The 72,089-nt window shown below is 43.3% G+C and overlaps 1 protein-coding gene across 1 annotated transcript; it reads right to left on the reverse strand.

Moving 5' to 3' along the window:
* Positions 1-3,028: 3,028 nt before the first annotated feature.
* PPM1K (protein phosphatase, Mg2+/Mn2+ dependent 1K) lies at positions 3,029-32,738 on the reverse strand. The gene is made up of 6 exons (XM_082245405.1): positions 32,218-32,738; positions 32,015-32,115; positions 17,938-18,103; positions 15,781-15,925; positions 6,579-6,713; positions 3,029-3,738 (listed from the first exon to the last, which is right to left on the reverse strand). The coding sequence occupies exons 1-6, from the start codon at positions 32,661-32,663 to the stop codon at positions 3,607-3,609; spliced, it is 1,125 nt and encodes a 374-aa protein (XP_082101531.1). The 5' UTR covers positions 32,664-32,738; the 3' UTR covers positions 3,029-3,606.
* Positions 32,739-72,089: the final 39,351 nt, after the last annotated feature.

A 72,089-nucleotide genomic window follows, 5' to 3' on the forward strand; every position in this document is an offset into this window, starting at 1 on the left:
AAGCAATTTTAAAAAGTAAACAGGCAATACAGCAGTAGTAAAGTCCACTTTATGACGCTTACCTGTAGGTATAATGAATATCTCCTAAGCATGTACTAGATGACTGGGTATGGATGGAAGTGCCAACAGCACACTACTGGAGGGCTTCATTTTAAAAGGCAAGTCTGTCAAAGTGCTTGTATGCAGTGCATACTAGGATATGACTATAAATAAAAAAGTTTCTCAGACCAGCTGCATTAATCAATGCAGTCCCAACACAAGAACAAGGTACAGTTTTAGCTTTTACACCAATGCAGAGCAGAGGAGCACTAAACAGAAATATGACACGATTACATCTTCATGCACATAGTATTAGCATAGGGGGAATAATAAAATAAAGTTAAAAATGAAATGCCAGTAAAAGGCACACCAATACAGTGCAATTGAAATTTGGACCTGAAACAGACCAGAAGATGCACAGAATCCCTGTGCAATTCACTCTGCAGCCATCCCGGAGCTGTGTGAACCAGCTCCATTGAGAGCCGGTCACAGGCTCCTGACACTCAAATTGGATGCGGGGGAACCTGCAGCCAATTTGCATATGTCTGAACTCAGCCTCCATGTGCTTCCATCTGGGCACAGGTTCACTGCAGAGCACATTTGCCATTTGTTTGTAGCTCTTTTGCATGTGCACTATTCAGCAAAAAATCCAAAGGCCCCCTGCAAACATACTACACTAGGCCGAACAATGAATGCAATCACTTATGAATTTCAATACACAACTCGAAACAAGTCCCAGAACGCTTTATTACAAAAACAATATTTACACAAATATACACAAAATTATATACATAATATGCTATGACTGCAAAAGCATATTAATCTGCACATAAAACAGGTTATTTTTTTAGAAGAACAATGCTATATGCAGTACGATTAAGAACCAGACTTTACTACTTTATAAGCTCCTCCAATGTCTATAATTAAACATCTGGAATGCATGCAATAATGGGCAATTTGTTCCCATGCATGTGTCATGTAGTACTAAGGTAAATGCACTAGAGCCAATTGAAGTGTTAAGCGCTTCAGCTTTATATGTTCCTGACCAGGGATCCCCAACCTTTTTGGCAGATTAGCCACATCCATGTACAATGCAGGTGGATAAGTAGACAGACCTTTTAGTTGCCTTCTGCTGTTATGACCAATGAAGAAACCATGTTTTTCCTGAATTTGTAATGACATGAAAAACTGCAAAAAAGGAGGGACGAATTTAGCACCAATTAAAAAAAGTGATTGTAAACTTCACTTTGTGATTTTTACCTACAGGTAAATTTCTAATAAAGCTTACTTGTAGGTTTATTGAATATCTCCTAAACGTGCACAGTTTATGAGATATTCGCTTGTTTGGCAGCTGGTGACCCTACCATCACATGTGCTCTGAAGGAACAGCATATCTGTGCTGTTCCTTTAGAGCTATGTGCTGTGGCCATGACTCCCAGGAGTGACATCACAGCTTGGCCATTCAAGCAGCTGCAACCTACAAAAACAGAAGGGAGAATGGGTGAAGATGGAAGCCTCTGCAGCCGTGACAGAGCACCATTGGAGGGCTTTGTTTCTAGGCAAGTCTTTCATAATGTGCTAATATGCAATACTAGCAAACTATATTATCCTGCAGGAGGAAATTTTTTTAGAAGTGAACTACCACTTTAAAGCTGTAGTGACTACAAGTATACTTTAGGTGTTTCCTTTGACAAGAACGGATTATCCGTAAACAGTCTAATAAACAAAAATACATCAGTTCTCATAAGTTATGTGCTACCAATTTAGGTGTCAAAGTGAATCAGTGCTTTGGCCATGCAGAGTCCGCCCGCGTGAGTAAAGAAAAGCCATATGTGAGCTTCAGGTTGTTTGAATTGGACATTAAATATGGATACTGGATAAAGTACTGGATATTTCCCTTTACTCCCAGCACTCAAAATGGAGCAGCAGGGAAGAAAGGAAAAGGCAAGTGTGACTAGAATAAGGGCATTGCTTTAAGAAAAGCTACTGCTTTTCCTATGTGTGCAAAGTACAGGTACATGGTATTTGTCATAATGTAACCCCTATCCAATTATCTTCCATAACACTCAGTTTATAATTTCAAGTTGAATGACTGTCACAACCAACATCATGGCAAGGTCTTGGCCATTGGTTGGGGATCAATGTATTGAGCACAATCTTTTAACTTGCAGTGTTTCACTATGCAGGTCTGTATCATAACACACAAATTATGTTATTCACCACTATAAGTTTCAGGTACTCCTATCTGAAAACAGTTGCCGACAGACACTCATTTACCCATGTAAAGTACTCCTGTAAACCTGAAAGTATCTGCCATCCAATTAATGGGTGCACATACCGCAGGCTGGGGAAAAAAAAAAAAAAAAAACAGATTTTAGCAGGTCTAAATGTAGTCAGCTAACACACATCCTGAAGGGTTCACACAATTCAACAGCGATGGAACCTTTTCAAAAAGAATACCACATGGTAACACCAGATATTTGCCTTGGGACAGTTGAATACAACCATAATTTGTCAACACACAGCTGGTTCTTCTCACAATATACATTTAGAAATACTTAGGTTACATTAAAATGGCCAAGAAATGCAAAATTAAAAATAAATAAAGAAAAACCTGTCCGTCCAACTCATGTTCACATTTTTTAGAAAACTGGGCATTTCAAGGGATTGCAAAAAATGCCCAATACCAACCTTCATAAAAGTACAAAAGAGTTAAAAGTGGTGTAAGAGTCCAATGAGTCCCATGTTATGAATAATACTAACACCACAAAATCAGAGTGTAACAGACAAATAGCCAGCATAAAGTGTTCAGTAATGCAGTGCAAAATGAGCAATAAAGTGCCCTCTTACATTGTTCATGAATGCTGGCCATACACACCATTTTAAGCATTTCAGCCACTCCGTATCAGCAGAAATTGGTAGATTGTCTTAGGTGTTCAGTTGTCTCAAATGACCAAAACCTTTTAGGGGTAGGTTGTCTTTGTCCCTATTTGGATATTTCTGTTATCAAAAACTGGTTCAAAGTGGTTGAAAATGCCAGAAAATGTGTGCATAACCAGCATAAAGGGCTTGCTCCCACATCCCACCAGATTATCCTGCATTTTCGCAACACAGGCAAAACACAAGATAAATGCAAAGAGCGGTGTGGCATTTTGGGTTTTGGATGAGCAGTCGCATATGATCCCATTCAAGTCAGTTGAATGGTATCCTTCCCAAATGCAGTGCAGCTCATGGCCATGTACCCTCCTGCAATGCAAGTGGCCAATTGTTTTATAGTGGGATTAAGCCCTGAAGGCCAGTAAGTTTGTGAACAATGCAGAGACAGTTCTATTCCCTTTCAAATTTCTGAGCGCAGTGCAGCGGTCAGCAACCTTATTACCTATTATGTACATTAGTGTAGTCATGTGTAGCATTGTATTGCCTAGACTTCTAGTTCAAAATACAGAGCATTAATTCCCCTGTGCTAGAAAACTAGCAAGGCTGGCTCTTATGAAGAAAAGACTGCTTGGTATAGAGTGAATGTTGATGGACATTTTGTGCTGTATGTATAAACACACAGGGGCACGATTACGCCCATCTTCCACTTGATGCAAAACCGCGACTGAAAGAAAAACCGACTTCAGAGCTCTTGTGCTTTCCCCAGGCCCCAAAGGGGACGACGATGGCTGTGCTGTTGTCTTCCGCCCCATACTGGATAGCCTGAAACACAATGCCATAAATAAAAGATTACCACAAACTGTTAGTTTAATTTCCAAGTACAAGGTTCAGAACAATCCCCTAATCCCAAATAAAAAAAAAAAAAAACACACACGGAACTGAAAGCTTGGGGAGCAATGCAAAATATAAGCTACGTTATTAGACTTAACATTTTGGAAATACAAGCTTTTAAAGAACCAATTACAGTTTTTATGGAAAAATCTGACTATTTAGGTTTAAAAATTAATTTTAAAATTTACTTGTTTAGTTTTGTAGCAAACACTTTAACTTGAGTCAGGGGGTTGTAGTTCCCCTGAACAGAGGGTAGAAAGTTACTGCCCCCCCAAAAGAGACTTCACACTGTTCCCCTACTTCTAAAGCCAGCCCTGGATCAATCGCAGTTTGGCGGCTTCAGCCAAATTTAAATCTATGAGCAGGCTGGTTGATTTCATGATTGCTTTCTGTACAATCAGCCGGTTGGAAATTTGTTTTGCTTCATCAGTGCCACCAGCTATAGCCAACAGTGCTGAGGAGTTTTAAGCGAATCATGCATTTCCTGCCTTATGAGTGCAAGCAACTGTCAGATCTGAAGTGATCTCACACTCTTGTCTCAAGCTCAAGTGTGAAACAAGCAAATGAAAGCTCATTCAAATCTCTCTTCGGTATATCTACAAATTTAGAATGAATTGGGGCAAACACACTCCGATGCTTATACAAGCTCAATCACAACTGGCCCACCTGACATTCAGGCTTGGTTCACATATGCTTGGCCATGGTTTCAGCACGTATTTTCAAAGGTGTCCAGTGTGGTTTTGTTCATGGGTTCAGGTGCAAATTTGTGAATGGGGGGGGGGGGGGGAAGAGTTTGCACCTGGACTGAAAAAAACACACAACTCAGAACGCACTGCAGCCAGCCCACAGTTTGTGAACAGGCTCAGAGAAAGCTGCCAGTTCACATGTCATGTAAATTAGATGCGGTTCAAAATGCATCCAAGTTAGCATATATGTGAACCCAAAATAAAAATGTTTGCACGTAACCTACTCCTGCAAAAATATGCTCCGCCATGCTAAATGTAGAAGGAAAAAGTAATTATACTTAGGGGTTCACTGATATATCAGCTGCCGAAAACAGGCTTCAGGGTTTTCCCAATAGAAAGAAAAAAAAAAGCTGCAGTGCAAAATTTTGTCACCAGCCACATTAAAATTTACAAAGTTTTTGGCCAAGTGCATCCTGAATTTGACACTGGGATTTTTATTTCATTTTGGTGCACCACTAATTTATACAATGATCACAATTGGTAATGTATGAATCTTATCGTTCTTAAAAAGGTAAATTTGTACGTGTTACAAGTGCTAACCAACATTGCTGTATGATGTAAAATAAAATACTAAAAATTTGTGCTGTAAGAATTAGGTTTCTTTAGGTCATTTAAAATGAAGTTGAACTACAGGCAAAACTCTTTTTAGATAGAGTAAGGGAATTTCTAACCCGTCAGTTTTTGCCATCTGTGTCCTATTGAGGAGATTTACCTTCACTTCCTATCTCACAGCCAAAACAGGAAGGGGCAATCCCTGAAAATTAAGGGAATCCCATGGGCACCCCAGATCACCAGAACTAGTGTCCCTATTGGATGATTTCCCGTATATTGTTTTTCTGAGGACATTCAGTATACTCTAAAAGCTAACAAATGTCATCTATTCTGAGAAATGTAACCCACTGTGGACAGGGAATGACAAATTTATCGCTAAATTATTAAAACTGAAGCCACAAATGATTCAAGATGTTTTGTTTACACAACATTGCTTGCAGTCCAATTCGGGTAAATACTTAAATGGTGGAAACCACGCAAATGTGCCAACAAAAAAATTTGGGTGGCTACAGTGTTTTCTTACTGTCCAACAGTATAAGTTCTACATAAATCAAACACCGGGAAAGAGGAAACCGCTCAGGTGAATGGATATCCTAACGATTAAAGAGGGTGCTGGTTAGGTCCGCAATCCCGGGATCTGTACGCAAATTGAAATAGGCAACCGCACTCCAGCTTGAAGGTATGAAACGATAAAATCAGTTTGTTGAAGCTCCAAATAATCCAAACAATCCATAGTGACAAAAATCAGAGACAGGGGACAAACCCAGTTGACGCGTTTCACGAAATTACTTTTGCTTAGTCATAGGGTTATGACTAAGCGAAAGTAATTTCGTGAAACGAGTCAACTGCGTTTGTACCGTCTCTGATTTTGTCACTATGGATTGTTTGGATTATTTGGAGCTTCAATAAATGGATTTTATCGTTTCATACCTTCAAGCTGGAGTGTGGTTGCCTATTTCTATAAGTTCTACATACCTAGACAGGAAGGGACATTCTCAATGTCCAGCCTTGATGAATACTACTACCATACTCCCAATTAGTAGTGACAGGTATAAATGGAAAGATGCGCTTTTCTGAAAGGGGGTTTGTGTGGGATTTTTGCTGTCAGCATTGTGGCCCAAATAGATAGTTTATGGCAAAGGCGGCTAATTTCTACTTATCCAACCATTTCGGCACCCCAAGTCAAGCTATATCATGCAACAATTTTTTTTTTTTAATAGTGACAGTTGAAGTTCCAGCGGTGCTATTCAGGTCAAAGGGTGCCGGTAGTTCTACTATGGCACTTAGCTATTCAAAAAACTCAGGTTAGAAACACTGGCCAGTTTTAGTCACCCTTTACAGGGTTCTACAAGCATGGTAACACATTTGAGCAGCAGCAAAGCAGTGAGGGAGATAGAGGCTTGCACAGAAGTCACTGCACTGCAGGCAGCATGTAGTCAGGTATTATATCCCATAAGGCTATGCAACACTTACCTGTTCAGCAAGGACCTGTGCTGCTTCGGTAGGATCATGGCACTGATTGATTATGTCACAGATTTCTTGGCTGTTAACAATGAAGTTTATGCCATCGGTAGTTAATACTAAAAAGCCATCATCAGCATGATGCAGCTAGAAATAGAAAAAAACACGTTGCTAAAGTCCATTATAAGAAATTTTGTATATTTGCACATTTTTAGTAGTACATCTATGCAAATGAACTGTGTAGGTACACATTAATGTGTACTAATAAAAAGTCAAAATAAAAAAAAACGGCAAAAAAAAAAAAATATCAAAATAAATGAGCGAACCTCAATTTTTTTTTTTTTGTTTGTTTTGTTTTTAAGAATGTCAAAGGGGAAGGAATAAAATAGGATTTTATTCTGATATGGTGATACAGAGTAGAAAAAATATAAAGTTTATTTTTATCCAATTTTTTCATATTTCAATCTGAATATTTTAGTTTTAAAATGGTATAATTAGATGTGAACCACCTTTTGTCTATGTACAATAATATATATAGATTACAGCAGCCAGCAAATCGTATTCGGCAGTAATAAGGCAGCACTTTACAAAATCTACCAGTAGAGGTCAGCATCTTCCCTAAAAACACACACTTTAAAAATGGAAAGGATTTGAATATAAAATCACCATATCACCAATTACAAAGATTCTGAAAGATTTATGTAATTGAGCAAACCGTTCCGTTTACATGATCAGATTAGCATCTATTCAGGGATAAAGACCTGCAAGCTGTGTGTGGCAACACTTCCCGAGTGCACACAGTAAAAAGCCACAAAACAGCAGCATTTTCTAAGTTCCGCAATGCAATTTTTTTTCCTGTGCCCACATGGCAGCACATCTGAGAGCTCTGCCTCTAAAACGCCCCCCAAGTCCAGTGAACACAAAAAAAAAAAAAAAAAAAAAGGGAGCAGTCAAGCCCCCCCTCCCTCAAACCAGGGAAAAGATGCAGCAATGTCCATACCTCTGCCTAAGTGCAGTTATTCATCTTGGTTCAACCTTTCCCAAAATGCAAATCTTTTTGCTTAACATCCACTAAATAAAATAAATGAAGAAAAATTTCTCAGTAGCTCCATCAAACACCCATAGGTGCTGCAATTATATCATTATATATGGTAGAGTTTCCTGCTCCCAAGATGCGGTTCTAGTCCTCAGGCTGCTAAACAGCCTGGGAGAACCTTCTGTGAGTTTTGCTGGGGCTTGCAGGGTTTCCTCACTAGAAACAAAATTTGCCTGTTTGCAAAGTGTCTGTAACAGCTTGTGTTGATAGGGGGACCAGCTTGACTTACTACCTTTTTTCCCCCGTCTCTTTCAGTCCCCTTTAAGTGGTCCGGTTGTCTGCAGTTTGGCTTTTCTTTCTATTCCTTTGGTCCTTATCCCCCAGTTTTTCTCCCGGCTGCCCTTCGTTCACCGTTTACACAAGACCCTCATCTCCTTGGGAATGGGACCAACAGTTTGTACGTTTTCCAGGAGTCCTAAAGTGGTTAAGCCACTATATGATCTTTATTTAAAAAAATAAATAAAGTGTCATGCCTCCTCATCCCCAGAACAGAGCCAATGTCAGAGTGAAAAGTCCTGCAAATGTCTTTAGGGGGCATTTCTTCTAAAGCAGATGGTGAGTAATTCCATATCAGAACTGGCATGAACCCTCCCAAGTCAAAATACTTCCTGGAACTCTTGCCAGGAGTTGCCTCTGGAAGATCAACCAGGCAGTTTCACAATTATTCCCCAGCAGTGAAGGGAGTTGTAAAAAAGGAAGACACTGTTCGTGCCCAGGACAAGCCAACGATGAGGTCTGCAGGTTTCATCAGGGAGGTGGCAATAGATTCAACCTGGTTGAAGTCTTGGGCTGCAGATAAATCCTCAAAACAGAATTGGTGCAAGATACCCTTCGATGGGAAATCTCTCCTTTGTAGTAAATTAGATACAGCCATTTCAAGAGTAATGGGAGGAAAATCTGGCCTGCTTCCCCAGAAAGCAATAGCATTCTAACTTTTTCCCTAAACAAGTTGCATCCCATGAGGGCAAGGGAGTTGGAAGGGAATTCAAGCAACCTGCCTGAGGTCTCAAAACAGAAGACCTTAAAAAACATCCCTTAGAAGCTGACCAAATCCTTTTGATGGTTTAGATGCCCAGACTCAGACAATGGGAGCCAGGTTGGCTCTCTACGTTCTATACCTTTCTGGAGAAAATCAAAATAGTCTCTCCATACAATAATTGAAGCGGTGCAGCCAGGCAGCTGATGCTGTTGCTGGACCTCCAGGACGCATACGTCGTCCTGAGAGCACTGTTCAACACTGCCAATGCCTCAGTGTCTCTTCCACCCCAGAAAATCGATGTCATTATCATTAAGGAGGGAATTCTGGGAGCAACCACCACTTCTGTCAGCTTTCCAATGCCTTAGGTCTGTTGGGCACAATGTCAGCCCATAGACCGATGATCCCATGGGCCCATTAGCAACTGTGTCAGTGTCAGACTAGGTCCTAACATGCAAACATGTGCATCAGTTAACCGGGGGAAATCATAAGCAGCCAGAAGATTAAATAGGTCTTGCTGTGGGAAGCAAACCCTTGATGTGTACACCTCTTTAAAAAAGGCTGCAAAATCCCCAGTTATTACCTGAGAGTTAGAAGGGTCTCTCGCTCCCACACAATGGAGCATTTTGACCACGGGGGGTCTCGAGTCCAGATGCGTTAGATATACTAGAAGTTTGCCCGGTCGCTCCCCGTGCTCAAAGCATTTTTTGCTTACTAAAGAACAGCTTGTGTTTGGCTCTCATACGATAATTGATTAATCATCCTAGTTTGAAGTTTCAACTGCTGCTGCAGAGAAGGTGAACTGACATTGATCTTCCGGGGTAGTTAAACGGGCAAGAGCCTGCTGGTAGGCAACCCTGGAGGACCGCTTAAACCTGGCAATAAATTCCGTAAGCAGTAAACGGGCACGCTTTTTAAACTCCTCCCACACCATCATTGGGGAAGTTGTAACTGCATTCGAAGTAAAGAAAAACCCTCCTATCCATGGTCAAGCGCTCAATGTTCGGGATAATGGTCAACCAAAACGGGTTTAATCTCCAACTTCTGTCTGGGGGGGGGGGCGACACCAAAAGGTGCCAACTTAACCCAGTAGGGTGCATGGTCTGATAGTATACGAGGGCTAAAACCAGAGCACTGCAATTTGGGTAATAGGGAATTCGGGTCCAAATGAAATTAATACGGACATGGTTGAGGGAGAAGATGAGAAACTGGAGTATGCCCGCTTATCAGGATAAAGATGCCTCCAAGAGTCTACCAGCGCAAAACCCCTCATCAGGCGACTGAACCTGGTCTCAGTCTGGTCGCATAGCATCGGGGTCAGGGACCAGCCTATCCAAGTAGGGATTGGCTACCACATTCAAATCTCCCAGCCAAACTGCAGGGATTGATGGGTAGTTATGAATGCAAGCCCCTCACCAAGCACCACGAAACTGTACAGAGAGGCCACATATCAATCTAGCAACAAAAGCGGGTTACCAGCAACTGTAGCACATAAGAGTACATATTTGCCCTGGGGATCCAGCACCACCTCCCAAATCTTGAAGGGGACCGATTTGGCAACGAGGATAGACACTCCTCTAGAGTACGGAGTGTGAGTGACATGATACACCCAGCCAATCCAACCAATCCAAGGGCAACGGATCGCCCTCTGGAGGGAGCCCTTTACATGTGTTTCAGTCAGTACAAGGATATCAGCACGTTGCTCCAAAAAAGATGAGCTGCACGTTTCAGCCCATCACGCATGCCACGCACATTCCACGTCAAAATCTTTAAGGGGGCCATGTATAAAGAGTAAAAGATGTGCTCAAATCGGGTGGCATGGGACCCCCACAGCCAGACAGCACCAACTGCACCCACACATTAGGACAATAATCTGTCAATATATAAAGTAAGTACATCTTAAAACAAGCATTTGTGCAATGAGAAAGCATACGGAATACTTACAGTAAAAATTTAAACCCCCATCCCACCCAGCTCTACACATACCCAGACTCGTGTGAGCATAAAGCCCAATGGGCAGCAGGACCCCAGCTGGGGTACAGTTCTTAAGGAAAAAAGCAGCCGCTTATTGGCATCTAAAGGGGACAAACATCCTCTGAAAAACAAACTGAGTAAGAGGGCACAGTCTTGACCAGAGTTAACATGAATCTACGCAACGAGCCGTATTGGCCCCCCTGGGAGGGGCAAAGTATGATAAAGGCAAGAGGTGGGAGTACAGTAAGTGCAGTGTCAAGAGAGATAGTTATGCAAAAAAAAAGCAAAAATAGGCAAAGTATCCACAGGAAAAGCCAGTGTGTCCATCCTCTAGTTCTCCCCATCACTCACACTTCTAAATATGTTACCAAGTGTAAATCAAATATAGAGTAAAGTCAGTAAAACAAAAGAAAATGGAGGGGGAAAAAAAAATAAATAAAAAAAAAATCATTTATCTAGCCGGTCCAACCATGTGATGTACGCCTCAGGCTCCTCAAAGAAATGAACCCGATTTTCACCCGTGACGAGCAGGAAACAGCATAGAATACTTCAGGATGCAGATCCACAGACGCCGTTTAACTTCAGTAAATCTGCCACGCCACTGTCGCTGGGTTTCCGCATAGAAGTCAGGAAACCCCATAATATTGTGGTTGTGCAGGGGGATATAGCCCTTTTCTCTCGTTAGACAGAGAATGGCATTTCGATCCTTAAAGTTGAGAAACTTGGCAATAAACACTCAGTGTGCACGATCCACCACAAAAGCCTGTGAGAAGGCAGCTCACCCATAGGTCGAGATAAGCAATTCCTCCTGAAAGGTTGCAGGACAACTACCCTCCGAGTCCTCCGGCAGACCAACAAAGTGCAAGTTATTGCGCCAGATACGATTTTCCAGGTCATCCTGTTACTGCTGTAGCTGTGTGATGTGGCGGCTGGCTCGGTCAGGGGGGAGGAAAGACAGGATGCCAGACAGTGTCGGGTCACAGGAAGTCATATCGGGTGCAGTATCTCGGCAGAGGCGTATCGGGATATTAGAAAGGATGAAACCTCTGAGAGCTCGGCTCAGACAGATCCTATCTCATGCAACTTCAGGCCACGGTGCTAGGCCAGGCAAGGGTGGAGAGCTGTACAGTCACACGGCTCGGTCCGCGCTGCAGGCGGCCGAGCCATCCATTCTTCTACCTGTTTAAGAAAAGCTGTCCGTATTTCATCTTATGTAAGTGCACCCTTATTTTTTAATAAAAGTTGTAAAAGGTTTATGCACTATTGGCTGCTTTCTTTTTTTCCTATGCCGGATTGTGTGACCTGCTGCCAAGCCCCTTTCATCTGTGGGAGCTCTATGCTAGTGTCCAAGGAGGGTGTACATGCTTGTAGTCAGTTTTGGTTTCCAGCCCTGGATGTGAGGAATATCTATCCCTTGAGAGGCAGGAAGCCTTGCAGCCAGTGTGGTGATTATCAGCACCTGGTCGGGTTATCACGGCATTACTACTTCCTCTAAGCCAAGTGTGATGTGAGATCTGGTAAGCAGCTTTCCAATTGTTTGAGCACAGAGGGATCGCATGCAGCACCTTGAGGGACCACATTCACCTTCTTTTTTAAGTTTGAATTCTTTGATCTTGTTTCACATTGATTGCATGCTTATATGGACTAGAATTTTTGGACTGTCACTTTATTCATTTATTTTCATTTGGCACCTTGCAGATTGTTTTTTTTTCTCTCATGTTAATTTGTTTGATTACACCAGGGTGTTAGTGTTAGTGATCACAATGCATATGTTCTGAACATTGTTGCACTAGCACTTTCACCAATTTCATTTATTACTGATGGAATGATTATTTTAATTTTTGATTGTTATAATTAGCGCACCTTCACTTTTATACCACAATTTAGATTCTCAAGATTCAGGGATTTCAGGTGCTGCTTTTTTATCACAGGTTTAGCAAATCTATTTTTTCTTATCAACTTCAGGCCACACCCCAGTGTCAGACTAGGTCAGTTTGTGATCAAACTGGATCCCAACGAGAAAAGGTTGGGGAGCTCATTGCAGAGAAGAAGGATCCAGGGAGGTAGAAGTCTCCAGCCAAGGGAATGGTCTCAAATGTCCTACAGATTCAGGTGGCATTTTCAGCTTGAACATCCTCGCAGTATAAAAATCAACAGGAACCAGTCTCATTGAAAATGGACAACAAAGCAGCAGTCACTTACATCCAACACCAAGGAGGTATGTGCAGTACACTTCTGCTGGAGTTGAAGCCCATAATAAAATACAAAGGGGGTTCTTCACTGTGAGAGCATTAAGGATGTGGAATTCTCTTCCGCAAACAGTCGTATCAGCAGGGAGCATTGATAGTTTCAAAAAACTATTAGATGGGCACCTTAAAGACCACAACATAGAGGGGTATACAATGTACAGTTAGCAGCAAACACACACACACACATCATAGGTTGAACTGGATGGACTGATTTCTTTTTTTCAACCTCACTATGTAACTAAGGTCATGAGTGGAACACAACCTGGCAGACAGAGCAGTATACCTCCTGGGCAAGTTGAACATACAGGCGGATCAAAATTTCCCAGTTTCCCAAACCACAAGTGGTCCCATGCTCCCAGATATCTGAAGGAATTTTGATGCCAAGGGTCATGGGAGTCTCTGATGCCGAGGGTCATGGGAGTCCGAATTATTGCCAACAGTGTTATCGGCCTTTCCATATGTCAGATGCCTTGGCCTTCCCTAACTTTGAAAAGGATCAGACTGGCATTTTACATGAACTGGGTATCTGCAGGACTGCAAGTACCTTTCTGCCACTGCTCCATTTAGATTGAAGAGACTTATCTCAAGCGGGAAAAAACGAATAAGCGGAAAGATGCCCCTGCCAGAATTCTGGGGGGCTGGATATTCCACAGAGAATATAGAGCAAGGACCCTTCCTTCAGTGGGGAGGAGACTGTGCACTACTAGGGCAGTTGCAGCTTCCTAGGTGGCCCACTCAAGAGTTTCAATGGAAACCACCTGTAAGGCAGCCTCATGGTCGCTGCAGCATACTTTTGAGGCATTACAGGGTTACCCAGGTGCCCTGTCGATGGTGGACATTGGTAGACAAACGATTCATGCATCTGTCCTATTCTAAACATTTTTTGCACATTATCCAACCCATTAGCTAGTTCTTTATCACAGGTATGCTACCACCAGGGAAACAGAAAATCTCTCACATACACACACTTCCAACTAGGGCTGAACGATAGTCGATATGATATCGACTATCGTTCTGCGGCCGTAGGCGATATTCATATCGCCGAGGTCACGATATTTGCATAGGCAGGGGGAAGGGACTCGGAGGAGGACTCAGACTTCCGTGTTAGGCAGGGAGAAGTCGGGACACTTCAGCGGTGAGCATACACTGACTCACTCGTGCACTGCAGCCCGCCCCACACGTCCAATGAGTCTCACTCTCCACCCTAGTTCTCAATGGCACATTCAGGGAGCCAATCACGCCGTGATTGGCTGCACAGCTAACCAATCACACGTGCCTGCACACCTGATTGGTTCCGCTGTGCCGCTCCTCACGGCGTGATTGGCTCCCTGAATGTGCCATTGAGAAAACTAGGGCAGAGAGTGAGACTCACTGAACGTGTGGGGCGGGCTGCAGTGCACGAGTGAGTCAGTGTATGCTCACCGCTGAAGTGTCCCGACTTCTCCCTGCCTAACACAGAAGTCTGAGTCCTCCTGTCCTCCTCCGAGTCCCTTCCCCCTGCCTATGCAAATATCTGAAAGACTGTGTCACTGAATAATCTGATCGATTCCACAGTCCACACAGTCACTGAGTAATTGATTTTACTATGTTAACCCTGACCTGCCCAGTGCCCTGTATCTGCAATTAAATTTACAAGGCTGCCTGCATGCTTCATGATTTCCATTCCCAGCATCCTTCCCAATCCCTAGTGTCAGTAACATTAACCCTATGGTATGCTGCAGTGTGCACTGAATCCCATTCCCTACAGTAACATATTAACCCTGTATGGTCAGAAAGGCTGGATTGACGGGTCCCTCAATAGCGCAATATATATAGTTGAAAAAAAAAAAATATCGCAATATATTTTTTTTCCAATATCGTGCAGGCCTACTTCCAACCGTCAGTATGTAGCTTATTACAAAGAATGCAGGAGACCTTGGCTAGTTTTTATGCTTTGCACTGGTCCTAAGGCAGTGGTTTGCGGGGTGGAAAACACACAAACACATACAGGCACTGAAGAAATTTAGTCAATCCTGGCCTTAGTCCAGTGCTATGCACAAAAAAAAAAAAAAAAAGCCGTCGCTGATAAACCTCTATACATTAGCAGATAAGGCTGGTTATTCTGAAAGTATGTTTTTTTTTTTTAAACACACTTGTACAGTAAACGGCTCTGACAATAGGTTTATTACTTGACCTTTAAAGAGGAAGTAAACCCTCCTCTGCAACTTTTACCTATAAGTAAGCCTATGATAAGGCTTACCTATAGGTACTGTAAATATCTCCTAAACATGTACCGTTTAGGAAATATTTACCTTACATGCAGCCAGTGACGTCACTGGCGCATGTGCTCTGAAGGAACGGCCACTGGTGCCGTTTCTTCAGAGCCCCGTGCGGTGACCGTTGGCTCCCGCGCGCGGGAGTAACGTCACCGCGGCTCCGGCCAATCAGATGGCCGGATGCCGCAATCCCGGAAGACAGGCGACTGGACATATCGCCAGTCATTCAGGTAAGCGGCGGCACGGCAGGGGCTCGTTCTAAAGTATTTCATAATGAGCTAGTATGCGGTGCATACTAGCTTAATATGTGTTTCTCTTTCAGGTTGCAAAAAAAAAAAAAAAAAATTGTATGGGTTTACAACCTCTTTAAAGTGGCAAGGTCAAAAGGCAGTGATTAGCTCCTGCAGGGAAATGTAAATAGAACACTAAAATGCAGTCACTTTGGAGCCACTTCAACCTGGAATTTGACAGCTATAAATTACTGTTCCATTCTTTTTAATGCTGAGCTGTTTTGTATCACATGCTCAGTGCACATTCTAAGAATTGAGAGTTTACAGAGTAGGGAAATTTATGGTTCTTATGTAGCGGCATCAATTTATGCTGTGCTTAAAACTACTACAAGTGGAGAAATGCTGGGCAAGACAACATAGGCCAAGTTTCTCACCTTAACTCTTTTAGTTTCAGGCTCTGCTATTACTCCCGTTGACTTGAGATCCAAATCTCCGATGCTTCTGGTCATTGCAAGTCTGCCATTCACGTGTGGTTGTCCCAAGCTATTCCAAGCAACAAAGCCACCACATTCTCTAATCCTGTGAAGAAAAAAAACACGACTTTACAACATATCCTCCTAACAGCATTTTGCTTATTTGTAAACATAAAAAGCCTTAAATACATGTAACACTTCAAATTAGGTGGGAGATTTGGAGCGGTCAAATCTGCCAGTCTTTATGGAAGAGCATGAATATACAGTACACTGAAGTGCATTTGTTCAATGTTTCAAGGCCAATTTTCCAAAACACTTCCATTGCATAGCTTAAATAAAAGCTCCCAAAGGGTCCTTACGGTCCATGCACACTGGGATAAACACAAAAAAGCCAGTTCCCTTGGAAGGGAAAAGAGAAAAATAATACCGAAATCGAAATTTGGCGGGTTCAGCACGGACCGAATTCATTTCGATTCATGTATGGGCAGGCTGATTATACAGAAGTCTATCAGTAGACAGACTTCTGTATAATCAGCCTGTACTAATTACCCCCACTCAATCAGAACTGATAGCTATAGCTGGAAGCACTAATCATTGTATTCTAGAAGTTCCCCCCTCTGTCAGAATACAAAACCTCACAGTGAGGAGGATTTTCCCAGTCACCTTTAAAATGTGTGGATGGAGGAATTAGGTTTTTTTCAAGTCAACCCATTAAGGGGAAAAAAAAAAAAAGGAGGGGAGTAAGAAATAATCATATGGACTGCCTTACACAGGGGAGCTGGAGCAGCCAAATCACATGACTAACCCAGACCAGATTAAAAATAGTAAGCAGTAGCACAGATATTTTTGTACAGGCTATGCAGGATACATAGGAGGAGGGGCGATTAAACGTTTTTAAACATTTACTACCCACTTTAAGGACAGTTTTGCTTTTCTGCACCTATCGCCCTTTTCCAACTCATGTGTAATATTTATCTGTGATCAGCAGGTTCTTGGTCTTACAGTGGTTAAGCTACTGATAAAAATCATCCCATCCCCTCCGTAATATAGCAATAAGGGTCACTTTACCTGGGTTATATAAAAAAATTGCAGATTTGTACCTATATCTGAATGGCTCCCGGCGCTCAGCTGACTCCTTGGCTTTCTCCTCTGCCTGGCTGACAGCTTCAGTGGGTGGGGCAGAGCACTGACAGAAAGAGCCGAGCTGTCTCGTGATCGCCAGGAGCCACTCTGATATAGGTAGCGATCTGCATATTTTTTATATAACAGACACAGGGTTCCTAATTGTTATATTATAGAGGGGATGGGATGCTATTAGAGAGAGCAGCAGGAGGGGTGGGCACTGACCCAAGCAGACAGGCGGGGAGAGAGAAGACGACGACTGAGAGGAAAGAGCAGGGCTGTGGCATGTAAACTGACCAGTGTCAGGGCTCCGCAGCCATGATATACCATGGTCAGTTTACAGCGGGTAAAAACTGGCAGAGTCAGCCAGGTTTTTAGGTGATACAGGGGGCCAAATGACAGCACAAGCACTGTTCTGTATAACATGCTTTAAGGGAACAGAATCTGTTTTTTGTAAAAACGTATTACTTCTGTAACTTACCACTAGACTTTACTCTGATTTTGTGCCATAGACTTCTACATAGAGCTGTCAATTAAAATTCCATACACACTGCAAGAGAAGTTTTTTGCTTAGTGCTTAAAGAAGAACCGTTAATCAGGCCTAGTTTAAAAGGCTGCTGACTGGCTCAGGTGATTTCGGTTTAATGGAAAGAATGAGTTCTGCCTGGCTAATAAGTTTATTACATTTGATAAGCACAGGAGAGACCTAGATCTAAATCTTGAAAATCTATGTATTTCAGCTGCTTCACTACTCCAATTTATCCATTTAAGTCAGGATACTGTATCCAAGTTAATGCCTGATTAAAAATTACCCTTTAATAAATGAATTACTCTGCAAGGGTATAATTTCAATGAACTTTTGGTAGTGTTGTCTCAAGATGTGCTATAAAAAATGTTTGTATTTAGAATAAGAGCAAAAGAATTTTTTTTTTTTTTTTTTTAAGAGTACTGCCCTTACATTGAGATCACCGTAACATAGGAAAATGAATACTATACCTTTGTTTTTCCTCCTTTCTCTCCGGTGTGTGATCAATTGTGAGCTTCAGTGGTTTTCCCTTCCGACACAACAATGCTCGGCTATCACCAACACTGGCCACAACTAGCTCAATGCCATCACGCAATAAAGCCACTGTTGCAGTGGTCCCACAGTTCGAGAGAGTTGCTAAAATACCATAAACCGAAGCATTATTACAACAGCAAAAATTGGATGGTACATTAAAAAGCACAATGCCAATAATAAATCATGATTATTTTGAATTCCTAGCTCTATGCGTTAGTAGAAAATGTACAAATCAGCATGCTGAAACATGGCACAATACATGCATCATAAAGACCAAATCTGGTTCATGTAATTCATTATAGAGGAAGTGGCCCAGTGACACCAGCGTGCATGGTCAATCCCAATGCCATAAGAAGAAACATTGTAACCCATCCCAGCTTCCCTTTTTATAATTGTACTGCCAGTGTGTATTTTAGCCCATAGGGTCTGAAAACAATGGAGAGACATCAAGCCAGCAATAGGGCACAATTCGAAGGGCCTTACTACAAATTAAATGATGTTGCCATGCTTGCCAAAAGGTTCATGGTTTTGGCGAGAGGAGGATTAGAATACCTGTCAGGTTTTATTGCTGTTAGAGGCACTGTTGAAGGGCTTCTTTCCTGTCCTGGTGAAAAAAAATAAAAAAAGCTCTCACTAGGACAGGAAGGTAGAGAAAATCTAGCATCTAAACTGGTCCCTTTCACACATAGGACGGTTCATTTCATCAGTTCAGTCATGTGTTTCATCAGATTCGTTTTGACGGAGAGAAAAATGGGGCTATCATTAGTTAAAAAATAAATAAAAACGGATGTCGAAGGAAGCGGATGAAAAAAAAAAAAAAAAAAAAAAAAAAAACGGATGTAAATGCACGTTCATCCATTTTTCCATAGGAATGCATTAATGTCCGTTTTTCATCGTGCACGGATGGATGAAAAATGGACGAATGGTCCGTATGTGTGAAAGGGGTCTTAAGCTTCTGTCTACCTGTTGCAGATTTTCCCCTCACAAATTGGAAAAATCTAAGAACCTCGTTTAGCATTAAAATCTGGCAGGGGCTTCAACCCCTCCCCATTCTGTCTAAAAACAAATTGTTTAGGGTATAGATACTTTAAATCCTTATTGAAGCCTATTTTTGTTACTGAAATGAAGTCAGGCTGCACAAAATCGTAAAAAACATGGTGGTTTTATTTATTTTTAATGTAAAATTGTGCTACAGCTAGGGTAGATTTGCCCTATGCTGAAAGTATGCTCGAGAGCCAGACTGCTTCCTAACACAGCTCACAGGTCTGCAGTGGTCTGACACCTTATGCACAGTGCTCCAATCAACAGCACTACTCAGGAAGCACGAGCACTGTGTAGAAGGCATGTTGGAGTCCAGGGGAACTTGACTTCTGAGCTCCGTGTTAAGCAGAGGTTTGGATCTCCAGTGTACCTCTTCCAGCACAGGGCAATTTAACCCTAGCTGCCACACACAAGTACAACAAAAAGTAAAAAAAAAAAAAAAAAAAAAAAAACACATTTGTTACGATTTATGCAGCCTGATTAATTTACAGTACCAAACACAGACCCTTTGTTAAATTACAAAATGGCTGGTTGATTGTATAGTGATAGAATAAAATGTGTAGCGTTTACATAGATTTTTCTTTAAGGGTATTAGGCAAGGTACCCACTGCTGCGATCACAGACACCGCATGTGATGTACACCACAATGCCGTGCACATCACATGCGATGCAAATTCAGCCAAACTGTGGCTGAAATTGAATGGCATTTGCACCAAAATGGTGCAGGACCCTTTTTGGTGCACACTGAAATCAGATTGAATGGGTGTTCACACCCATGCGATCTGATTCCTGTACCATTTCATAGATCGCGTTGTGAACCGATTTGGGGGTGTCATTAACTTTGAAACACCCAGCGATTGTTATTGTGTAATATGTTATTGTGAACCAGTGTGCGATTCAGGTGGGATGCGGAAACCCGCACTGGAATCGCAGAGTTTCCCGCATTGCACCAGTGTAAAATCGGGTCTTAAAATGGATGTAAACCTCATTCATGAAATTTGACTTGGGCACATCTGTAGTGGTTTCTTATCTCTCTTCAAAGCCCTAACTTTGCTCCGTTATTAGCATGATAACTTCTGACAGTGTTCTCCAAAAACTGAGCTAAAACCAGGCTGAATTTTGTGTCAGAGTGGGTGCTATAAATAGATTAGCAGAGAGCTGGTCTACTCACAGCACGATTCTGCCTATGTGTAAAGGGTGTGTATGCGAGCCTTTCCTCCAATCAGGTGTCTTACAGTATATAGCCAAACTTCCCTCCCACTGGTGAATCAGGAAGAGAAAATTCTAACAGGACGTGCACTTTCTTTCTAGAAAGCTGAAGACAGCAGATATAAAAGTAAAACTTATGTAGGGAGATTCCTTTCATCTCTGTATCATCTGAGGCTGTTCATGTCACTGGGTATATGTGAGGTTTAACATCCACTTTAAAGTGAATATGAAACCAAATCCCAATTTAATGCACAAAAGCATGGCTTAGTTAAAGTGTGGACAGACCTGTCTCACAAAATTAGCACACTTCATCTTTGCTGCTCATAGCATTTTTAGAAGGAAAGGTCAGTAATGGCATCCTTTATGTTGCTAATTTTAACAGCCCCCCCCCCCTCCCCAAAGTCAAACCAAGGCATACGTTTATAACAGATTGTCTTCGCCATACAGAATCTGAGCGGTGACAATGACTATGTACTGTGCCATGTCATAATGAGATTATAGATGGCTAATGATTTAAACATTGTTGCTTTACTACTATATGATTTTGCCATTATACATTAAAGCAGGTGGTATTACTGTTATGTGCAGCCAAACAATCCGTCAAAGTTTGTAACTGCACAAAAGGGAAATTCCAAACTCATTGTAAAATACAACATACAGAAAGCCACAACAGTTCTCAGCTTCTTATAATATTTCCTTAGAGTTAATTTGTGCAACTATTTCAACAATTAAGACTGAAAAAAATATGGGGATTTTTGACTTACCGTAAAATCTATTTCTCTGATGTTCATTGACACAGCTCCTGATTATTCTTCACCATTAGGTTATTCTGCCCCCCAAAAGAGTAGGGCACTAGACCAAAAAAAAAAAAAAAAGAGCTTTGACTATGCCTATTGGCAGTCCCAGGGGGTATACACCCACTCCGCTATAGGCACTTAAGTTTATTACAAGCAGGTGTCAGCAGAAAGCCAACTCCAGAGGGGTGGGTGCTGTGTCCGCCAATGAACATCACTAAGTCTAAAATCCCATTTTCTCTTTTGTTCATTGACAGTCACAGCTCCTGATTCTTAACCATTGGGATGTTCCTAAGCAGTGTTAAACATGAGGGGTGGGAATACATCAGAAAAAAATTCCCAAGGCTAACCATAGCCAACCAGGTAACAGCTCTACCATAAACTGGAGCTAACCTGAAAAAACAATACACCCTCATAGAGAACCAGGTCCCCTAAACAGCAGTCAGCAAAACCTTGTGGCCAAAAGAAGCACCTGCAGATGCCAACACATCCACTTTATAAAAACTTTGTGGAAGTGTGCACTGACTACCAGGTGGCCACCTTGCAAACATGCGTCACTGACGCATGATGACGGAAAGCCCAGGAGGCACTAGGCGCCCTAATAGTGTGTGCTTTGACAGGGAAAAGGAGGAACCTGACCCTAATGGAATAGGCCTGAAACATCTGGAAATAGTTGCAGAGGAAGCAGACAACCCTTTGAGGTCTGTCCGTGAGCACAATAGAGAGTCTGACTTCCTAAAGACACCCTAATTGCCTGGACCACATCCAAGGCGTGCAAGGCAGTTTCCTTCAGATGCTTAGGCCTAGGACACAGGGAAGGCAACACAATGTCTTCAGTCAAATGAAAGTCAGAGACCACCTTAGAAAGGAATGACGGACGGGCAAAGCACCTTACCCTTGTGAATCACCATAAAAAGGTGGACAGGATAATGCTGCCAGTTCCCACACCCTACGAGGTGAAAGCCACCAAAAAAGACCACCTTCTGGGACAGCAATAGCAGGGAAAGCTCCCAAATATTTTCAAAGGGATGCTTCTGTAGAACTGAAAGCACCAAATTAAGATCCCAGGGCAGCAACGGAGCCCGCACTGAAGGGCCCAAATATCAGACACCTGGAAGAAAAGGTATGCAACAGGGAGTGTGGCCAAAAGGTCGTTGGAAAAAACCGCCAAAGCAGATACCTGGCCCTTGATGGTACTCAAGGCCAATTGCTGTTCAACCCCCCATTGAAGGTTACGATCCAATCCACTGAGGAGCGTGGATGAACCACCAAGAGACTCACTATGCAATGTACATCTTCCATGTACAATGTTAGATCCTTCTAGAATTAGATTTCCTAGCTTTCAACAGCATAGGAATCACTGACTCAACAAACCTCTATCCTTCAGCACCTGGGGTTCAACAGCCAAGCAGTCAAAGCCAGCAACTATAAAGCAGGATGGAAGATTGGTCCTTGAGACAGAAAATCCTCCCTGCAAGGAAGTCCATAGAGCATTGGTGACCAGCTGTACCAGATCGGCCTACCAAGACCAGCAAGGCCAGTCTGGAGCCACTAGAATGACTGGAATCTATTCTGCCTCGAGTTTGAGAGGATAGGAACAAGTCGGCAGCCCACCTTAGAAAGCTGGCTACTTAACGAGCCGCCAGGACATTTCTTGTGCCCCCTTGGTGATTGACAGACCACGGCCTTGTCAGAATTAATTCCTACCGGACATCCCCAAGACGAATTGTCCAATGAGCCAGACAAGTCCGATCGCATGGAGTTCCAGTACATTAATCGGCAGTCCGGTGTCTGCTAGAGTCCAGACCCCCCCCCCCCGAGCAGATCTGTGCTGAGGACGGCTCCCCACCCGGACAGGCTGGCATTCATGGTGACAACCGCCCAGTACAGGGGGGGGGAGATGGATTTTCTGTTGAAGCACCAGAGAACAAAGCCACCTCTAGAGACTGTGGATCCTTGTCCCATTTCACCAGAATCTCTTTTGCAGAGATCTTGTGTGGAACTGTGCAAACAGACCGCCTCAAAACCCCTGAAAAAGCTACAAAGTTGGGACCGAAACAATCAACCCTTAAAGTATTAAAGTAACAAGTCTTGCACTGCCCCAAAGAGACCCTTGTAAGCGATTTGGGGACAAGTGCAGGTTGGAAGGGAAGACTCTTTCCGGAGGATAAGACTAAACTCGATCTTGTAGCCTGACCAAATAACTTTGTGATCCCATTGCTGTACCAGGGGAGGTCCATGGATTCGGAAACCAGTGAAGACGTCCCCCACCCCAGATACGGGTGAGGGCGCCCCTTCATGCAGAGGCAGCTTTGTCAGCAGTGGAAGAGCCTGCTTGTGGCTTGCCAGACCAGGTCCTCTTGGAACCTCCAGTTGAGACCCTGAGTTTTGATCCCTTTTCTTGATACCCTGAGGAACAAAAAAAAAACTCATGACCTGAGGAGAGTGGCCCCGTCTAAAATGCAGGGCTCCTTGCCCTTGGTAGTCAGCAGAAGAGTACTCTTCCCCACTGTGAGACCCTTAATGTCATCCAAGGAAGCTCCAAACAGGTGATCTCCTACAAGGGGGAGATTAAATAAGGCCTTCTTAGAAATTTGGTCCACAGACCAGCATTTCAGCCAGATAATCCGCCGAAGGACCACTGCTGATACAGACAGCCTAGAAATCAAACGAGCTGCATCCAAAGAAGCATCAAACTGTAGCCCCTGGATCAGCTGACCTGCCAGCTCCGCCAGACAGGGGGAAGCCGTTTGTCCTCCAGGTCCCAGAGTAAAATTTTAGCACACTCGAGCGTCAGAGTTTGCGACAACAGGGCAATAGTAAATACCGGCCTAAGTTCTGAACCAGTCACAGCGAATATATGGCAGGCCAGAGCCTCCGCCCTCCTATCAGCTGGATCTGTAAAGGCTGGGGACTTACACTTGAATAAAAAGGTAGCTTTATTACGCCTCGAAATCGACGAGTCCCACTACAGATGGGACCGTCCACCTTTTAAGCAGTTAAGCCTCATAAGGATATTGCAAGGCAAAAACACTTAGGAATCACTGCGTTTGACAACCCCACTGTTTTGTGACGATTATGTCGAAGTAAGCAGAAAGGGGAACACCCTCGCTGCTTTGGAGGGCCTGTGGGTGCCGAAATGGACTGACGCCGCAGCATCAGCCGCAACCTCCCATTTATTTAAATTTCACGCACTGACAAACAGTGCATCCACCAGCGCCTTTTTATGCGCGGCTAGAGGAGCAGATCTGAGCACTCGGGGTGTGTGGAAACAGACCCAGCAGGGTGACTCGCGTTCGCCGAAACAATTTCAGGATCTGTTGTAAAAATCAGGGGAGGGCCGCCAACTGCGATCCCGCAAAGGGGATGCCAACCAAGGGCCCACCAATGGACCACCTACTTGACCCCTCCAAAGAGGATCGCATAATAGGAATTAGCCCCCTTAAAAAAGGGGACTGCCTGCCGTGATGCGGAGGCAGGGTACCCTGATGGTCCCGCAGTGCTAAAAAGGGGCAGGTGCCCCACATAATAGTGGCAAGACTGTCAAAAAAGAACCACCCCCACAGCGCCACCCCTTCCATGGGACGCGCCAAGCTGACCACATAGCCTAGCAGGCTACAAGCCACGGCCTAAATTTTTGTAGGTGCCCAGCCACCTGGACGCAAGCCCCAGCTAAGCCAACCACCCAAGGGCAGCGGAGGGGAGGGTGGATGCCTAAACAGGAGGAAGTGCCTTCAGCCACCCTCACAGGGGCCGCCCCACAGTTTCCAACCAGTAGGCCACAGAGCTGCAGATGCTAAACCATCTGCTCCCCCAGGCAACAGCCGCCGCCGCAGGGAGCCCAGAGGACATCCCTGTCCTAGTCACCAGCCCCCAGGGTGGCAGGGAATCCTGCTCAACCCCTCCCCCGCCCCAGAAAAAACCCAGTCAGCAACTCCAACAAGCGCCCCTTTAGAGCATGTGGCAAAAGCACGCTCATAACCTCACCCAGGGAGGGGGCCGAAAGACCCACAGTGACCACCGAAAGTTTAGCGGGCTGGGGGGAGGAGAACCCAGGTGTCCCACATCCACCCCAAAATCCTCCAGGAGTTGAGGGGGGGGGGGGGGACAGCTACTTACCGTAATAGGAACATAGTGGGCACCGCCCTGGACAGAACACTGCTCAATGTGGGTGGCTGTCGGCTAGGAGGAACGCTGTGACTCAGGCCGAGGCCAGGTCGTATGCTCCCTCGCGAGACTAACTCGCAGGCCAGCCCCCGTCCAGTGGGCCCATGTCGCTGCCGACCTGGTGCGGAGCTGAGGCCTGTGCGCGTTCACTGGCCAGACCGGGGGGACCTTCTGGATCTAGATTATCCAGTCCGTCAATTGATTGTAGATTCTCACAGGAACAAAAACAAAAAAAAGATAGGAAAAAAATTCCATAAAATCGCCAGGACCACAGATCCCAGCAAGGAACTAGGTCCTTACTCCTGACTAGGCGGGGAAAAAAAAAAAAAAAAAAAACACTTGAGTGCCTATAGCTGAGTGTGGGTGTATACACCCTGGGATTGCCCATAGGCATAGTCAAGCTTTTTCCTGCCTAGTGTCCTACTCCTGTAGGGGGCAGTATAACCCAATGGTTAAGAAGAATCCGGAGCGGTGTCCATCAATGAACGAAAGAAAAAAATAAAAAAAATTGTACTAGCTCTTCACTTTGTGTATGACCTTCAGTATTTGTGTCAACTGCACCTATTCTGCTAGTCATGATTTTCTGACAACAGAGCGGTCAGGCCTTAACAGAGGAATCACGTGTGGCTTAGTGCTCCCCCCACCCCCTTCATATATATAATATATATATATATATATATATATATATATATATATATATATATATATATATATATATATATATATATATATATATCTCCACTAGAGCATTTTTTTTTCTAAGCGCTTAGGAGTGTTTAGCATCTTTTTTCCAGGCAGAAAAAAAAAAAAATGCTAAACAATATTTGTAGTTACTGACTAAATTTTTTTTTTTTTTTTGGGGGGGGGGGGGGCATAGCCTGCAGCTCTTCTTGTCAGCTGATGGCTCCGAAGAAATTATGAACAAATTCAAAGTAACAGCTCACTGGGTACTAGAGACATAAGAAATCTCTGCGCCAACTACAAAACGCATAGGAGAGTATACTATACAGCCGTGGCCAAAGGTTTTGCTTTGGTGTTTTTTAGATCTTTTTGTTAGATGTTACTATGGTATACTGAAGTAAAATTACAAGCATTGCATCAGTATCAAAGGCTTTGACAATTACATTAAGCTTATGCAAAGAGTGAATATTTGCAGTGTTGACCCTTTTTCAAGACCTCTGCAATTGGCCCTGGCATGCTGTCTGGTGCGCATCCTGACTGATAGCAGCCCATTCTTGCATAATCAAAGCTTGGAGCTTGTCAGAATTTGTGGGTTTTACTTTGTTCACTCGCCTCTTGAGGATTGGCCACAAGTTCTCAACAGGATTAGGATCTGGGGAGTTTACTAGCCATGGACCCAAAAACTCGATGTTTTGTTCCAAGCCACTTCGTTATCACTTTCACCTTATAGCAAGCAAGGTGCTCCATCATGCTGGAAAAGGCATTGCTTACCAAACGGTTCTTGGATGGTTGGGAGAAGTTGCTCGGAGGATGTTTTTGTACCATGCTTTATTCATGGCTGTGTCCTTAGGCAAAATTGTGAGTGAGCCCACTCCCTTTGCTGAGAAGCAACCTTACATGAATAGTCTCAGGATGCTTTATTGTTGGCAGCGGTCACTTTTTCTTCTCCGGACAATGTTTTTTCCATATGCCCCAAACAATCAGAAAGGGGATTCAGAGAAAATGATTTTACCCCAGTCCTCAGCAGTCCAATCCTTGTACCTTATGCAGAATAGCAGTCTGTCCCGGATGTTTTTCTAGGAGAAAAGTGGCTTCTTTGCTGCCCTTCTTGACACCAGGCCATCCTCCCAAAGTCTTCGCCTTGCTGTGCATGCAGATGCACTCACACCTACCTGCTGCCATTCCTGAGCAAGCTCTGCACTGGTGGTGCCCCGATCCCGCAGGTTAATTGTAGGAGATGGTCCTGGTGCTTGATGGACTCTTGGCACCCTGAAGCATTCACAAATGCAGTGGGAATGTTTTTTTTAATGGGATTTAAAAAAAATCTAAGCTCATTTTCACAGCAAGGAGGGACTTTGCAATTAATTGCAATTCATCTGATCACTCTTCATAACATTCTGGAGTATATGCAAATTGCCATCATAAAAACTGAGGCAGACTTTGACACAAATATTAATTTTCACATTCTCAAAACTTTTGGCCACGGCTGTACACAGTGAAGAAATAGTAATGTTACACTTTAGTAAATATTAGGAGTAGCTGATTTTGTAGGGAAGGCTCTGAATTACAGAATAGCAAGAAGTCCAAACAAAAAGTTCGAATTTCCCTTATAAACTCTTGTAGTTGACACAAAACACATTGCATCATTCTTACAGCAGAAATACAGTAAAAGACTTTAGGGCAAACCAGTCCCAAAACTAGTTTAACTGGTTTAAAAGGACAGAGACCAAATTTACAGTGTAAAGAGAAGAAAGAACTACATTTAGACCAATCTCATGGTCCGATCAATGTAGGACCTTTAGCAGCAGGCATGATGGATAATAGCTGCTCAGGTATTGGTTTCAATTACAATCATACTGCATAGGGTGAGGATTTTTTAGAGACTAAATGTACATTCCAGGTTAAAACACACAACACCTGCTTTAATGTAAAACTATGATGCATTAGCTTAAGATAAAAATGAAAGAAACTAAAGCTGGCTAATTTTACAATGCTGATGGTTCATTCCTAGATTTTGGAACACCTTTCTGGTCCAGAATAATTCAACTTTAAAAACATATTTTTAGATATTTATATTTTATTGTTAGAAACACACAAGCACCCAAAAACGCTTGTTCTTTTAGTAATTTGGCATTATGAAATTTTAATCCCAAGGCTTCTTTCACAAAGTCTCTCCCAAGCCCAATGATAATGTGCAACCAATAAAACATTTCAATGGTTTCACAACAGTGCGTGGAAATCATTGGCAGGAAAATTACACACAAATGCACAGTTCCACTTTTATTAAAAAAATCAATTGGTGTATTCTTTAGATGTTACCTAGATTTACACCACAACATCAGGAATTCAGTTTACATTGTTCCAAAATCTAGAAATGCTTACGGAAGTGATAAAATGTGTCAAGTGTGCCTAATTTGGTGTCCTGAAGAAGGTAATCGTAGCTATACACAAATTATAGTTTAAAAATTTCTGTTTTTAACAGCACTATAAAACAAAAACAAAAAACTGAGATCTTTCAAGATATCTTAACACTCACTGGACATTTTTATTTTACGTCATGCTCATCTCAACTAATGTGACAAATTGGATGTTGGGACCTTCCTGTAGTCCAGGCTAGGGAACCGCTGGACTCCTTCACCTGGGACAAAATATGGGAGATTTCCCTTTCCACTGAAGCCCAGCATTATAACGTCCGGGGCCTCCAAGCCTAGAGCTGCTCACCACGTGCAGTCTCTGCCATAAATAACACGCACACAGAGGCAAATAGGAAATTCACCCAGGGGGGTTATCAAACAAAAACAGGCCTGCAACACCAAGATAAGGAAAAAAGCTGCAAGAAACAATGCATTGCATAAATGGAAAGAAAAAGTAGAAATAAACACAGCTATAGCTTGATCACTTGATGGGTTATTCCAAGGGGATTACTGGAGTAAATCAAAATGCTACCACTGATTCTTCTGTGTTTAAAGCATACAGGTTACCCTCCTATATTTTGTTCAAAGAACTCAGGCACAAGGGTTTATTTACTTTTCATACCCATGGCAAGACCTGGCATTAAGACCGCACATCCGAAAACAGTATAACTGAAAGAAAGGCGGTTTTATAGCGAGCCTGTAGCCAGGCTATGGCCATTCAAGAATTTGCAATTATCACCAAACAGTAAATTAACTTTAAAACAAGTTCGGACTGTCCTTGCTAATGGCACTGTAGAGCAATTTTATCCTCAAAGCTCACAACACAAGCTCTGAACTTGTTCTCTCATCACCTCTCCCAGAGTACTTGCTCTATGTTCAGAGATTAGAAGGCTGGAAAGGCAGCCTTGGTCCTTGCTGAGAGAGAGTAACAGAGCTGCTGAGAGAACAACCTTCACAATTTCAAAGCTACTGCTGTGAATTGGATGAATTGCTCCACAGTACAGTGAGCGACAGTGGTCAGTATGGGCTTGACTACTTAAAGAAAAAAGGTCTATAAGCATATGGACAAGGATTGGGATTTAATTTACAGTCTCCATAGGAAAGGTAAACTAATGGGAGAATCACCCTTGGGGACAAAGGCTGCCCTCCTCAAAAAAAAAAAAGAAATTATAACTGAAGTTGGTATTTTTAATTACAAGGAGAAGCACCAGTCAGATTTTAGATTTAGCCAAGAAAACCCCTTTCAAGTCGTTTAATCTACACACTTTGAATAGTTGGAAAACACCCTACATTTAGTGCCAATTAAGTGAGAACAGCTTTTTGTTATCTTGATTTAAACTGTAGGAAAAAAAAAAATGTTTACATTTTTATTTTGCAGCTTTTTAAGTCTCCTTAGTGTTGCAAGCTGAGCATTTCATGTATATTAAAAAAATAGAACAAATTATCTATATAAAAACATTGAAATTAGTAAGCTCTAAAATACACTGAACTGAGAAGGGAACTGTGGTCATCACTCATGTGCCTGTCCGCTTATTTTCTAAAAACAAATTGACACAAATAATTGAATGTTCTCTAGTCTATAGTCATACCAGGGGACGTTCTAGCACCACATGAAAAGCAAGCATAAAGAATTTAAAATTAGAAACAAGTGGTAAATGGCAAATTTGTCTACTATATTAGGGAGAGCAGATATCAATAATATCTTCAGTATTTGAAACAAATTCAAAAACATTTTAGAAAAAGCCACATTTTTTTTTTTTTTTTTTTCACTTATAAAATGGAGTGGCTATAAACTGCAGACTTTACATGTAATATGAATACATGGTGAAACAGTGTCTATGAGACCCGAGTAAACTGATAGGATGAATTCCAGTTCAGTTGACAGAATTGATGCATGTACTATGTATAGCCTACTTCCACAGCTTATCACTTCATTTGGAAAAGACAAGCAATACTTCTTCCCTTTCTATATACAGCATCTAGTATAGTATATTATAGTGCAATTATGTAAACAAATGAAAATGGCCAAAATGAACCCCAGCAGCTTAGACAAAAGGTGGCTGATAGAGTATGTTTAGTGACCAAATTGTTGACGTTCACAATGGACACATTTCCTTCACAATTCTAAGACAATAGAGACCAATGGAAGATCAGACAAGAGTTTTTACCCAGCTTATTCAACTTGAGTCTAAACAGGGTATTGGAAATATCTGAAGTTGCAGTCTCATTTATTAGCCGGTGACAAATGTCTGAGGGGGGTTTAGAGACAGCATTAAAAGCTAACAAACCAATTTAAATAAATGGCCAAGCCCACAGTGATGACTGACACAGATCTTGGTGAGCATTAATAATTCAGGACCGTACATACATAGGATAATGAGGTCCATTATGTACTGTACAATGTATTTTAGAGCATGAAAAGTTTAAAGAACAAAAAACCCCATAGCATTACAGTAACATTTTCTTTGTTTACCATAAAATCTTACAAAAAAAAAAAAAAAACCACACGCTAGTACTGGCAGTAAAAGGTTTGTTTAGAACTATTAACTGAATGGAATTATAAGCCCCTACTGCATACTGTATTTTGCTCAGATCTTAGGCTCCGTTCACATATTGGCGCCCCAGATCGCAGGGATTCTGTCTGCGATGCGGAATCACGGGATGCCTGCACGATTCTTGTCACTTCCAATGGCACCCCAAGGTGCCATGATTTTCCCTCAAGTTTTGCCTGACAAATCACAGTAAAATTGTGTGAACAGAATTACAAGACTCCCGTCGCCCAAAAGAAGTTCTTGTACTTCTATTGGGCGACAGGCATCCCACGATTCTGTTTATTCTGCATATTACTGTGATTTGTTGGGCGACCATTGCGCCACGTTTGGGTTGCCATTGGAAGTGACAGGAATCACATAGGTGTCCCGAGATTTGATGCGATTCCGAATCGCAGGCAGAATTGCGGCAATCCTGCCCGGGATCTGGGGTGCCAATATATGAACGAAGCCTTGTGATTTTAATTTTAATGTGGGCATAGGGAGCAAATTACAAAATGTAAATACTCCTATTGATTCTGATGGCTACTTAATTATTCAGGCAGTGTTACATGCATTGCATATCCACACAGAGAAGGCATGTGTTATGGTTCTATTCCATAAAGTACATCATAGGTTAGACCTTTACAAAAGCATTCTGCTGTGCTAAAGCCAATTGCAGTGTTAAAAGCAGGCCTCTCAGAACACCTAATTATAATATGCGCTGCTTAAATTGGGTCACTATCAACACATCATAAATAAAACATTATGCGATGGATTTCTATATAAACTATACACATTATAATAACCTAAATTAACAAACCCTTTTAATCTATACCACTATTGAGAGCACATGGCTAGCCCACTACCTTGGTAATCATATGTTCTAAGAAAATATGAAAAAAAAAAAAAAACATGATAAATTAGGGAGCATATGCGATATGCGAATGCAATATTCAAAGTATTCACTGCGGGTAAATCTGGCTAGTGCTCCTATTTAATATACAGTTAATGATTGACCACCAGTTAATGAAGAGCGAATGTCACAATTATTGTTTTATATAAAATTTCCCAAGTACTATACCGTAATCCATAATAGTCTTCCCCATCACTACCTGATCATAGTTTCCTACACTGTGCCCAATGTAGATTTTCGATCAATGTAAATGGAGAACTTACCACCAACAGAGCGATGAGCCTGTTTTGCAAATGCTTTATCTATTTCTAGAAAAGCCTTTGTCAGCACTTTTTCCATATCTTCTTCCTGTTTGAGGAATTCCCTGTTGGCAAAATATGCATATTATTAGGGTTCAACAACATTGACAACCAAAATGATGATTACTCCATCATTAACTGAATAGTATGGGTAAATGCAAGCTTACTTGATGTACTGTGCCATGAATCTGTTACAAAAGTCTGCTGCTCCAGCCCCTCCGTGCCCATCATAAACCGCAAAATACAAGACATCATCAGTTAATTTGGCATAGTTGAACCGGTCCTCATTTTCCTTCCTTTTCCCTAGCTGTGTAGAACTGCCAACCTTGGATAAATTAATGCGCGGAATGAGCTTGCCATACTTAATGCTGGGTGGAAGCTGAATAGGTTCATCAATTCGATTGTCCCAAATGCCAAATGAGTCCCAGGTGGCAGGACGCCCGCTACTGTCGGGGTCAAAGCGTGATGAGAATGATCTGCGGCTGACACTGGAGCAGTGGCAGGCCGATATTACGCGGGTGTTTTCTTGTAATATGCGGGATTTCAGCAAGGCTCCTCTTCTCACCTGTGACCCTCCATGCCTTACAAATGTAACCAAGACCGCTGTTGACATTCCTTGTCTAAACAGAGTGTAATGTAAAGAATAAACTTGCGATCGGATCTCTTCAGTGTACTCAAATGGAATAAACTGCAAGTTAAAAGAGAAAGAAACAGACGTCTTACTTCATATAAAACATTGCTTTTAGCAATCAAAACTTTAAACACAACAGTGTAAGATACTTTTAAATACCCCTCTAAATTATTGTAGATGAAGAGCAATGGCTAGCAAGTATTTATGGAAATTTTACAAGACAGATTAAGGGCCCGTTCACACCAAAATGCAGTGAGGGAGACACGGCTCTAGGCACATTTCCAGCACTGCGTTCAAAACACACTGAAGTTGCGATCCTATGTTAAAGTTGTTGTAAACCCTACATATGCCCAGTGAAGTGCCCGGCCTCAGGGGGTACCCCAGATTAAACAAACCCTCCTACATATGTTGTACCTGTTTATCTATAGCCGCCTTTCCCCTACATCCATTCAAAGTGCAGATTTTTTACAGGATCTCTGCTCTGAAAAGCAGGGGGCGGAGATCTCAAGTTACGCCAGTGAGGAGAGATCTGAGTGCTAATGAAAGGGAAGGGACACGCTCCCTTCACATGGGAACAGAGCGGAGGCTGTTAATCACAGACTATGCCCTCCCATTAGGGCTGCACGATATTGGAAAAAGTACATTGCGATATTTTTTTTTCAACTATATATATTGCGATATTGAGAGATCTGTCACTCCAGGCTAAAGTCAACAATTACCTTACCATTACCAGGGATTCAGTGCAGCCTTGCTTGTACCATATACATTACAGGGTTAATGTTACTTTAGGAAGTAGTGCAGCCTTCTGATTGTACAAGGGACACCTGGGACAGCCAGGGTTAACGTTACTGTAGGGATCATGGGATGAGTATTGCAGCAGCCTTCTTCTGATTGTGTTATACTGCACTGGGACAGCCAGGGTTAATGTTACTGTAGGGATGCTGGGATGGAAATCATGGACATGGAGTATTGCAGGTAGCAGCACAGCCTTCTTATTATAATTGCAGTCAGATACAGCCAGGGCAGGCCAGGGTTAATAATGGTATATACTAACAGGCAGCACTAGGGATTGACACTCAGTGACAGTCAGTGTGGATGTGGAATCTGGATTAGGCACAGTCACTCTCAGGACTCACAGTGGTCGTAGGAGCCGGTAGAAGAACACACTCAACACAGCCTGTCAGCCTGACTCGACAATCATCCGTCCAGCCCACACGTTCAGTGAGTCTGCCGCTAGTTCTCTTGACCGGCGGCACAGCGAACCAATCAGGTGTGCAGGCACGCGTGATTGGTTAGCTGTGCGCCTTGCTCACCGCTAGCGCTGAACTGCGAGTCATCATAGCACATCGACTATCATTCAGCCCTACCTCCCATCTTTTTTTTCCTCTTGGTGTCAGACATGACTAATGCAGATAGAGGAACGAGACAGCAGACAGAAATGACACAGGGTTAGTTCACACCACAAAAACATCCTCTAGGTGCGTTTCTGCATGCGCTTTTTTGACTTTTTTTGCGTTTCCACATACATTCCAGGTGCTTTTTTTCCTTCTTTCCCTTTATCTTTCACTGTGCTGTGGTCCAGTGCGTTTGAGCCTTACAGCGTTCCAGTAGTTATGTGCAGAAAAAATACAGTATGTTCTACTGTTTCTGGAACCAGAACACACTGGAATATAAGCACTGATGTGAACAATGCTATTGAAAACCAGGTAACCTACTTTCTATGCATTTTGGATGCAGGAATAAAAAAGAAAAAAAAAAAAAACGCATGTGGTGTGAACTAGCTCTGAGTACTCTAGATTGAGACACACTATAGAGGAAAATGCCTTGCGCGTATTGCATGGCTAAGGTTTACAACCACTTTAACCGGTTGCCGACCGCCGCACGACTATATACTGCGGCGGTCAGCCCCGGCCAGGCAGAGTGACGTATCGGTACGTCACTCGCCTGTCACTGACTTGCGAGCCTATCGCGGGCGGGCGGGCGCACGCCCGCCGCGGCTCGTTCACAGGCAAGTCAGTGCGTGTGACTGGCGGACTCGATGTCCGCCAGTCACACTGCGATCGCTCCTGTGAAGGGAGAAAGACAGAGCAGCTTGTGTAAACAAGCTGCCTGTCAGTTCTCCCTGTGTAAAAGTGAAGATCTGTCCGTTCTACTATGTAGAACGGTGGATCTTTGCTTTTACACCAATAGGAATGTCCCTACACAGTTAGAAGCACGCCCCTACGACACACTTAACCCCTCCCTGTCCAATAAAGTTAACCCCTTCCCTGCCAGTGTCATTTTTGCAGTAACAGTGCATATGTATAGCACTGATTACTGCAGTAATGTCACTGGTAACCCCAAAAGTGTCAAAAATGTCAGTCAAGGGTCCGATCTGTCCGCCGCAATGTCGCAGTACAGAAAAAAAAAAAATCGCAGATCGCCGCCATTACGCGTTAAAAAAAAAAACACCAAAAATGACAAAAATCTTTCCCTTTGTTAGTAAACGCGATAACTTTTGCGCAAACCAATCAAAATACGCTTTTTGCGATTTTTTTTACCAAACATAGGTAGCATAAAACAAATTGGCCGAAAAATGTTAAAAAATTTTGATTTTTACTTTTTTTTTTGGGGAATTTCATATAAAAAAATGTGAAAAATATTGTTATTTTTGAAAAATTTACGCTCTTTTTTTGTTTATAGCGCGTGATCAAAAAAAAAAAATCGCACAGGTGATCAAATACCACCAAAAGAAAGCTCTGTTTGTGGGAAAAAAAGGACGTCAAATTCGTTTAGGTACAGCGTCGCAGGACCGCGCAATTGTCCGTTAAAGTCACGCAGTAAAAAATCGCAAAAAAACCCCTGGTCCTTTAGCAGCCAAATCCTCCGGGGCTTAAGTGGTTAAGTTAGAGATACTCCAAACGTAGGTCACAAATGCAGTGCGTTTGCCGGCACTGGATAACATGGTACAGGAGTATATGTAATTAAAACTTCTAAACGATGAAAAAAAAAAAAAAATTCACCTTCAGTACCATATAGCATCTTCTACGCACCAGCACTTTCATACATTAAAAAAAAAATAAACGAAACCAAAAGGTGTACAGTAGTTCTAAACTAACATTACTACAAATTATCTCTTGTTCCCCTTGTGTTTTGAATCTGATGAAGTCACCTGCCCCTGTGACAAAACCTGTAAAGGCGGGGCTTATTCAGATGATACTGAAAGGAAGGAACACTGTATGAGTGAATGTATCCATGTGAATGACTAGAGCTGTACAGCTTCATATACTTGTGATTGTTGGTGCACTGTTGAATGAGAGTCTTATAGTTGAGTGTGTGAAAAACAGTTGAAAAAAGTGAAGCACTAGGTGGTGTTTTCTTTTGTATGTGGCTGAGTGAAAGTGGAAAGGACTGGATATACTGGAGGCCGATTTAAAGGTGAAGCACTGAAATCCAGTGAATAATCGGAGGTGATCAGCCTGTATGGTGGCGTCCAGCTGGGAGAAGATCACTGCTGGGGATACAGAGTGTAAAATGGACACAAGCCATATACATTTACATGTAGGTCATGTTTGCCAGGTGGGAGCATATCTGGTGGAAGGGAAACACGGAGGTGTGGAGGAGTGGTGGTGAGCACTAAAGTGAACACAAGATACACAAGTGTTTTTCAAGACAGACTTTACTTGATTATTGTGTTTGATGTTTTGTGTTCAATATTAAATTGGGCGTTTGTTTTCAGATACAAAACACAAGGGGACACATGATATAATTTGTAGTGATAGGTTGGTTTAGCATCATTTACAACAGAAGTACCATGCGATCTTGCAGTGTGTTGAGAGGCTCCCAACAAAAGAAAAAAAATGCATTTTTTTACCTGCAAAAAAAATAAAATAAAAAATGTGCATTTCTTTCTTCATAAAGGTGAACCCAAAGTGGCTGTAAAGCCACTTGTTTTCTTACTAGAATCCCCAGTGTTAGATTAAGTTATGTGCCCCAGTGAATGTGCTTTATAAAAAAAATGTCGCTTTATACCTTATTCCTAAGCAGGGCTCACTTGACCGCCCGACGCTCTCCTCCACCATCTGAGAACTACAGCGGGAACACTTTTCTTATAGGTCTTAAACGATAACACCCAACCTGCTCAATGCAGCTACGTTTGACCCCATATCTATTGAAAACAAATGCTAATACCTTCAATCGATGATTGGATTGCAAAAGTTTAATCCAACATGGAAGCTGAGCAGTGTGGATACACCATCACCAAGATAAATAGGATAGATTTTATAAAACAAATGGGCCCCCTAAACACATTTAATTTCCACCCAAGCTTAGTTGCAAAGGGACGCCACATTTAAAGCGGACTGTTGTCCAAACTGTTATGGTGATTTTAAGATTGCACTCGACTAGCAGGAATCCATGTTACCCCCATGTGTTAACAAAAGCTTTTTTACATAGCCCCTGTTGCTCGACCACACCTACTTTGCAAACACCCCCCCCCCTTCCCTTTACTTGTGGTCAATCCAGTTCCAACAAATACCTGGAAGGTATCTGTGGGGTAAACTCCTATGAAAAGGAGTGGAATAAAAAAAAAAAAAAAAAAAAAAAAAAAAAAAAAGGAGAAGGTGTATATCTAAATATATACTTTGAAAACCAATATTATCATATATGGTTCTCTCTCTCAAAAAAAAAAAAAAATATATATATATATATATATATATATATATATATATATATATATATATATATATATATATATATATATATTTTACACACACACACACACACACACCTTTTTCCTCAAAAAAAAAAAAAAAAAACACACACAAAACATCAAAGCCATTGCATTAAACCTGCATGTTGTGTTGCAGTATTTTTTTTAAAAAATAGCGTATTCAGTGGCTAACTTGGGCCTGACAGCACTGGGGTTATCGGTTCAGATCCCAACCACAGCACTACCTGCCTGGAGTTTGCATGTTCTTCCTGTAACGGTTTCCTCCCACATTGCAAAGACATGCTGGTAGGGTAATTGGCTCCTGTGTCCAGAGTTGTATAAAGTACTCGAAACCCATGAGTAAAAGTACAAGTGCTCAATCAAAAAGTGACTTGAGTAGAAGAACTAAAGTATTCAACATTTTTTGTACTTAAGTATTGCAAGTAGTTTTTTTTTTTTTTTTAATTTTGCTACTCAAGTACTGAAAGTAAAAGTACCAATAGTTTTGAAAAAGAAAATTGCTACTCAAGTACTGAAAGTAAAAGTACAAGTACTGTGTTATGTAGTTAAAGAAAGAAGTCAAAAGTTTGAACATCATATTGTTTTTTATTATTTCAAATGCAGCTTTTATTTATACATACAGTAGCATTTATTTTCGTATGCGCTGATAATACAAATGTTTTGAGCTTCATGAAACCTGCCATCTACTGTTCTGGCAGTGGTAATTTTTTTAATAGTAACGAGTAACTATGCAGCATAAAAAAAAAAAATATCGGAGTAGAAGTATTGAAATCATTGAAAAAATGTAGTGAAGTAAAAGTGGAAGTAGGAGAAAAAAAATTCTACTCCAGGAAAGTACAGATACCGCCTTTCGCTACTTAAGTACAGTAGTGAAGTAGTTCTACTTAGTTACTATACATCTCTGTGTGTGACCCTAGCATGTGTATGTGAGGGACCTTAGATTGTAAGCTCAAGGGCAGGGACTGATGTAAAGGTGAAATGTGTAAAGCGCTGCATAAACTGATGCCTGGGGGGGGGGGGGGGGGGGGGAACACATAAGGTCCTAAGGTTTGAATTGCACTGAAGATTGGAAGCAGATAGGATGAGATATTTCCCAAGCCATCATGGTGACAAGACTGCCTGTATACTCCCAAAAATAACACAGGAATCTGGCAGTGGCCCCAGTGCAGTCCAATGAGACTACTCCTGAAGCCTTCATGTGAAGATCTATAGCTGCAAGCCTGCCAGGTCGGATCAGAACTGGGTCACAGACATGCCCTATATACAATCTAAACTGAAGCAACCAATCAGCTCCTACCTTCAAGCTTGATCGGTTAGCTTTCTAAATGAAAGACGGAAGCTGATTGGCTGCTATCCACAACTGCTCCAGTTTTGATAACTTCCCCCCCAATGAATGGAGGCAATGGCTGAGATTCCATGGCGGCCAGGCTCTAATGACACTGACTGTAAACGGATACACTCAGCACTAGCATGACCTGCTGTAGATTCTCATTGTTCTATAGAGATCACCAAGACACTAGATTGCAAAGACTGATATCTCGGAGCATTACACAGGGATGTTAGGGGGAAGTCAGTTATCACCTTGGAACGTTCTAGATTCCAGCCGCGTGACGTCACAGCCCGAACATCAATACACCGCTAATGTGAGGCAGCCGCCATCACCGTATACAGCATCGTCTCCTGACTGCTCTGTACACAACATAGGCCAGGCACACCCACTCCGCACACAGTGCTCAGCGTTATCACATCCCACTTATCACTAAGCAGGGAACTTATCTCCCTCAGCCGGTGACCGGACATTCCACCACACTCAGGCCAACACCCACCATACATAATACAAGGGAACCGAGCCCTCTCCGACACACACTAAACACACCTTCCATAACGCTCACAGAAGGCCGCCTCCGTAAAGCTTAGGGTTCCCTCACCCTCTGTGGTACCTACCAGAAAGCTGCTGCAGACACACAGATAAGATAATCCTCCTCCGACAGAATGCTACAGAGAAACTGAAGCCTCAATAGAACACCGACCAACCAGCTACCACTATTCCTGCCCCTCAGATGCAGCCAGCCAATAGCCGCTAAATGTTAGAGCCGCCGCCTCCACGATTTGGCTACTTACCAGAGAGCAATACAAGAGGCGGGGCGGGGGTGGGTCCGTGACTAAATCAGTTCTCAGCGCCTATTGGATGACTGAGTCTTCAGTAACCAATAGGTGTGTAGGAGCGGCAGGTCCAGCCCCCCATGCTGTGTCCTATGTTGTGCTTTAGGTTATTTGGAATCATCAACAATCGCTAGTGTTGTGGGAGTGAACACATGACTGTGACAAGTCCTGGCAGACAGTGGCCGTAGAGATGTGTGAGCTTAATCATCTGATTGCAGAGGTTTCCTTGGAGAAGGCTACTTTCACAACAAATGACACATGACAGCTAAAAGTATTTTAAATGTATTAGAACTGTTCACACATTGCAAATGGTAATATATATACATATATAAAATTAGACACACACATATATATTATATATATATATATATATATATATATATATATATATAGTCATAATTATTATGCAAATCTCTATGCAATAGGATGGAATTCATTATTATAGTTATACAGGTACAGTGGCGGCCACAAGGGGAGCAGGAGCACCACCCCCCCCCCCCCCCCCCCGAGCCTGCACAATCCGCACTGTGCAGGGCGCCAGACCAACAGGTCTCGACCAGGTCCATCACCCCACCACAAGCACGTAACCAGAGCCCAAAGCCCCAATTGGTGGAGCACTGTGCCCCGAACCCTACCAACCCTGCGATACCAGCAAAATGAACACATGCCACCTGCTTTCCGCCTCCCACCCCGGCCAATCAGGACAGGAGGCCGAAGACCCAGAACCCAGAAAAAAGACAGGGTCACGATGCCAGCACCAGGGGAGCCATAACTGCTGGAGGGCTCCTCCCTTAGGGTGAGTGTGGTCCTGGGGGGGGGCCTGTCCGGACCCCCCCCCCAAAAATCCGCTAGTACCAGCTGCCACTGATGCAGGATTTATATAGCGCCAACAGTTTGAGCAGTGCTTTATAACATAAGGGCAGACAGAACAGTTACAATCCAATACAGGAGGAATCCAATAGATACATACATTATATATATATATATATATATATATATATATATATATATATATATATATATATATACACACACACAGTAAATATATACACACAGAGTAAATAATTAAGTAGAAGATTTAGGTTTAAAGTGGTTGTAAAGCCACAGGATATTTTACCTTCATGCATTCTATGCATGAAGATAAAAAACCTTCTGTACGCAAGAGCCGCCCAGCTACCCCCCCCCCCCCCAATCTAGCCCCTTCTCGATCCAGCGACGTCCACAAGAGCCTTGGATCTACAGGGATCCACTGCTTATTGGCTTTTGACAGCAGCGGGAGGCCATTGGCTCCCACTGCTGTCAATCAAAGCCAGTGAGCCAATCAGAAGCCGGAGGGGACTGGGCCGAGCCGAGGCTCCGTGTCTAAATGAACACACAGAGCAACGGCTTGGCTCAAGTGCCCCCATAGCAAGCTGCTTGCTGTGGGGGCACCGGAGAGGAGGGAGGAGCCAGGAGCGCCAGCATGGGACCTGAGAAGAGGAGGATCCGGGCCACTCTGTGCAAAACCACTTCACAGAGGAGGTACAGTAAGTATGACATGTTTATTATTTAAAAGAAAAAAAAATTAAAGCTTTACAATCGCTTTAAGTCCTGTTGCACAATTGCTTGCTCCAAGCAAGCTTTCCTTGCTTGAAATTAAGCAGCATCTGTTGGAGTTTTGGGAATTTATATTGTTTAAATTTTGTTACTTTGCTTAGAACTTGAAAGGTAAATGTAATTGTGTATTCTATATAAATGTAAAAGTTGAAGTAAATATAGGTACATCACTTATTTTGAGTTACGGTGTGTTTCCTTGACCCCACCTCCCAAGTCCTCAAGTGGAAGTAAATCTTCCTATTTTCAGCCAAGGAAGCTGCCATCTTGGCCTCTGTTCAAACCTCAACTGCCATGATGCTGCACATGTGATCAATTATGACACCAGCCATTTCATGATTTGACAGTTTGAGAGCACATCCAATAATGACAGTTACATTCCTGGCATGAGCCAGAAATGTAAAAAACATTTTACAACTATTAAATCTATGGGTTTGTTTCTGCTTTAAAGCAGAACTAAACCCATCAATCTAATGATTTTAAAAAAAACAGTTACATTCCCAGCTAACTGTCACATTGGTTGTACTTTAAATCAAACTGTCAAACCTTTAAATAATTGAAGTCATAACTGATCACTGTGCAGCATCATGACAGTTGCAGATCCGTCAGAGGCTAAGATGGCAGCTTACTTGGCTCAATAGAAGAGAAGGGTTTACTTCCGCTTTATACTAGCAACAGATGGATCACCATTTGGCAGATTTAGCAGGGACTGGCCAAATTTGGATCTATCTATGGGCAATCCCAAGAGGAGTCAACCTAGCCCCTCAGCTTGCACAGCAAAGTGTCCTGGCAAGACAGCAGCTTTTTCCTTGCATGCATGGAATCCTATAGAGAGGCCTTCCAACTTTGCATAATAGATGGATTCTTTATAGCAATATTTCTCAAAAACATTTACTGCAGGGTAACCCTCAAAATAAATTCCAGACCTTGTGGAACCCTCACTAAAACCAATTAATCAGGGGTTAGTGGTAAAAATGCTCCTTACAAAAGGTAGTGAGTAGGAAAAGTGCAACCCACACTTACATTGGTGGTCAGTAAGAAGAATGCCCCCCTTGCACTGGTGGTCAGAAGGAAGAATGCCCCCCTATGCATGGTGGTCAGTGGGAATAATGCCCCCCTATGCATGGTGGTCAGTAGGAAAAATGCCTTTTTTACATTGGTGGTCAGTAGGAAGAATGTCCCCCTTATATTGGTAATCAGTGGGAGGATTGTCTAGAAAGAAGAATTGTCTAGAAAGAAGAATGCCCACCTCCCCCTATTACATTGGTGATCAATGGGAAGAATGCCCCCCTTGCATTGGTGGTAAGTAGGGGAAATACCTCCCTTTACATGGTAGTTAGTAGGAACAATGGCCCCCTTGCATTGGGGGTCAGTAGACAGAATGGCCCCTTATATTGGTGGTCAGTGGGAAGAATGTGCCCCTTACTATAGTGGTTAGTAGGAAGACTGCCCTCCTAACATTGGTGGTCAGTAGGAAGCATGTCCCCCTTACATTGGTGGTCAGTAGGAAGAATGCCCCTCCTTCCTTACACTGGTGGTCAGTAGGAAGAATGCCCCTCCTCCCTTACATTGGTGGTCAGTGGGAAAAATGTCCCCATACAATAGTGGTTAGAAGTAAGAATGCCTCCCTAACATTGATGGTCAGTAGAAAGAATGGGCACAAGCATTAGTGGTGAGTGAGAAACATGATGGTCAATAGGAAGCATGCGCCCCTTACATTGGTTATCAGGGCTGCTCTTAGAAATCACAGGGCCCCGTATAGTCTACCCAGGGGCCGCCACCACCACTACGCCCCTCCCTCCCAGGAGCCACCACCACCACCCTGCACCTCTCCCCCAGGCGAAAATGTCAAAACTATATTTTCACAATAAATGCATGAAAATCATTATTAGTGGACACAAACATTCTGTCATACATAAAAACACATAAATTCCATCCTCAAGCCAAAATTCTCCCCAAACAATAATGCACATATTCCACCAACTCCAAGTTCCAATCTCCCCTCCGAGCACAAATCTTTGCCCCCCCCCCCAATCCCATCCCCAGGCCCACCCCAAGCTCAAATCCAACCTTAATCCTCCTTCTAGCACCCCCCCCCCCCATCTCCCCTCCAGAGCACAAAGCTTCTTTCTTCAATCCCCTTCCAACACAAATTCCCACAAATTTCTCCTCCATCCCCTCTAAATAACCATTTCCAGCACAAATTCTTCCTCCCTACCTAAATCCCCCCCAACACTAATCCCCCACCCCCTCCTAGCTTAAACATCCCCTCTCATGGTTCAACCCCACCCCCCAAACCCTCCTCCTAACACATATCACCTCCCTCCACCATTCTTCATTCTACCACATATCCCCCCTTCCCCCCATCCCTCTTTCTAGCACATATTCCCCCCTCCCCAATTCCCCATTACATTTCCCAACACAGATAGCCCCTCATTCCCCTCACCCAACTTACAGTGGGAAGTCACTAAAAGCCAGGAGAAGGTGCGCTGTGTTGTGCTATCACTCCTGTCAGAAGAGCATTCATCTATACAACACATGGGGCAGGATCTCAGGGGCGGGGGAAGGAGCTCAGCGGCAGCCAGCTGGGGGAGTAGAACTGAAATCTGGGTGGGCACAACCCACCCCAGCATTCCCTAAATCCAGCCTGCTGTGTTTCTCACCCAGCAACTGAAAGCCAGCAAGGGGGAAAGTGGAAGAAACCAGTTTTTAGTTGCTGGGTGAGTGACACCGAGGGCATTGTTCCCAGGGCCGGTGCTACCACTAGGCAAAATAGGCAGCCACCTAGGGCACAGCCACGGCCAGGGGGACTCTTGTGACCCTGATGTAAGGGGGGACTTTGGGATTCTAATGTAAGGAAAGTTTTGAGGATCCTAATAAAAATGGGGTCTCTGCTGTAAGGATGAACTCTGGGGACTCTGATGTAAGGGGGAACTCTGAGGACACTGATTTGAGAGGAGACTCTTGGGACCCTAATGAAAGGGCTGAAAGGGGGTCAGGCCCAGGGGGGCCCAGGTCTAAAGCTGTGTAAGGGACCCCAACATTTCTGATGGCTGCTTTATTCCCCACACACTGCGCCGGCTTAGGCATACATCTGCAGGATTGGATGATGTTAGCTGGAGACTAAGCCGTCTCCTGCAAACTTCAGCCAATCCATGAAGAAGAGGTATCCAGCTAATGAGGCTCCACGCTAGCCGTGCTGCGCGCAACATCACTTCTTCCCAGCTCCCCAGTCAGTTTGCACATGCAGCTAACGTTGACAAGGAGGGAAGAAAGCATTCCTGTACAGGCGGGTGCAAGTAGCTGGTCTTTCCTAGGGTGCAAAACAGTCTAGCACCGGCCCTGATTGTTCCTTTTCTGCTCAACCGATCCTCCTGCTGTCCAGGCCCCCTGTGTGCCTTGGCAGGGCCGGGACAAGGGGTGGGCAGGAGGGACAGCTGCCCTGGGTGCAATGGTTTATTGCAGGGATGAGGGGCTCCTTGACCCTAACCCTAAGGGAAGGAGGGGGGCAGTTTGGCATCTTTGCCCTGGGCACTGGGTGACCTTGTCCCGGCACTGTGTCTTGGCCCCCTACAGGAGGACCGGTGGTCTCCCCCTATCTGCAGCCCTGTTGGTTATCAGTAGGAAGAATGTCACCCCCCTTACATTGGTGGTTAGAAGAAAGAATGTCCCCCCCCCTACAATAGAGTTCAGTAGGAAGAATATCCCCCTTACATTGGTTAAGAAGGTGGAATGCAACCCTTACAGTGATGATCAAAATGCCACTCTTAAAGACAGCTAAAAAAGATCATTTAGTTCATTCAGATGACTTTGCCAAGTGGCTTTTGACCATGAACTATGCAGGCACCATCAAATAGATGGTCAATGAGCCACAGCTCAAGAAATCACCTAGCAACCTCTGGATGAACCCCAGTGTTCCACACAACCCAGGTTGAAAATAGCTGCTCCAAATTGGATTTTTCTGCCGTTTAAAAAACATAAATTACTTTTTAAGTTCATGGTATACTATTTAAATGTTTGCATTGTATAATGAAAGCGTTCAATAAAAATATTGCAATACAAAATTAGGAACCTAAATCAGATTGGGAAGAGTAAAAAATAACTGCTATGGAGTGCAGCAGGTCTCTTTCGGTTTGACATATATTTTCCAGCAGGTGGCCCTGCTTTTTTTACTGCAGCCCATTTGGCTAAGCTGAACAGCGGACAGGGAGAGTCTGCAAGAGCCCGACATTGCGCCCTCGATCTGCTGATCGCGGGTGCAATGCTTTACAGGCGCCTAAGAAAAAATAATAATAAATGCACATTGTTTTAACTGCAAAAAATTCATTTTTTTTTTTTAAAAAAAGGTAAACTTTGCCTTTAATAGGTAAAGCAGTTGTTTTACATAAATATTAGATTTCTGTGTACCGTCCTTTCTGTTTTACATGTGCACACTCTGTGCCTAATGTTCCAAGAGGACCCAACCCGGTTGGTAATGTGACAGCAGTTTCAGGTTGTGCTCATGTGTTTAGAAGCAAGGTTTATGACACATGAAAAACCAACACATGACAAGCACACACCCACCTTCCCTGTATATAGAGGGAATTAATAACATAGGCGTTGTACAAGCACCACTGTGTTACTGGCTAGTTTTTACCCAATAGGAGCCAAGTTATTCAAGACTCGAAGCCTTTGCGTTCATTCTGTGCCAGATCTCAATAAGTAGTCTGTGCACAGTGAAGTGCCAATTCAACTGCTTCATACTGTGAAATAAATGGATTCTTTATGATTTAAACATGGATAAGTGATCTTCTAAAGCATTTCAAATCTGTAACATTGCATAATTCATATCATGAAATTCATACTGCCACATTACAATGAGTACTTGTAATGCATATTCAAGGTCAACAGTTTGGATATTTAACATAAGCACAAGCCTGTTAAAGTCCAACTCCATGTTGAGTAAAGCTGGCCATACACATAGGCTGAATGAAAGAAATCAAACATTTATCAAACAGATTTATTCATCCAGTTTAACAGTGCACATGGACTGATCTCCCCTGCTGGCTATTGTATTCTGACAAACAGAACCTGCAGCTATCAGAATACCCAGTTACTGCAGCTGATTAGCTGCTGTCACTGTACCTCCCAACAGCCCTGAATTGTGCAGGACACATTTTTTCCTTATTGCTGCTGTCCCAAAACAGTGACTATGCACCACAATGGCTCAGCCCTTGTACGCTGTTCCAAAACTCATTCATATGTATATTACTGCAGGATTTTCATATGAATCATCTGGTATATGAATAAACCAGGGCACGATTTGTATATGATACAATAAAGACTGCGTGTTCAACTATGCCTAACCCATAGCTCCTAACTGTCCCTGATTTTGAAGGACTGTCCCTGATTTGGAACAAAGTCCCTCTGTCCCTCTTTCCTCCTCATCTGTCCCTCATTTGTGTCTGATCTCTATAGTTGTAAATAAAATGCACTATTTATTATTCAAAAAGTGTTTTCCTTTCATCCGAATTCTAAACTGCCCCATTTATAAGTTTCAAAATCTAATATAAAGGAATAGTAATTGTAAACAAAAAAAAAAAAAAGCACTTGTAGGTTCAACTAATATTTTTTTGTTTAATTCTCCTATAAGGAGATGTGACAGGGGATGTATCCTATGCCTATATACTTTTGCTAATAGGTGTCCCTCATTCCCATTGAAAAAAGTTGGGAGGTATGACTAACCTCAATAACAAATAATGAAACCAACCATCACTGGAAAGTATTTCACACCCAAGTTCAAAAGTCAAAACAAAAAACAAGGCAGTGCTAATAATGCTATCAGAATAGACACATACCTTAAATTTGCCTAAAACATAAAAATACTTAAAAACCGTGTTATAAATTCATATAATAGTCCCAAAACCAAAAAGTACACCCATTCAAAAAAGGTCTTTGAATTCTATTTTTAGTAGGATTTCCAACACATATGAGATAATATTGAAAAGGTGCACTCCTAAATCTGTGTGCCTATATTGCTCACCTTTATAAATAGACCTCTTACAATTGAAAAGGTTTAGAAGGGCATTTGTCATCGTGGAAGGAAAAGGGGAGTTCCACCCCTTCTTATAAACTGCAAGATTCAATCTTGAAAAGATTCTCATCCACCAATAGCTCAAAGAGAAGGATAAAATCATAGTGCTCATTGTTGTCATATAAAAATATTTCTAAATTAAATGATTCCACTCACAAAAGGAACATGTTTCACACAACAAACAAATGCAGTAATCCAAGGTGTTCCTCAAAGTGCTCTTCATACTAAGCAATATTTGTGGATGTGTTTAAGAAAATGTTTCCTAAAGCGGCTCTTCAGTAATGTATTCATCTTTCCATTTATTAAATCTTCTGTCCTTGTTGTTTTAACTTTGGATTGTAAAACATTTTTGTTTTTTGCCAGTAAATACCTTATACAGCCCACTTCCTCTTTCTTGTCTGGTCATTAGTCCAAGGTCATTAGCCTAGGGCTAATAACATCATGAGCAGCTCTCTCTCTATCTCGTGAGAGTTTGTCAGCAAGGGAGGAGGGGTGCGTCATAGGAAAGCCAAGGAGAGCTGCAGAGCTAGAAGAGGGTGGAAATAACAGGAGACTGCAGAGATCCATGTGTATTCATCCAGAGAGTAGAAATGTGCAGGCAAGCTTTGGCGTGAGTGTGTCTGTCTGTATATATGTGTGTGTGTGTGTGTGTGTGTCTATATATATGTGTGTGTGTGTGTGTCTGTATATATGTGTGGTGTGTGTGTCTGTGTATATGTGTGTGTGTCTCTGTGTATATATATACATATATATATATTGTGACAGGAAGTCAGGTAAATCTGTGGATGTTGTCACAGACAGGAGATACATGTCTGCTTGGTTTAGACAATTCACCAATTACTATAGGGTGTCGGCTGCAGAGGTAGCCAGCAGGAAGTTGAAAAACGTTCAGCTATTCAGAATGAGGAAATTAAGGCCTCAATAATTTGTCCAGAGGAAGTCTATTGATTGCTGCCTCCTGACGCTGTGTGAGTAGAGGAGGACAGTCAGATGTGTGCCTCCCGACGCTGTGTGAGCATGGGAGAAGGAATGCCTCCTGAAGTGATGTGCGCTGAGGAGGGTAAAAAGTGTGAAGACTACTCAAGGTGAGGTCTTGGATTGTTTCCATGTGAAAAGAAACCAATGGACATTTCCTGTGTGAAGGGAAAATGAATTAAGACTGAAGACTACTCAAGGTGAGGTCTGGGATTGTTTCTATGTGAAAAGAAATAAATTAACTATTTCTATGTGAAGAGAAAAGGGACATTTGCTGGGTGAAGAGAAAAGGGACATGTTCAATGTGAAGAGAAAAGGGACATGTTCAATGTGAAGAGAAAAGGGACATGTTCAATGGACATTTGTTGTGGGAAGAGAAAAAAACATGGACTATTGAGTGTCTGCTGTAGGATCAGCAAAGTCTGCCCAACAGTAGGTTTGGGACAGACTTCCTTAGGTAGGTTCCTGTGTGTGAGAAGGTAGCCGCCCACAGTGGCAAGGATTTATTTTGTGTTTTATTTTATTTTGGATGTTTTTGACGCTTGCACTTGTGTGAAGAAAATTGCATGAATAAACCAAACTGTTGTTTGCAACCACTTCTCGGCTATCTCCCTGTGTAACGAACCTCCCAAAGGGGTCATCTACACCCGCCATCGAGCTAATCCCCCACATATGGTGGAGGTATGCATTGGGCAGAAGCAGAGATCCCTGCAAAGAAGTTCATCTGTTCTATGAACTTTGTCTGGTGCATGAGATTGCACAATCTGTGTGTGCAGGAGAGAAGATCCTGAAAGAGAGAAAAACTACTTGTTTTAAACAGACAGTGGTCTCAAAATTTTTGATGGACTTTGTTTTGTCTGGTGCATGAGACTGCACAAACTGTGTGTGCAGGAAAGGAGATCCTGCAAGAGAGAGAAAAGCTACTTGCTTTAAAGAGACAGTGGTCTCAAACATTTTTTGCTGGACTGTGAAAAATTTATTGTGGAGTTATTGAAGATGGGGCGGTCAAAACGCCTGAAAGATGCAAAGATAGCTGAAATGAGAGACCAAATTCTATGGATGGAGGGGATGCTACCGCCTGAACGAGCCCCATCCATGCCTGAACAGAGTCTGCTAAAGAGAAAGGTTGTTGTCCCTAGCAACACTGGGGCAAATGCGGATTTTCAGCGGAGCTTTGCAGCTCAACAAAAGGCTCACCAAGAGCGCATGGCAGGCTGGAAACAGAGACGCCAGCAGCAAATGGAGGCCATCGGTTTGGAGGAAACCGAGTATGTGTGTAGGTCTGAGCTGGATGCCTTGCAACGGAAAATGGAAGAAAAGGAACATGCCCTGGAGTTGCTTAGGATGGAGCATAGAAACTTGCAGGCTCAGGTGTTACAGTGGGAAGAATCCACTGCTCTTCTTTTTTCCGAGTTACAAAAACGTAGAGAGACTATAATGGAGAAAGATACCATCCTCATGGAAAAGGAAATTGAAATTCAGACTTTGCAGAAGCAAAGTATGGGTGAAATGTTGGAGTTGCGTAATCAGCTGAAAAAAAGTCTTCAGTCTTTGGAAGCTACAAAAATAGACCTGCAGGGGGCGCAGGAACAGAATGTCTCTCTGAAAACGACATTGTCTCTCAGCTACAAGGAGAAAAATGAGAGAGATGCTAAATTACTGAGTATTGTGTATGAGCTCACCACTTTGAGCAATGCGGTAGATGAATTACGTACAGACTGTGAAAGTTGGAAAGATGAAGCCCAACGTGTCCAGCAGCAGTTAAAGAAGAAAGAAGCCTGTGTGGCAGAATTACATTCTCATTCCCAGAAACTAGCCAATGAGGCGAAGGCTCTTATGCAGGGAAAAGGAGATTCTGAACACAAGAGGAAAAAAGTAGAGGCACAGCTGCAGGAATCGCAAGTCAAGGTGTCAGAAGGTGACCGATTGTGTGCTAAGCTGTCAGAGAAGGCAAACCGACTGCAGGTTGAGTTGGACAATGCCACTAATCAGCTTTCTCAAGCAGACAGCAAATCTAGAGAAATTGCCAAAGATTTCTCTATCTTGGAATCGTAGCTGCAAGACACTCAGGAACTCTTACAGGAAGAGAGGTGTCAAAGGCTGAGTTTTAGCACAAAATTAAAACAAATGGAAGTTGAGAAAAATGGCTTCCTGGAACAATTAAAAGAGGAGGAGGAAGCAAAGAAAAACCTATCAGAACAAGTCGCAACATTGCAAGCTCAGATAGGAGATATGAAAAAACGCATGGAAGAAAGCGTTGGTTCATTCGAGAATGTTGAGGATGTGAAAAAGAAGTTTGATCAGATGCTTGGTGAGGAGAAGACTGTGTCTGCAAAATATGCAGAAGAAAGTGACTGTACAGAAGCAAAGGCTGAACTAGAAAGAGTTCACAAACAGCTGTGTACAGAAATGGAAGATTTGGTCAGCTCCAAGGATGATGTTGGGAAAAGCGTTCAGGAGCTAGAAAAATCTAAGCGAGCCTTAGAACAGCAAGTAGAAGAGATGAAGATAAAATTGGAAGAACTTGAAGAGGAATTACAGGCAACAGAGGATCTGTCCCAAAGAGGGGATAGTGTGCCTGATGCAGTTTATAAAAGGATCAGTGTTTTGGGGTCTGTCCTGAGTGAGCATCAGAAATTTGATGACATGTAGCTTGAATCACCCCTCTGGAATAAACAGTTTCTTCAAAAACTTCAGCAAACAAAGGAGCTGTGTAAGAAATGTGATGATTTCTCAGTTCAGACTTAAAACCTAATGGAGAAAACTAAGGCAAGTGATATAAAGCTTGGAGAAAAAAGCAAACACCACCTAGTGGAGAAAACTAAGGCTGTTGGTGAAAACGTGAAGCAAATGAATAAGTGCCTTTCAGGGAATATTTCCAAAATGGAACTGGTAAAAGACAGGTGGCAGAAGTTTGAGCGTGATCTTGAGATACATTCCATGTGGAGTTCAGATAAAGAAAAGGAGCTACAAGGGAAAAGTAATGCAATAGCAGAAAGTGCATTGAAGAAACCTGTAATAGACTGTGTTGCAGTTCCATGCTTCTTCACTGATGCAGAGAGGAGGTCTGTAATGGATACCACCCAGATCGCTGGGTTCAACTGTCTACGGCTAAGTAATGAAGCTACTGCCTTTGACCCATATGATGGTGGAAGGAAAGTTGATAAAGTACAGACATTTCTTGGAACAAAGCCAAGTGAAGCAGAGGTTCTCAAAGTTTTGTGGAAATCATTTATTGATTGCAAAGAGAGGCGGCTCAAGAATGTTGAAGACATTAAGACTAGCACAATTGAGTTGCCTATGGATCACGGTCCTCCATGGCGGATAGGACAAACTTGTATGCAAGACAAACTTGAGAAGGAGCAAAAGGATGCCAAAAATGCAGTTGATGAATGTATATATGAGTTGAGGGACAAGCTGTCTGACATTTATGAGAAATCTGTCAATGAAGATGACAGAAACAGTTTCACCCTGAAGCTTGAAGATACTAAGAGGCTTATCAGTGAGAGTCAAGAGCAGTGCCTGACACATGCGTGCCTGGAAAACTGTGTCCCAACCCTAGGGTTGAAACAAGAGGGGGGGGGGGGGGTATGTGACAGGAAGTCAGGTAAATCTGTGGATGACTGTGAAGACTACTCAAGGTGAGGTCTTGGATTGTTTCTATGTGAAAAGAAACCAATGGACATTTCCTGTGTGAAGGGAAAATGAATTAAGACTGAAGACTACTCATGGTGAGGTCTGGGATTGTTTCTATGTGAAAAGAAATAAATGAACTATTTCTATGTGAAGAGAAAAGGGACATTTGCTGGGTGAAGAGAAAAACAAAGGAATGTGTTCTATAGGGACATGTTCAATATGAAGAGAAAAGGGACATGTTCAATGTGAAGAGAAAAGGGACATGTTCAATGTGAAGAGAAAAGGGACATGTTCAATGGACATTTGTTGTGGGAAGAGAAAAAAACATGGACTATTGAGTGTCTGCTGTAGGATCAGCAAAGTCTGCCCAACAGTAGGTTTGGGACAGACTTCCTTAGGTAGGTTCCTGTGTGTGAGAAGGTAGCCGCCCACAGTGGCAAGGATTTATTTTGTGTTTTATTTTATTTTGGATGTTTTTGACGCTTGCACTTGTGTGAAGAAAATTGCATGAATAAACCAAACTGTTGTTTGCAACCACTTCTTGGCTATCTCCCTGTGTAACGAACCCCCCAAAGGGGTCATCCACACCCGCCACCGTGCTAATCCCCTCACAATATATATAAATATATATATATATATATATATATTTATACACACATATATAGACCTCCCAGTCGTCCCTGATTTGCCATTTGCTTGCAGAGGAGGGGAGCACGGGGAAGGGTGGGGGGGGGGGTTGGATGGAGCTGGTATAGGTGAGGGGGGATGGATGGAGCTGGTATATCGTGTTTCCCCGAAAGTAAGCCCTACCCCAAAAATAAGACCTAGTCTGATTATCGTAGAGGGCTGCAATATAAGCCCTACCCTGAAAATAAGCCCTAGTTGAAATCCTTGTAAAATAATGTAATCTGTGTTGTAAAAGTATTATATAATGTCCAGTCCTCCTCCTCCTCCCAGCTGTAACATGATAATACCTTATTTACAGCGCAGCTGGGCGCTCATGTGACCCGCCGGAGCTCTCCTCCTCCTCCCGACTGACGTCAATGGCCCCTCCCCCTGCAGTGATCGGAGCATGGCTGATGTTAGCTGGGATCCCGGCATCTCTCTCGGCAGTGCTCGAAGAGGAAAAGAAGAGCTCTGGCAGGTCATGCGAGCGCTCAGCAACGCTGTAAATAAGGTATTTTCTATAACATTACATAAAGACACACACTGGACATTATATAATCCATTTACAGAGCAGATTAAATGATTGTACAATGACTTTACCTAGAGTTTATTTTTGAGAGGGTGGATGGAGCTGGTATAGGTGAGGGGAGGATGGATGGAGCTGGTATAGGTGAGGGAGGGATGGAACTAGTATAGGTGAGGGGGGGGTGGATGGAACTGGTATAGGTGAAGGGGAGGATGGATGGAGCTGGTATAGGTAGGGGGGGATGGATGGATCTGGTATAGGTGAGGGGAGGATGGATGGAGCTGGTATAGGTGAGGGGTGGATGGATTGAGCTGCTCTAGGTGAGGGGGGGGTGGATGGAGCTGGTATTGGTGAAGGGGGATAGATGGAGCAGGTATAGGTGAGGGGGATGAATGGAGCTGGTATAGGTGAGGGGAGGATTGATGGAGCTGGTATAGGTGAGGGGGGGGGGGGGTGGATGGAGCTGGTATAGGTGGAGGAGGGGGATGGATGGAGCTGGTATACGTAAGGGGGGGGTGGATGGAGCTGGTATAGGTTAAGGGGAAGAAGGATGGTGCTTGTATAGGTGGGGAGGATGGATGCAGCTGGTATAGGTGAGGGGAGGATGGAGCTGGTATAGGTAAGGGGGGGGGGGTGGATTGAGCTGGTATAGGTGAGGGGGGATGGATGGAGCTGGTATAAGTGAGGGGGGTGGATGGAGTTGGTATAGGTGAGGGGAGGATGGATGGAGCTATTATAGGTGAGGGGTGGATGGAACTGGTGAGGGGAGGATGGATGGATGGAGCTGGTATAGGTGAGCGGGGGGTGGATGGGGCTAGTATAAGTGGGGGGGGTATGGATAGAGCTGATATGGGGAGGGGGATGGATGGAACTGGTATAGGTGAAGGGGGGATGAATGGAGCTGGTATAGGTGAGGGGGGGATGGATGGAGCTTGTATAGGTCAGGGGGGGGGGGTGCATGGAGCTAGTATAAGTGAGGGGAGGATGGATGGATGGAGCTGGTATAGGTGAGAAGGGGATGGATGGAGCTGCTTTAGGTGAGGGGGGGATGGATGGAGCTGGTATAGGTAAGGGAGGGGGTATGGATGGAGCTAGTATAGGTGATGGGGTGCATGGAGCTAGTATTAGTGAGGGGAGGATGGATGGATGGAGCTGGTATAGGTGAGAGGGGATGGATAGAGCTGCTTTAGGTGAGGGGGGGATGGATGGAGCTGGTATAGGTGAGGCGGGGTGGATGGGGCTAGTATAAGTGAGGGGGTATGGATGGAGCTGATATAGGGGAGGGGGATGGATGGAGCTGATATAGGTGAAGGGGAATGAATGGAGCTGGTATAGGTGAGGGGGGATGGATTGATCTGGTATAGGTGAGGGGGGGATGGATGGAGCTGGTATAGGTGAGGGAGGATGGATGGAGCTGGTAAAGGTGAAGGGGGGATGAATGGAGCTGGTATAGGTGAGGGGGGATGGATGGAGCTGGTATAGGTGAGGGGGGATGGATGGAGTTGGTATAGGTGAGAGGGGGATAGATGGAGCTGGTAGAGGTGAGGGGGGATGGATGGAGCTGGTATGGGTGAGGGCAGATGGATGGAGCTGGTATGGGTGAGGGGGGATGTCTGGAGCTGGTATAGGTGAGGGGGGATGTCTGGAGCTGGTATGGGTGAGGGGGGATGGATGGAGGTGGTATGGGATCAGGGGAAGGATGGAGCTGGGATGGGTGTGAGTGATGGATGGAGCTGGTATGGGATAAGGGGGAAGGATGGAGCTGTGATGGGTGTGGGGGATAAATGGAGCTGGTATTGGATCGGGGGGGTGGAGCTGGGATGGGAGTGGGGGATGGATGGAGCTAGTATGCGTGTGGGGGGATGGATGGAGCTGGTATGGGATCGGGGGGATAGAGTAAGGATTGGATTGGGTGGTGGATGGAGCTGGGATTGGATCGGGGGGAATGGATGGAGCCTCCCTCGGCATTCTGTACATTACACACTACTGTCCCCTGCATTCTGTACATTACATACTCCTGCACCCTGCATTCTGTACATTACATACTCCTGTCCCCTGCATTTTGTACATTACACACTCCTGTCCCCTGCATTCTGTACATTACATACTCCTGCCCTCTGCATGCTGTACATTTCACACTCCTGTCCTCTGCATTCTGTACATTACACAATCCTGTCCCCTGCATTCTGTACATTACATACTCCTGTTCCCTGTATTCTGTACATTGCATACTTCTGTCCCCTGCATTCTATACATTACACACTCCTGTCCCCTACATTCTGTGAATTATTTACGTCTGCACTATATACACAATACTGTACATTACATACTTCTCACCAAAGTCTTTATTGTCTCAACAGTTGCTGGTTGCAATGCAGTCCCTGACTATTTTAATAAAGTTCTTGTTTAAGGTAGGCTCAGACAAAGCAATCAAAGCATATTTTATAGGTACAAGGAAGCCTAGATTTTGTTTAACCACATCCCTTAAGCCCCTCCAACTGCTAAGCGATTAACCACGCCCACATTTTACCACGGTGCGCTATGCCTATGCTAGGTGAACAGTCAGCAGCTTCAGCGGCCCATAGTTAAAATGGCTGAGATTTTTACAACATATTTGGCAAGTACAGAATCACAGTATATGTAAAATAATATGCAAAGTGGTTGGAGGGAAGTTTCAGAATGGCATAGATCATATACAAAACTGAGAAACTCTGCCACAGTCTATGATGTGAAACACCTGGTGAAAAGTCTGTGATAAGGAGCTGAAGAACTAATGTGCAGTGTTCCCCAACCAAAAGGTGTGTTGCAGCTTCTTAGCAGAAGATATTGACCTCTGTACTACAGATGGTCAAACAATAAATGGGGAACTAAGGTCTCCCTCCGACCATTCCGTCTTCTCAATCCGAACCAATCATTAATGTCTTCAAAACGTTCAGGAATGAAATAAAACCAGCACTCTCATATTGTAATACTGTAACTATATGCTTTAATAAATAAATAAAATTGATCATTTAAAAAGTTGAAGATCAAAATGGCTTTTCAAACATGTATAGTGCCAAATGACGTTCCTCCGGGCACACAGGGATTATGTTCAGTGTGAACCCGTAGGAACGCCATTTGGCACTATACATGCTTGAAAAGCTGTATATGTTGCAGGTGGGGATGAAAGCTGGCCATAGACAAATCGATATTCCTGTTGAACCAGACAAATTTGAACCTTCTATGGGCAGTCCGGTTTTGGGGAAACTGACGGTCGTTGATGGCGAAATCAAGCAATTTTCCTTTAACCTGTGGTTAAAGGAAATAAAACTGCAAAATGTGTGGCCTGCTCTAGGCTTTTTTTCACATATGTTTCTGTTTCTTTTTACTGACTGTTGTAAAAAGCTCATTGTTTACAGATATCAGTAGATCATCTACCTTCTACCTTCTCTCTCTCAGCCTTCAAGGTAGACGATCATCTCAAACTCTGCCTCCACTCCCCCCTGCCCATGAATATCGACTTTCTGTTTTTCCTCTCTCAGCCTGCTTAGGTACTTGGTTTGGCTAAACACTGTCTTTTACCTCCCTCTATTTATGATAATCTACTTTCTACCTTCTCTCTTTTACCTTCCTAGTTACATGATCAACTCACACTCTACCTCCTTTTACTTTTCCATGTCTATGATCATCCACCTCTCTCTCATGCTCAAAATCTGCCTGCTTTCACTACCCTTGCCCATAATCATATACAGTCTGCCTTCTCTTTTCAACATGTAATGCTACCCCTGTAAGAGGTGGATTGCCCGGATACTTTTCCTAGTAGCTTCTTCACAATCAAGCACATAGTTCCAGTCACTCTTCAGTCTCATTAACGAGTATAGAGGTATGCTTGTTATGATGCCTTAATTTAAAACGTAGACAGGTAGTGGGTAATGGTAGGATACTCCAGTAACCCTTAGCAATGACTTGAGTACACTGAACTTTCTCTTGTAGAACAGTGAGCCAAGTCCTTGCACAGGTAAAGAATTGATTAGGCTTTGTAGTAGAAACTTGTAAAGATTCATCTTCCTCTGTGGACAGTCCGAGCAGAGTCACTAAGAATTAAATAGACTGAACTCTTCAGGACACAGGACACAGTGTCCCCTTTAACCCCCTTAGCGGTATTCCCGAGCGCGACACGGGGTGTTTTTTTTATGCTAGGATCGGTATCCCCGAGTCCAAAAAAGTCAACCGATGGTCGACCCGAACCGTTCAATCATCCCTACTTAGTATCAGACACAGTGCCCTTTCAGTGCCCCTTGCCATTGTCATTTGTGACAAATAAAACCGTTTGAAAATGGCATCAAAAAAGCGCTGTCCTACATATGAGCTTTTGGATCAGCTGAGCAACTGCAACAGCAACAGCGGCAGCGACATGGAGCTGCTCGCAGAACAGAGCGACAGTGAGTCGTGGGGAGATTTGTCTCTGACACCGACACTGATCCAGAAAGTGACAACGCCGATGATCCCACCCACACCTGACCTAAGCGATGTGCGCACTTGGTGCCCTCTAAACAGCGATGCGGACAAGGCAGCGCCTCCAAGATTCCGATTCACTGGATCTCCTGGGATGAAGGTTGATGTGGAGAGTGACAACCCTCTGGCGTACCTGAAATTATTTCTTACTGAGGAGGTAATTCTAAAAATCGTCACAGAAACCAACCGCTACCATGAGCAGCAATCCGCTACGTTGCGTGCCAGATTTTCCAGATCCAGAAAATGGGAACCGGTCAGTAAAGAGGACATCTGGCATTTTCTGGGACTCATCATCCTTCAGGGGGTGGTGGGGAAACCGCTCCAGAAATGGTATTGGACCACCAATAAGATGCTGGCCACTCCATTTTTTGGCACAGTGATGTCCGAAGATCGTTTTTCACTGATCATGAAGAATTTACACTTCGCCAACAACTAAGAGTTTGATGAGGCCACGCATCCTGCGCCCAAACTCAAAAAAATCTGGGAGGTGTGCCAAATGATTGTCACCAACTTCCAGCGGACCTATGTGCCAGAAAGGGATGTCAGTGTGGACGAAAATCTGATGGCCTACAAGAGACGCCTGAGCTGGATACAGTTTATTGCATCCAAAAGAGCGCGGTTTGGCATCAAATTTTATATGCTCTGTGAATCATCCACCGGATATATCTGGAATGCTATCATTTACACCGGGAAAGGTTCCAAGTTCAATCCCAGGTACAGCGGCTGTGGGATGGCCACATCCTCTGTCCTTTCACTGCTGGACCCATTGCTGAACCAGGGATATTGCATGACAACGGACAATTTTTACACCTCTCCGGAACTTTATGAGGTTTTGCTCCTAAACAAAACTGATGGGTATGGTACTGTTAGGCCAAACCGGCGTGACATGCCATCAATGTTTAGCAGGAAAAAACTAAAAAAAGGAGAGATGGTTGCCTTTCAAAAGGGTAAAATGATGGCAATGTGGTGGTGAGACAAAAAGGACGTGTGTCTCATGAGCACCGTGCACAGCACTTCCACTGCCATGGTCCGCACAAAAAACGGAACAGATGTGCTGAAGCCGCAAGTCGTGATCGCCTACAATCACACAATAGGAGGTGTCGACCGAGCCGATCAGGCAATGACATTTTACCCGGCGATGCGGAAGCAACAGAAAAAGTATTACAAAAAGATTTTCAGGCATCTCCTTGAACAATGCCTTTGAAGCGCCTAAATCCTTTATAAAGCAAACACTAACATACCTCTTGTTCATTCTGACTTTATCTGGAAGGTGGCTGAGCAGATTTTTGTCAACCACCCAACGCCATCAGTATCTGCTAACAGACCCGGACGACGCGCTGTTGACGTTGGCAATCCAGAACGCCTGACAGGCCCTCATTTTGTAGACTTCGTACCGCCAACCGCAAGAAAGTTAGCGCCTACCAGGATGTGCGTCGTTTGCTGTTCCAAGAAGGATGGCAATGGAAAAAAAGTCTGAAAGGAAACAAGGTACTATTGTCCTGATTGCAACGTCGGACTTTGTCTAGTTCCATGCTTCAAACTGTTTCACACCCCGGATGTTTATTGAATTTCTTTGTTTGACAAATTTCATTATTTTTCATTGCATTATTGAATAAAATTATATTATTGATTAGATTATAATTCATGTGTTTGTGTTTCAAATTTATCACATCTGGGATGTCTACTAGAGTCTTGTTTTGGTCAGGTTTAAGTCAGTAATTACTAAGAATTGTAGGCCTACAATACATAACGCCAAATTTCCATGCAAAAAATTGTACCGCTTTTGGTACATAATTCCTGACATAATCATACCGCGAGGGAGGTTAAACCTCACCAGTCTGTACACAATAAGTCCTTCCAATTGCTTCCAATTTCCTTGAGACACTTTCACCCCGTGGTACCAGACTAGATCCTCAGATGACAATCCCTCAGTCAGCTTTCAGCAACTTCTAGTAGCAGGCCTCCAGCTAGCCACATTGAGGCCTCGAACCTGCAGGCACATGGCAAAGTGGCCTAAGGGGCCAGCAGCTCATCACCTCTAGGTTGTGATCTCCTCCTCAGGGAACAGGCCAGACTGCTCTTAGTCTCAGAGTATTTATACAGACTCCCAGTCACCATCTGGGCACCAGGGATTGGCCAGGGCTCTATGAATATTCAGCCACTAATAAAACTCTTCCTGCCCACAAACTTCCGGAAAATTTCTGGACCAGCCAGGGTGAAGTAATCAATTCTGCAGCTCCTGAAACATAGAACAGGCCAGAACAATCAACATAGCCAACACTGATTAGCATGAGCCAAAACGAAATGTGCCTTACAACGAAATGCAGCTCCACTGGATAAAGTGAGCCAGAACTTAATTTACCTAACCCTAGCACCTCTCTAGGAGGGTGCTACACACTCTTCCCAGTACTTCTGTCTCCTATCTTTCAGAACTACTCCTCTCAGTCTCTCCTAATGTGCCATGCTCAGCCATTGCTCTATGTTCCCCCAACCCTCAGCCTATGTTCAGCCACCATTCTGCATCCTGTCATACTTCCCTTCACCCTAAGGTCAGCTTACACTCCACCCCTATAATCATATTTGTTAAATGATACACGTAATTCAGAAGTATTTGTCCAGCTGAAATATTATCTGATATAGTAGTAACGCATACCACAGTGCTAACTTACAAGAGGCCAATACCATTTGGCCTAAAGTAACCTATTAATGAGCAGGCACACATTTACTAGAATGAATCAAACAACTAAAGATTGCTATAGCTAAATGGTGCCCTTTGCGTTTGTTTGCGGAATACGTGAAAGTGCAAAATGTCAACAGGCCCTTGTTTGTGTAGAGAACGATACCACTTAACTTGTCAGGCATGTACTGTGAAATATTCAACCAGATGCAAGTTGCAGCATTTTATTGGAAGGGGATACAGTTGCTAGGCACCGGGAAGAGTTCTGATTGTTACCGATGATGTTTACAGACTGGAAAAGAGCAAGCAACCTGGGTTTCATTTCCGTGAAGCACATCTCAATTAGTGAACTAATAATCTTGAAAGGTTGTTTGATATGAAAACATATGTTCTAAAACAACTTGAGCATGATAGGGTGATAATGACTGACACCATAGAGGTTTTCTAAAACAATACTAAGACTTCAAGATGCCAAAAAACAAAAATGTACTAATCTAATACTATGATGACACTAGTTACTCCTAGTTTTTAAATCGTATCCAGGTGTTACTTTTTCACAGGGCCGGGACAAGGGGTGGGCAGGAGGAGCGGCTGCCCTGGGCACTGTGGGATCATGTGAGGTGGAGGTGAGGGTGGTGGGGGGGTGGGAGGGAGAGAATTTGTGTCGAGAAGGGGAATTTTGGGGGAAGCAGGGGTAAAAACTGTTCTTGGAAATTTGGGTAGGTGTTGTGGTGATTTGGGGAGGATTTGTGTTGGGAGGGGTGGATGGGGAAAAGGATTTGTTCTAAGAAGGTAATATGGAAAAGGGAAATATTTTTGGGGGTGGATTTGTGCTAGAAGGGACGATTGGGGTGTGTTTGAGCTAGAAGGAGAAATATGTGGGGGGGTGGGGGACTTGTGCTAGGATGGGGGATGAGAATTTGTGCTGGAAGAGGGAAATTTGGAGTGGGCGGGGATTTGTGCTAGGAGGGAATTTTTTTTTTTTTTTTTGGGGAGGGGGACCAAACATTTGTGCTGGGAGGGGAGGTTTCAGCAGGGACGGGGAGATTTTGTACTGGGAGGAGAGAGAATTTATGCTTGGGGGTGAGCATGTAAATTAATGCTCAAATTTTTTTTGGGGGGGGGAGGGGATTTTCGCAATTTGTGCAGGTTCCCCCAAAGTGATGAAAAAGGGTCACCCTGAGACCCCAGCAAGACTCTCTGGAGTTGATTTACTAAAACTGGAGAGTGCAAAATCTGGTGCAGCTCTGCAGAGAAGCTTTCAGGTTTTATTGTCAAAGCTTAATTGAACAAGCTGAAGCTAGAAATGTAGACGTGAATTCACTACCATGCACAGCTGCACCATATTCTGAGTGCACCAGTATTAGTAAATCTCCACCACTGCTCTCACTCCATGTTGAAAGACCAATAACCTGTGAGAGGATAAAAAGTCCACATCAAAATTATTTTTCTCTCTATATAGAATATCAGCATTTAAACTAACTGATTTGTTATTCCAAATGTAGGAATGTAGAGCTGATATGGCATGCATGAACATATTAGACAAACTACGTAGTTGTGAATTCTATAAATGTTTGTTTAAATATTTTTTGTATTGTTTTTTCATGCTTCAGTCATGCATTGCTGTCATAATATGATCTGAAATCCCATGTTTTGTGGAAGTTCAGCAGGTTGGCTCCACATAATGTCCAGCGATGTAAGAGCAATGAAACAAAACTACAGTTGTCATAAAGATCTGATGTGTTTTTATAGCAGCTACAAATTTGCTCCAAGGAGCTACTGCATGGCTGGGCAGATAAAAACTAAAGAGGATGCCGGTGTGCAATATCACATGCCCAGTGTGATGTACACATCAGTACATAAGTCTGGTGTTCTTCAGAGCTTTGATGCTAAATGGGTGGCACAAACATTCAGTGGCCAATTATGTCAATTTTCAGATGTCCAATAATGGATGTTAGACTGTATAGGGGAGATTAACTAAAACTGGTGCACCCAGAATCTGGTGCAGCTGTGCATGTTAGCCAATCAGCTTCCAGGTTTTATTGTCAAAGCTTAATTGAACAAGTGGAAGTTAAGAGCTGTAGCATATTCTGGGTGCACCTGTTTTTATTCAATGGGTGTGTTGTGGATTGCAGTAGGAAATATTTGCCTGTGAGGTATGTGGGTTTGAATCACATCAGTGAAGAACATATTTACAAGTTAAAGCGGAAGTATCGTCACTTTTTTACCTTTTACCTACAGGTAAGCCTATAATAAGGCTTACCTGTAGGTAAAATTAATATCTCCTAAACCTGCAAGGTTTAGGAGATATTCGCCCTGCATGCAGCCGCTGAAACCAGCGGACCTTCAGAGCCCTTTGCCGGCTCCTTGCTGGAAAGTAAACTGGAAAGTAAAGACGTCATCGCGGCTTCGACCACTCACAGCCGAACCCGGAAGAGACGCCGAGGGAACATGACAGCTCCCTAAGAGGTGTCCGGGTGACCGTGTCGGGGCTTCGTTCTAAGGTAAGTATTTCATAATGAGCTAGTATGTGATGCATTTTTGTTTTTTTCAGTGAGGATACAACCGCTTTAAGTTCTTAAACCATTTTCACACTGCAGAATCGTACTTTCATACTACTGTCTGCCTACTTATTCAGAAATAACTTTGTTGTTACATTTTTCTTTCTGAAAAACAAACAAGGCTTTCTTTTGGTGGTATTGTCTTCCAACAGTTATTCCATTTTCTATACATCTTTAAGATAAAAAATAAGTAAAAAAAATTAGATAAACTACATTGAAGTCAATTGGACTGCACTGCAGCCGGAAACCAAATTCTTGTCTCTTGGTGTGGAGCAGTATTTCAATCCAAAAACCCCTCCTCTGATGGAAAAAAGTAAAAAAAGACAAGTATTGCTTCCTCAACGCCTGCAAACTGCCTCTGAAAGTGATCCACCGGAGGATCACTTTTCAGAGGTGCGGCAATTTATCCACACATCTAAATCTAGCCTAAAACATGTGTATATACTAGGATAACCAAAGGTTGCGGCAGAAGAGTTGAACTAAGGTGTTAAGATCACATATCCACTGTGTATGAACTAATAATCACATTAAAGGCTAGTACACCCGATGAGATTATCGGACAAATGATCGTCCATTTTTTTTTTTGTTTTTGCATGCTAGTCTCCATATTAAAAATGGATAGGTTACTAAGGCATGAAAATTCTCATGGGACAGAATAAAAATTCAGAACTGGTGTAATGTATTTATTTTGTATTTTCGGACAAAAACTGGACTGAGTAAACGAAAATCATACTATCTGGTATCGTACGAGAAAAATTTTCGTGTTTGTCCTTTTGGAAATTTTTCGACGACAGCTGTGTACTAACGGTCAGTTTATCGTACGATCGCTTCCAAAGATATATTTTTTGTACAATATTGTGATCATGTGCACCCGGCTTTAGGCAAGCCAATAATTATGCGTTTGTCTCTCCTACAACCATGGAAATCCCTCCCACAGTGCTATTGTGTTCCTCCGGCGGGGAGTCTTTCCTGCCAGCAGAACACATTGATTACTGCTGCCGGCAGTAATCGCATGCATAAAATCCGAAAAGTAGTTGTACTGAAGTTGAACGATGGATCGACTTCAGTACAATCTGAATGTGTCATTTGAAATTTCTTCTCTGTCCCTCCACAGGTATGTTCATACTTTTGCAACTCCACCCAAAACTGATACTGAAAACTGCTCTGCACTACATAGTTTAATGGTAAATCTGAAGGAAATCTAACAACAAAAGTTGTATAGTGTGTATCCAGCCTAATGCCTCGTACACACGTTCATAATAATGAAAGTAAATGAAAATAATCGTTTTCAACTTGATCACACGATAATCTGATCGTTAGTACACAGCTTTCGACAGCCGATCACGACAGTTCATCCAACAAAATCCGAAGGGACAAACACGAAAACTTCTGTCGTACGATAGCCTAGCGAACGACAATCGTTTAATCAGTACAGTATGCGTCCGCTAAAATCGATCGACAAAGACCGCGCATGATCAGAAACACTAAAATAGCAAGGGAAAAGCCTGGCTGCCATTGATTTTGTTTTGCACCATCTGATACGTAGCTAAGCAAGCAGGAAGCTTTTCCCAAATCGTACGAAAAAAATCCTACGTTTATATGCATTGTTGAATTCGATATTAGAATCATACAACAAAATGCGAACGATAAGTCGTCCGATTATCTGAAGGTGTGTACGAGGCATTAGTCTGTTTCTGAAGTGAAAATGTTGCTCTGTTTAGCCAGTCATACTTTATTAACTCCTGATTAGTTAATTGGAAAGCACCCACCCCCATCTCTAACAGTATATAAGCAAGCATCTCTTGGGGAAGGCACGTTTGCTGTGAAGCTTTTTCTCAAAGTGGGTCTATTTCTATAAGTGGGAGCATTTCTTTTTTTTTTTTTCAAATATAAATTTTATTCAGGAATTTCAATAATACATACATTGACATTTTCAGTATAAAATACAACTCCAAATTAATAGTTATTTTAACATCTCTTTTATACCTGACTTATCCTATATTCCTGTTTTTTTCTTTTTCATAACCCTCCCTCCCTCTCTCCACCCCCCCCCCCCTCAAAAAAGAAAAAAAAAAAAAGAAAAAAAAAACCAGCCCATTAATCCACGGCCAGCGGTTAGGAGAGCTCATCGTCTCCTCAAATTTATTTTCCTCCACTTATCCTATTGTATATTGTTTCCCTTCTTCAGAGACCATAAAATGATTCCATGGATCCCAAATTTTCTTGTACAGGTCCTTCTAAAAAAATTAGCATATTGTGATAAAGTTGATTATTTTCTGTAATGTACTGATAAACATTAGACTTTCATATATTTTAGATTCATTACACACAACTGAAGTAGTGCAAGCCTTTTATTGTTTTAATATTGATGATTTTGGCATACAGCTCATGAAAACCCAAAATTCCTATCTCAAAAAATTTGCATATTTCATCCGACCAATAAAAGAAAAGTGGTTTTAATACAAAAAAAGTCAACCTTCAAAAAATGATGTTCAGTTATGCACTCAATACTTGGTCGGGAATCCTTTTGCAGAAATGACTGCTTCAATGCGGCGTGGCATGGAGGCAATCAGACTGTGGCACTGCTGAGGTGTTATGGAGGCCCAGGATGCTTCGATAGGGTCTTGCATCTCTCAACTTTCTCTTCACAACATCCCACAGATTCTCTATGGGGTTCAGGTCAGGAGAGTTGGCAGGCCAATTGAGCACAGTAATACCATGGTCAGTAAACCATGTCGTGCTGAAAAATGAAATCTTCATCTCAATAAAGCTTTTCAGCAGATGGAAGCATGAAGTGCTCCAAAATCTCCTGATAGCTAGCTGCACTGACCCTGCCCTTGATAAAACACAGTGGACCAACACCCGCAGCTGACAGGGCACCCCAGACCATCACTGACTGTGGGTACTTGACACTGGACTTCAGGAATTTTGGCATTTCCCTCTCCCCAGTCTTCCTCCAGACTCTGGCACCTTGATTTCCGAATGACATGCAAAATTTGCTTTCATCCGAAAAAAGTACTTTGGACCACTGAGCAACAGTCCAGTGCTGCTTCTCTGTAGCCCAGGTCAGGCGCTTCTGCCGCTGTTTCTGGTTCAAAAGTGGCTTGACCTGGGGAATGCGGCACCTGTAGCCCATTTCCTGCACACGCCTGTACACGGTGGCTCTAGATGTTTCTACTCCAGACTTAGTCCACTGCTTCCGCAGGTCCCCCAAGGTCTGGAATCGGTCTTTCTCCACAATCTTCCTCAGGGTCCAGTCACCCCTTCTCGTTGTGCAGCGTTTTCTGCCACACTTTTTCCTTCCCATAGACTTCCCACTGAGGTGCCTTGATACAGCACTCTGGGAACAGCCTATTCGTTCAGAAATTTCTTTCTGTGTCTTACCCTCTTGCTTGAGGGTGTCAATGATGGCCTTCTGGACAGCAGTCAGGTTGGCAGTCTTACCCATGATTGCGGTTTTGAGTAATGAACCAGGCTGGGAGTTTTTAAAAGCCTCAGGAATCTTTTGCAGGTGTTTAGAGTTAATTAGTTGATTCAGATGATTAGGTTAATAGCTCGTTTAGAGAACCTTTTCATGATATGCTAATTTTTTGAGATAGGAATTTTGGGTTTTCATGAGCTGTATGCCAAAATCATCAATATTAAAACAACAAAAGGCTTGCACTACTTCAGTTGTGTGTAATGAATCTAAAATAAATGAAAGTCTAATGTTTATCTGTACATTACAGAAAATAATTAACTTTATCACAATATGCTAATTTTTGGAGAAGGACCTGTATTTTGTGAAAATGCGATTAGCTCTTCCATTCTCCTCATTTCCTCTACTCTATTTATCCATTCTGCTAACGAGGGCGATTGTATTTTTTTCCAGTTACCTGGGATGCATGCTTTTGCCGCGTTCACCAGGTGGGGGATAATAGAGTTTTCATATCTCCCTGCCGGTACATCTGACAAGTGTAACAGAAAAAAAGCCGGTTTCTCTTCTATTTTGTATTCCGTAAATTTCTGAATTATGGTCTTCAATCCCGCCCAGAATGGTCCTATCTCAGAACAGGTCCAGAGGATATGGATCAAAGTGCCTATTTCTTTTCTACATCTCCAACAGCTATTGGTTTCTCTCGGATACCAGTTGTGTATTTTCTTAGGTGTAATATACCACCTCATTATAATCTTATAGTTCAAATCTTGAGTCTTAGTACATCTAGCTGACTTAGGCTCCATGTACATGGGACGTTAGAAAAAACGTCCTGCAAAGCTACTTCTGACGCCGGAAAAAAGCAGCTGTTAAACGTGCTTTCAGTAGCTTTTTCCATTTGCGTTATTGCACGTTTGGCCATGTTGCTTTTAGCAGCGTTTTTCTGCCTCCATTCAAAATCAATGGTTCCCTATGGGAGCCTATTGATTTGAATGGAAGTCGCACCGCAAGTCGGATCCGACTTGCGGCGCGACCTGCACTGTGAGAATCTTGAGGGGGAACTCCACGCCGAAAATGGGAAAAAAAACTGCGTGGGGGTCCCCCCCAAGTTCCAAACCAGGCCCTTCGGGTCCGGTATGGAATTTGAGGGTAGCCCCACGCCGAAAAAACGGCATGGGGTCCCCCCCAAAATCCATACCAGACCCTTATCCGAGCATGCAGCCCGGCAGGCCAGGAAAGGGGAGGGGACGAGCGAGCGGCCCCACCCCCCCTGGACCACACCAGGCCACATGCCCTCAACATGGGGGGGGTGTTGGTGCTCTGGGACAGGGGGAGCTCTGCACCCTCCACCTCAAAGCACCTTGCCCCCATGTTGATGAGGATAAGGGCCTCATCCCCACAACCCTGGCCGGTGGTTGTGGGGGTCTGCGGGCAGGGGGCTCATCGGAATCTGGAAGCCCCCTTTAACAAGGGGGCCCCCCAGATCCCGGACCCCCTCCCTATGTGAATGGGTATGGGGTACACTGTACCCCTACTCATTCACCACATAAAAGGCAGTGTATGGAAATAACGACAGGAGACGTTTTGGAAAGTTTATTAAAAATCTTCATCCGGCTCTTCGGGGTCTTCTCCTCTCCCGGGTCTTCTGCTCTTTTTCTGTCCGCTCTTCTTGTCTTCTCCTCTCCGTGGTCTTCTGCTGTCTGCCCTTCTTGTGTTCTTCTCTCCGGGGTCTTCTGCTCTTTTGCTGTCCCCTCTTCTGCTGTTCTCTCTTCTTTTCTTTTCCTCTCCGGTCTTCTGCTCTTTTGCTGTCGGCTGTCGGCTCTTCTTCCTCCGGTCCTCCGACGACAACGTCTCCGGCGATTATGCCGTTCTCCGGTCTCTGCAGCTTATTATATAGCCATTAGGGGCGTGGCCCAGATGACATCATCGGGAGGCCCCGCCCCCTCGTGGCACAGATGACATCATCTGTGACACGAGGGGGCGGGGCATCCCGATGACGTCATCGGGGCCACGCACCCCTAATGGCTATATAATAAGCTCCGGAGAACGGCATAATCACTGGAGACGTCGGAGGAGGAGGACCGGAGGAAGAAGAGCCAACAGCCGACAGCAAAAGAACAGAAGATCGGAGAGGAGAAGAAAAGAAGAGAGGACAGCAGAAGAGGGGACAGCAAAAGAGCAGAAGACCCCGGAGAGAAGAACACAAGAAGGGCAGACAGCAGAAGACCCCGGAGAGGAGAAGACAAGAAGAGCGGACAGAAAAAGAGCAGAAGACCCCGGAGAGGAGAAGACCCCGAAGAGCCGGATGAAGATTTTTAATAAACTTTCCAAAACGTCTCCTGTCGTTATTTCCATACACTGCCTTTTATGTGGTGAATGAGTAGGGGTACAGTGTACCCCATACCCATTCACATAGGGAGGGGGTCCGGGATCTGGGGGGCCCCCTTGTTAAAGGGGGCTTCCAGATTCCGATGAGCCCCCTGCCCGCAGACCCCCACAACCACCGGCCAGGGCTGTGGGGATGAGGCCCTTGTCCTCATCAACATGGGGGCAAGGTGCTTTGAGGTGGGGGGTGCCGAGCTCCCCCTGCCCCAAAGCACCAACACCCCCCCCATGTTGAGGGCATGTGGCCTGGTGTGGTCCAGGGTGGGTGGGGCCGCTCGCTCGTCCCCTCCCCTTTCCTGGCCTGCCGGGCTGCATGATCGGATAAGGGTCTGGTATGGATTTTGGGGGGGACCCCACGCCGTTTTTTCGGCATGGGGCTACCCTCAAATTCCATACCGGACCACTTTCGGCTGTGTTTCTGCGTTTGAAACGCTGGGAAACACACGTTCGAACACAAATAATTGCGTTCTAAAAAAAGTCCCTGAATGCAACTGCCTGCAAATGACTGTAAACGAACATGTGTACATGGACAGATAAGATAACATGGAGCTGCATTCAGGGGCTTCTGAAAAAAACGCCCAACTGCTCCTAAACGGCCATTTCCAGCGTCCCGTGTACATGGACCCTTAAAGGCAAACTTTAATATCCTCTGGATCTGCTCCTCTGACAGGTTACATTCCAAATCTCTCCCCCACTTTTCCACCCATGGGAGCTGTGGTTGCTCTTCTGGGTTTATCAACAAGCCATAAGCAATCGATAATGTATGTGGTAGATTCCCTGGTTTTACGCAGTAATTTTCGAATCTCGTTAATGTTCTACCAAAACTTCCCGAGTTTGGTATTGAGGCCAGATAGTGATGTAATTGAGCTGCTTGCCAGAAAGGCATATTATATGGTCCATTTCTATCGACCAATTGATGGATTGTGGGCCATTTATTTTGTATCAAGAATGACGAGGCTTGTTCCTGCTTCTTGTCCCTTAATATTGTAAACTGTCTGACATCTAGACCCGGCATAAACTGGGGATTCCCCAGTATTGGAAACAAGGGTGACTCTTTCCCTGTCAGTTTACTATATGTATTTGGTTGCGTACATATTCGTAATGTGTTTCCTATTATTGGATGTTGTTTCAAATCTTTAGGTAAAGACTGAAAACACCATATGGCTCTTTTCAGATCTATCTCCGTTTGTGCCTGTTCAATTTGTGCCCATAATTTATTTTCAGACTGATGCCACCAATCTAGGACCCTGCTCACGTGTGCTGCCTGATAGTATGCATGGATGTCAGGGAATGCCAGCCCACCCTTTTTCTTTGGTAGAGGTAAGATTCTACGTGCTATTCGTGGTTTTTTATGGGACCATATATATTTCACAAATAGGGAATGTGTTGCCTTAAAGAAAACACTCTGGATCTTCACCGGTAGTGCTCTTATCAAATAGAGAAATTTTGGTAGAACTGTCATCTTCAATAGATTTCATTTACCGAACCATGAATGCAGGCCTCCATGCCACCGTTCCAAAAGCCTCCTAGTCGTTGCCAACAAGGGTAAAAAATTAAGATCGTAAACCTGTGTTAGTTTTGCCGGTATGTATGTCCCCAGGTATTTCACCGCCTTGTCCTTCCATTTAAAGCCAAAGCTACTTTTCAATACATTTACTTGGGCAGTGGGCGTCCCCACTCCCATTGCCTCTGATTTTCCATAGTTAATTTTCAAATGAGACATGGCACTAAATCTTTTAAACTCTTGTATCAGATTCGGTAGTGAAATACTCGGGTTAGTTAGAGAGAATAACAGGTCATCTGTGTAAGCAGCTATCTTATATTGCCTCTCCTTTATCTTTACACCTTCAATATCTTGGTTTAGTCTGACCCTACACAGGAAAGGTTCCACTGTCAAGGCAAACAAGAGGGGTGACAATGGGCACCCCTGTCTTGTGCCATTTCTTATTGGAAATGCATCCGACAATAAACCATTAACCTTCACCCTGGCTGTTGGCTCTGTATATACTCTAGTTATTTTATCTAGTATGGCTTCTCCCATTCCAATATATCTGAGTACGGAGAACAGGAAAGGCCACCCTACCCGGTCGAATGCCTTTTCTGCATCCGTACTCAGCACTACACAGGGGATCTTTTTTCTTTTACTATTTGTATCAAATTCAGAATTCTTGTAGTATTATCTCTTGCTTCCCTTGATCTCATGAAGCCTACCTGGTCTAGCTGGACTACACTTGGGAGGAATCTTGCTAGTCTATTTGCTAAGATTTTAGTAAGTAGCTTTAGATCCACATTTAATAGAGATATTGGTCTATAGCTGCTACATTGAGCTGGGTCCTTACCCTCCTTTAGTATTAGTGAAATATGGGCTGTAAGAGTGTCTCTGGTCAGCTTTCCATCTAGATCTGTTGCATTATATAATTTTTCCATACAAGGGCCTAAAATATGAATCAGCGTCTGATAGTATTGTGTCGTTAGACCATCGGGTCCTGGTGCCTTCCCGTGTTTCATTGTTTTTAATGCTTGTTGTATCTCTTCTATGGTAATCTTAGTCTCTAGGTATTCTCGATCTTCCTCTTTTAATTTGGGTAATTGTGATTGAGCTAGATAATTTTCAATATCTTGTTGCATGGGCGATGTTTCTTTTAAGTTATATAATGCGGTGTAATATTTCTCAAATTCCCCTATTATTTGTGTTGGTAAGATTTTCTTGACCCCTTTTGCTGTAACAATATGGGGTATATATGATCTCGATTTCTGTCCCTGTATGGATCTAGCAAGCATTCTTCCACATTTGTTACCTGATTCATAATTTAGTTTATGACCCCTTTGTATAGGGGTACAGCACAGCATGAAGCAGATATCCTACAGTCTGACCTGGACAAAATAACGGAGTGGGCAACGACTTGGCAAATGAGGTTTAACGTGGAGAAGTGTAAGTTTTTGCACTTGGGGACTAGCAACATAAAAGCACAATACACGTTAGGAGGGGAACCCCTGGGAGAATCAAAAATGGAGAAGGATCTGGGAGTATTGGTGGATGATAGACTAGGCAACAGCATGCAATGTCAAGCGGCAGCTGCCAAAGCCAGCAGAATATTAGCATGCATAAAGAAAGGGATGTATTCCAGAGATAAGACTATAATCCTTCCACTTTATAAAACTCTGGTCCGACCGCATCTGGAGTATGCTGTCCAGTTCTGGTCACCAGTCCTCAGAAGGGATGTGTTGGAGCTGGAGAGGGTCCAGAGAAGGGCAACTAAACTAATTAGGGGATTGGAGGACCTTGATTATGAGGAGCGTCTGCAATCGCTTGATTTATTCTCCCTGGAGAAGAGACGCCTGAGGGGGGACATGATAGCAATTTTTAAATATCTCAATGGGGATCTAGGCTTAGAAGAAAAGCTGTTCAGTCGCAGGGATTGCATGAGGACTCGGGGGCATACAATGCGATTAGAGGAGAAGCGTTTTAACCTCAGGCAACATGGGGGGTTCTTTACTGTTAGGGCTACAAGATTGTGGAATTCTCTACCACA

This window comes from Pelophylax lessonae, assembly GCF_965119305.1.
Source record: "Pelophylax lessonae genome assembly, chromosome: 1".
Lineage (NCBI taxonomy): Eukaryota > Metazoa > Chordata > Amphibia > Anura > Ranidae > Pelophylax > Pelophylax lessonae.

Coding starts and splice junctions, on each gene's coding strand:
- PPM1K (XM_082245405.1), bottom strand. CDS start 32,663: ATGTCAACAGCGGTCTTGGTTACATTTGTAAGGCATGGAGGGTCACAG. Junction 32,116..32,217: donor TTCATGGCACAGTACATCAA/GTAAGCTTGCAT, acceptor TTTTGCCAACAG/GGAATTCCTCAAACAGGAAG. Junction 6,714..15,780: donor CTGAAACTAAAAGAGTTAAG/GTGAGAAACTTG, acceptor TTCTATTTCTAG/CTGCATCATGCTGATGATGG.